The sequence below is a fragment of the Eurosta solidaginis genome, chromosome 1 (assembly GCF_040869045.1).
Source record: "Eurosta solidaginis isolate ZX-2024a chromosome 1, ASM4086904v1, whole genome shotgun sequence".
NCBI classification, from domain to species: Eukaryota; Metazoa; Arthropoda; class Insecta; order Diptera; family Tephritidae; genus Eurosta; species Eurosta solidaginis.
In genome coordinates this window covers 393,253,932-393,326,020 of record NC_090319.1, presented here as the reverse complement: position 1 = coordinate 393,326,020, position 72,089 = coordinate 393,253,932, and the positions used below count along the sequence as shown (strand labels likewise).

General features: G+C 36.8%; 3 protein-coding genes and 1 pseudogene across 4 annotated transcripts in view; 2 read left to right on the top strand and 2 right to left on the bottom strand.

Moving 5' to 3' along the window:
* LOC137245727 (sphingomyelin phosphodiesterase 1-like) overlaps nt 1–2,311 on the top strand; it is a 5,509-nt gene extending 3,198 nt beyond the window's left edge. For both annotated transcript variants that reach the window (XM_067776850.1, XM_067776857.1), the window contains exons 2-6: nt 1–383; nt 437–974; nt 1,169–1,348; nt 1,412–1,561; nt 1,862–2,311. The exon at nt 1–383 is cut by the window's left edge and continues 527 nt beyond it. In XM_067776850.1, the coding sequence (XP_067632951.1) occupies nt 1–383; nt 437–974; nt 1,169–1,348; nt 1,412–1,561; nt 1,862–2,050 (1,440 nt within the window). In that variant the 3' untranslated portion in view covers nt 2,051–2,311. The remainder of the gene's footprint in view (nt 384–436; nt 975–1,168; nt 1,349–1,411; nt 1,562–1,861) is intronic.
* Nucleotides 2,312–3,542: 1,231 nt separating this feature from the next.
* Nucleotides 3,543–6,987, top strand: LOC137241432 (sphingomyelin phosphodiesterase 1-like; annotated as a pseudogene).
* An 8,429-nt stretch (nt 6,988–15,416) lies between these two features.
* Nucleotides 15,417–58,473, bottom strand: LOC137245724 (corticotropin-releasing factor-binding protein). Its single transcript, XM_067776837.1, has 10 exons — nt 58,403–58,473; nt 57,831–58,272; nt 29,385–29,457; nt 18,647–18,861; nt 18,343–18,449; nt 18,133–18,251; nt 17,876–18,036; nt 17,714–17,816; nt 15,829–16,064; nt 15,417–15,765 (listed from the first exon to the last, which is right to left on the bottom strand). The coding sequence occupies exons 2-9, from the start codon at nt 57,879–57,881 to the stop codon at nt 15,925–15,927; spliced, it is 969 nt and encodes a 322-aa protein (XP_067632938.1). The 5' UTR covers nt 57,882–58,272; nt 58,403–58,473; the 3' UTR covers nt 15,417–15,765; nt 15,829–15,924.
* A 6,276-nt stretch (nt 58,474–64,749) lies between these two features.
* Osi23 (DUF1676 domain-containing protein Osi23) lies at nt 64,750–69,488 on the bottom strand. The gene is made up of 5 exons (XM_067776823.1): nt 69,048–69,488; nt 68,428–68,561; nt 68,210–68,364; nt 65,170–65,381; nt 64,750–65,064 (listed from the first exon to the last, which is right to left on the bottom strand). The coding sequence occupies exons 1-5, from the start codon at nt 69,276–69,278 to the stop codon at nt 64,879–64,881; spliced, it is 918 nt and encodes a 305-aa protein (XP_067632924.1). The 5' UTR covers nt 69,279–69,488; the 3' UTR covers nt 64,750–64,878.
* Nucleotides 69,489–72,089: the final 2,601 nt, after the last annotated feature.

The window sequence follows — 72,089 nt, the reverse complement described above, 5'->3', positions numbered from 1 at the left end:
ATCCTACAATTGACTGATGTACACTATGATCCTGAATATGAACCTGGTTCCTTAGCTGAATGTCCAGAGCAAATGTGCTGTCAGCGCAGCTCTACAACCGGCTCAATAGATCCGAGTAAACAAGCTGGATATTGGGGAGATTATCGCAATTGTGATTTGCCGTTACACACTATTGAGAATGCTTTTGATCATATTAAAGACACACACACTGATATCGAGTACATTTATCAGACCGGCGATATTGTACCGCATATAAAATGGGCCACCACAAAGAATGGTAATGTGGAAATGTTAACGAAAATCAATAACTTGATTGCGCAAAAATTTGGTGATATACCTGTTTATCCGAGCATAGGAAACCACGAGGCGCATCCCTCAAATGCGTAAGTTAACTACGATATCACCCGCCTTATTAGGCTATAATCGTCTTCTTTAGTTTTAGTCCCGAAAATGCGCCCAATGAAATCAACATTAACTGGCTTTATGACCATCTATGGTCGCTTTGGTCTCGATGGTTGCCTGCTGATGCCAAAAAGACGATACTCAAGGGAGGTTATTATACTGCTTTGCCGAAACCAGGCTTTCGTGTTATCTCATTGAACAACAACGATTGCTTTATTGCCAATTGGTGGATTTATTATAACGGTAGCATTGTCATCGAACAACTACAGTGGCTGCACAATACGTTGCTTAGCTCTGAGAAAGCTGGTGAGTATGTGCATATATTAGCGCACATTCCCTCAGGTGTGTCAGACTGCTGGACTATTTGGGCGCGTGAGTACAATCGCATCATAGAACGCTTTAGCGCAACAATTAGTGGCATCTTCAACGGCCACACACATATGGATGAGTTGAATGTGCATTATACTTCGGAAGGACATGCCGTGGCTGTGTCTTGGAACGGAGGTAGCTTGACCACGTTCTCAAATAGAAATCCAAATTATGTTATTTATGAGGTTGAACCAAAAAGTTTGGTAAGTATAGTAGTAGCAAACAAATTCTCATTATTTAATATATGTGACCCGGTTTATGAACATAAGTAACATCTTATGACTCAAATAAAAACAGCTGTTAACAGCTGTTTCTCCAAATTTCTTTTTTGAGTCATAAGCCACCTTTTCATAGACCGGGTCACATATAATGAATTTAACTTTTTGTTTTTTCTCAGCAAGTTGTCGACTATGAAACGTGGATCTTTCATTTAGATAAAGCAAATGCACTTGGTAAGATGAAAAAACCTGAATGGTTTAAAGAGTATAGTTTTACCGAATTTACCAATGACCTGAGTCCTGCCGGTTTGGATACGCTCCTTAATAAATTTTCTGAAAATGTAGAACTATTACGTAAGGTATGTTATAATGTGATTAATTCAATTCTATTTTATCTACAGTTTTTCTTACCTTTTATTCAGTACTGGCAGTTTAGGTCGGCGTCAGCCAAACCACTTTTGGATTGGGGTTGTAATAATGAGTGCTTGTCAAAAGCGCTTTGTCGTATGGCGATAACAAATTTCGACCAGAAAGCACGCTGCCAGCAATTACGTGAACAATTCTTAGCAAATGTGAGTGCCAATACATTTGCGCAACCTAATCAGAACTCTACCTCAGAATTCGGTTAAAGTCTGCCCTCCCCAATAATGCGGTTGTGGGACGACCACTTTTAAAATTTGTTTGGAAAAAGGTGTATATCATTTGAAAAAGCAGTAAGTTTTTATTGAGATGCTCGATACTGAGATACAATGTTAACAGACCGAATTCTGGGTACGGCGATAGAGAGTTTCTGAGCCGAAAGCCGACATAGAGAGATCCTTCAATTTAAAAATTAACACGTAAATACGCTTTTGTTTAAATTTTCTCAACAGCTGCCCATTGCGACCACGTTTGCTCCAAGCACGTCTGTGCCAATAACCATTGTACCAACCACGAATAGCCCAACCACTACGGTTCCTGAACCTACAGAAAAACCTTCCACAGATACGGCAACTGCTGCTAAAACCGTGCACTACACTGCCGTGGCGTTCCTTCTATTACTTGCCAGATTTCTCGCTTAAAGTTTTCTTCCACTACTAAGTAACATCTTAGGTCCACCTGCAGAACGGCAAGTCAGCTTTCAAGGAATTTTCATTTTTTATCAACTCTTCTGGATTTATTTTTGAGTAGAAAGTTTAAATAAGTCAATATTGAGCTAAGGAGTATCGCACTCCTGCATAACTTCAAAAATGAACATTCTAAATCAGGGTATGCGATAAACATTTGTAAATTTTAGATATAAAAATGTAAAAAATAAACATATGAACCTTACTTATATAATATAGGTTAAGTGTTTTTTTAATTAATATTTAATAGCCAAAATGCAAAGGAATAAATCTTCTTTTAGAAATGCACTAATATATAAAATTTTGTAGGAAATATTTAATTTCAGCATATCTACGAGTAATTTCAAGCAGATACTCAATATTTGGTATATACATAAGTTCCATATATATATAAAAATTAAGTTGGTGGTGGGGCTGCGAATGAGAGGGAGTAAGACAAAAAATTAATCTCCGTAGTTTTCTTTATGGAGGCATCCAATATTTGGTATATAATTGCCATATATTAGCAAATTTAGATGGGAGAGGTAGAGGGACAGGAGTGAGATTTGGAATTAGGAGGGAGAAGTATAATGAGATAGATTTGGTGATAAAGGGAAAAAGGGAAGGACGGAATAAAAAGGAGTAATGGAAGAGAAAGTAGTAAAATAGTAGTCTATTCGATGATGGTAGGCCTACGAGATTGGAAATTTGCCGACTCGAGTTTGAATCTCGCGTTTCATCCAAATGAGTAGAGCCGTTTCCTGCTTGTAGTGGATATACAATGGAATATATTATAAGTATGGTGACAACCCTAGATAGCAAACTGTTTTAGAAAATTTTCTACGGAAACGGGTCATGAAATCTGGGATATACTGTGCTAAATTAACTTAAATAATTACCAGTTCCAGAATAAAAAATACCCACTCCAGCTGTTATTAAAATGAGCTAGATTAGTATGTAGAGGATTATGTGTTGATTGATGAGTTCCACGTGGAATGGCTACTTAAAACACGTTCTCAAAAAACCTCGGTGTGTGTCGTTTAAAAAACAACACATTTATTGAGGTTATGGTAAAAAAGCAAATGGTTTTTCCTACTTTCAATTAGGGGTTTGCTGGTATTTTAAAACTTTTCCTATAGGTCATTTGGGTTCAAGTTTAATTTTGGTGGATTAAAAATAAATCTTAAAGATCAACAATTTCTACCCACATAAAGAAATTGCACAAAAAAAAAAACTCTAATGCGTTAACTAACATGCATTGTTAATTATTGTTACTTTCAGCAATGATCATAAAGATTTTCTCAACTGATAAAGTGTTACACAATTTTGTATTAACCAAAATTAATTAAATGGATTAATGTTTTAGTTGATTTTTGACTTGGTTTCAGTAACAACGGTGATAACAAATTTTAATATGCGTTTTTCTTTAGTGGTTTCGAGTTTTCTGGTACTTTGTGGTGCTTTTAGTATGGATAATTTTCCATTGGATTTCAATGATAATGAAGAAGGGCTTTCATTAGCCTTGTGTAAGTTGTTGATTTATTTAAATCTTACAGAATACATTTTTTTTTATTTTGGAAGCCAGTTCTCGGCATTATTGTTGAGAACAGGCAGTAAGGATATTCAATTTAATCACTCACACACAACGATAGTTATCATTTTCCGGCAATCGCAGCAAACCCATTTCTCTGGATCAGGATAAGGTACAGGTCCCGGGTTAGGTTCGATACTTTCAGGGAGCAGGCGAATATGGCGCAGTCCCACTGCAAGGATCTGGTGGGAGGATGACAATTTGTGGGAGCGACGAAACAAATTAAATGGGGTTACACTGAGATGGCAGCCCTTGGTCGGGAAAAATCCCGTGTCGCTCTGGTACATCTGGATCATTTTTAAGAATCTCTGCAGGCAGATAAGAACAAATTATGCTACGAATCACCTTTTAAATTTGCCACTTTGTGAAATTACATTAAATTTTACTGCTCATCTTAGCTTAAGCGGCCGAAATGGCAGGGTTAAACCCTAGTCAAGTTTAACTGGCACCGAAAATCCGGACCTGAACTTTTAAATTGTACCAAAGTTCATACAAGTTATTTTGTATGAGTCTATCATTTGTCATAGATCTGTATTTCTTAGTAATTCCAAAAAGTGTGGTATGTGCTAAGAAGGGGTTATGTCACACCATTTACGGATTATTATTTTTCTAGTCATATTGACAAAATATTTTTGAATATATTCGGGACCATTTTTCCTGTAAAACTTCCTAATTGTTTTGGAATCCGGTCTATTTAGGGACCATTTTACTGCCATTTCAGCAGAATTCTTAGAAATCTGCAGTGGCCCCGGATATAACCCGAAGTTTAGAACATTTTCTTCAAAGTTGATTCGATTTTATCCTGAATATAATCACATAGCAACTATATAAGCTATGTGCAAACAATTAAATTATAATCGCAGATGAAATTTCGAGAAAATTCGCTGAAGAATACATTATATATTATCAGACAGGTGACGAGGCCGCAGAACTATGCCAGCTATCCAATCAGTTGGCAAACGTACGCACACAAACTAGTATTTTCACTATGGACATTGGTGAATTAAGTTCCGTCGATCAGTTTGTATTATGTACCACTTGTCGTGCTACAGTGAGTGTGGTTAGTAAAATGTTTCGAGATCCAGATGGCGAGCTAAACGGCCATCGTTCATAATAGTGTAGCTGAAGCGCGTAGATTATGCGAAATGTTGCCCATAAGTGTTTGTTCGATAAAACAGGAAGAATATAATTTCACATTGAACATTGAAAGAAATGGCCCGACAGTTGTTGGTTCAAAAGCAAGCATACCGCCGAAGAGCGATGACGACTTCAAAATCCTGCAATTGACCGATATACACTATGGTCCTGAATATGAACCAGGCTCACTAGCTGTTTGCCAAGAGCCACTATGTTGTCAGCAAAACTCGGTAAACGGCTCCATAGAGTTAAGTAAACAAGCCGGATACTGGGATGACTATCGTAAATGTGACTCACCGCTTCATACAACTGAGAATGCCTTTGAACATATTAGGGAGCCACACACTGATATCGAATACATTTATAATACTGGGGACATTGTGCCGCATATTTATTGGGCCCACCACAAGGAATGGCAACATGGAAATGATAACAAAAATCAACAAATTGATTGCAGAAAAATTTGTCAATATACCTGTTTATCATGCATTGGGAATCATGAGTCACATGCCGTCGATGTGTAAGTATACGAATTGATATTTCTGTGCATTAAACAATTTAAGGGTCTCCTGCAGCTTTAGTCCCGAAGATGCTCCAGATGATATGAATGTCAAGTGGCTTTATGATCATCTATGGGCGGGTTGGTCTAAATGGTTGTCTGCCGATGCCAAAGCTACGATACTCAAAGGGGGCTATTACACTGTTTCACCGAAACCGGGCTTTCGAGTTATCTCATTGAACCATAACGACTGCTTTCATGCCAACTGGTGGATCTATTACAATGGTAGCTTTGTCATCACCCAATTACAATGGCTACACGGCACGTTGCTGGAGGCTGCGAAAGCTGGTGAATATGTGCACATATTAGCGCATATTCCATCGGGTATTTGGCACTGTTTGACAACATTGGCTCGTGAATACAATCGCATCATAGAACGTTTTGGTGCAACAATTGGTGACATATTTAACGGCCATACACACATGGATGAGTTCAATGTTCACTACACATCGAAAGATGACGCCGTAGCTGTGTCATGGAATGGAGGTAGCTTGACGACATATTCCGATAAGAATCCAAATTGTATTGTATATGAGGTTGAGCCTAAAAGTTTGGTAAGTTCTACGGGGAAACACGTTGATATGATACACCAACGGGTTAGGGGGCTTAGATTATACCCACGGCAGATATACCTGTCGTAAGAGGCGACTAAAATACCATATTGATTCAAGGGGTTGTGTAGCTCAACCCTTTGAAGAAGTTGCCAGCGCAATATATAGCTTCTCCAACCCAATTGTCAGCCTCACCTACTCGTGGCGAAATCTGTTTCTTTAACAGCTGAGGCTCTGGCGACCCCAATTTCCTCATGGACCTAGATGGTGGGAAGGGGGATGGCCTAGAAGGTTTCATGTGGTCATACCAAATGATGGTCGGGCTAGTACCTTAATGGTGCTTGTTACCGGAACGTACCGGATCTGCACCTGGAAAAGCACCATTTATATCGATAACACTCCCCAAGGCCTTCGGGGAGTGTCCTTAGCGTTACAAAAACAACAACAACAACGTTGCTATGACATAAGTTCTTGTGTTTGGAATATTTGGGTATTATGTCACTATGCACGGTGTAACATAGCACCAAAAATAAAACTGTGTGTGTAGATCCTTTAGCTGAGAAATTTAATTAGAACTCTATATTACAGCAAGTTGTCGACTATGAAACGTGGATATTTCATTTGGACAAGGCAAATGGACTTGGCTCGTTAGAAAAACCAGTGTGGTTTAAGGAGTATAGTTTTTCGGAAATCACTAACGATTTAAGCCCTGCCGGTTTCGATGCGCTGCTTAATAAATTTGCCGAAAATACAAAATTGTTACGAAAGGTAGGTTATCAAGAGATCTGTGTAAATATTACAGTTTGTTCTTAAGAAAAATTCCTTATTTTTTATTTAGTATTGGCACTATAGGTCGGCGTCATCCAAGCCATTTTTAAACAAAGGATGTAATGACCAGTGCTTGTCAAAAGCACTTTGTCGCATGGCTTTAACAAGCTATCAGGAGAAGACGCGCTGCAGGGAATTACAAGAACAATTCGAATAAAATATGAGTACCTTTAAATTGTTTGGATTTACAATTAGCTTGGGAAAAGCATTCAAAAGTAAGCAAAAATTTGGACAAATATTCACGTAAAATTGTAAAGCGATAACCACTAAAGATGTTTTGGATAGGCTGCTGTTATTACTTTATTGACGGTAGATAATATCGATCTTAATTACAGCTTACGATTTCTTGACTTTGTTCTAAAAGATATTTCTCATGAGTAGTGGCTGATCGCCAGACTCTCAAATCTCTAAATACTCGCGAGCTTCTCGAAGTTCAACCTAATCGCTGCATTGGTAGAGCTTACGAATTTTTCTCGAACACAACAAAAAAAAATAAATAAAAACAATTATGGAAAGCTAAGTTCGGGTGTAAACGAATATTACATACTCAGCTGCCAAATTACAGCTTGCAAAACTTTTAAATTACCTTCTTTTAAAAGTGGGCGGTGCCACGCCCATTGTCCAAAATTTTACTAATTTTCTATTCTGCGTCATAAGGTCAACCCACCTACTAAGTTTCATCGCTTTATTTGCATTCATTACATTGCATTCATTTGCATTACCGCACTTTTTCGGTTTTTCAAAATTTTCGATATCGAAAAAGTGGGCGTGGTTATAGTCCGATTTCCTTCATTTTAAATAACGATCTGAGATGAGTGCCCAGGAACCTACATACCAAATTTCATTAAGATACCTCAAAATTTACTCAAGTTATCGTGTTCACGGACAGACAAACGGACGGACGGACGGACATGGCTAAATGAATTTTTTTTTCGCCCAGATCATTTTGATATATAGAAGTCTATATCTATCTCGATTAGTTTATGCCGTTACGGGGTACCGTTATGCGAACAAAGTTAATATACTCTGTGAGCTCTGCCCACCTGAGTATAAAAACAGAGTGCATAGGAAAGTTTCCATTGTTGCGGTCGAAACATTTTGGTGCAATACTTGTATTATTTCAAACAAAGCTGTCGAAGTAATGATTAGATTATTATACAAAAAAAAAGACTGGAAGAAGTAAGAAATATATTCATGAAAATAACAAACAAAAAATAATTGACAGAGTTGTGGAAAGGTCAAAGCAGAGCATTACGGTCGCGACATGGTTAGTTTTTTAGTGTATTTCGCTCGATATCTCTACAACCGGCTGATATATACGAATGAAATTATTATACCTTGATAGTCCCTTCGTGTGAAATCCATTTTGGCATAAAATAATTTAAGGTCATTAGGTCCAAACTTTTGCCAACATCTCGAAAACGAGGGCTAATATAATATACTTTTTATTATATCCTCTGACTTGTTATTCTCTAGCTATGTTTGTTAAATAAATCTGTAATATTCTAAGTTTATATTTTAATGTTATTTTTTAAGTTTATTATAAGCTCAAACACTGTAAATTAACCTAAGGTTGTGTGTTTGATTAATAATAAATAAATAACTAAATAAATAAATAAAATTAAAGAAAAAAAAAAACTTTTAAAAATAAGCTTTTATTATTGATTAATAAAATTAATTAAAAAGTAAAAAATAAATTGACCGTAAACAAATATAACACTTTATAGGTTCATTGTAACCTTTAACGATAATTAGGCTTCTTCGTCTGCGACAAAAAAATTCCATATTGTACATAATTATATATTTTTAACAGTAAAACTTTACACCTAAATTATTAAGCCTTACAGTTTATATCACAGTCCTAATTGTATATAAAGGAATCGAGATAGATATAGACTTCCATATATCAAAATAATCAGGATCGAAAAAAATTTGATTGAGCCATGTCCGTCCGTCCGTCCGTTAACACGATAACTTGAGTAAATTTTGAGGTATCTCGATGAAATTTGGTATGTAGGTTCCTGAGCACTCATATCAGATCGCTGTTTAAAATGAACGATATCGGACTATAACCACGCCCACTTTTTCGATATCGAAAATTTCGAAAAACGGAAAAAGTGCGATAATTCATTACAAAAGACCGATAAAGCGACGAAACTTGGTAGATGAGTTGAACTTATGACGCAAAATAGAAAATTAGTAAAATTTTGGACAATGGGCGTGGCACCGCCCACTTTTAAAAGAAGGTAATTTAAAATTTTGCAAGCTGTAATTTGGCAGTCGTTGAAGATATCATGATGAAATTTGGCAGGAACGTTACTCTTATTACTATATGTACGCTTAATTAAAATTAGCAAAATCGGAGAAGGACCACGCCCACTTTTAAAAAAAAATTTTTTTTAAAGTAAAATTTTAACAAAAAATTTAATATCTTTACAGTATATAAGTAAATTATGTCAAGATTCAACTCCAGTAATGATATGGTGCAACAAAATACAAAAATAAAAGAAAATTTAAAAATGGGCGTGGCTCCGCCCTTTTTCATTTAATTTGTCTAGGATACTTTTAACGCCATAAGTCGAACAAAAATTAACCAATCCTTTTGAAATTTGGTAGGGGCATAGATTTTATGGCGCTAACTGTTTTCTGTGAAAATGGGCGAAATCGGTTGATGCCACGCCCAGTTTTTATACACAGTCGTCCGTCTGTCCTTCCGCATGGCCGTTAACACGATAACTTGAGCAAAAATCGATATATCTTTACTAAACGCAGTTCACGTACTTATCTGAACTCACTTTATCTTGGTATGAAAAATGAACGAAATCCGACTATGACCACGCCCACTTTTTCCATATCGAAAATTATGAAAAATGAAAAAAATGCCATAATTCTATACCAAATACGAAAAAAGGGATGAAATATGGTAAGGTAATTGGATTGTTTTATTGACGCGAAATATAACTTTAGAAAAAACTTTATAAAATGGTAGTGACACCTACCATATTAAGTAGAAGAAAATGAAAAAGTTCTGCAGGGCGAAATAAAAAACCCTTAAAATCTTGGCAGGTATTACATATATAAATAAATTAGCGGTATCCAACAGATGATGTTCTGGGTCACCCTGGTCCACGTTTTGGTCGATATCTAGAAAACGCCTTCACATATACAACTAAGGGCGACTCCCTTTTAAAACTCTCATTAATACCTTTAATTTGATACCCATATCGTACAAACTCATTCTAGAGTCACCCCTGGTCCACCTTTATGGCGATATTTCGAAAAGGCGAACACCTATAGAACGAAGGCCCACTCCCTTTTAAAAATACTCATTAACACCTTTCATTTGATACCCATATCGTACAAACGCATTCTAGAGTCACACCTGGTCCATCTTTATGGCGATATCTCGAAAAGGCGTCCACCTATAGAACTAAGGGCCACTCCCTTTTAAAATACTCATTAACTCCTTTCGTTTGATACCCATATTGCACAAACGAATTCTAGAGTCACCCCTGGTCCACCTTTATGGCGATATCTCGAAAAGGGGTCCACCTATAGAACTAAGCCCCACGCCCTTTTAAAATAATCATTAACACCTTTCATTTGATACCCATATCATACAAACAAATTCTAAAGTCACCCCTGGTCCACCTTTATGGCGATATCTCGAAAAGGCGAACACCTATAAAACGAAGGCCCACTCCCTTTTAAAAATACTCATTAGCACCTTTCGTTTGATGCCCATATTGTGCAAACAAATTCTAGGGTCACCCCTGGTCCACCTTTATGGCGATATCTCGAAACGGCATCCACCTATAGAACTAAGGATTACTCCCTTTTAAAATGCTCATTAACACCATTCATTTGATACCCATATCGTACAAACGCATTCTAGAGTCACCCCTGGTCCATCTTTACGGCGATATCTCGAAAAGGCGTCCATCTATAGTACTTAGGTCCACGCCCTTTTAAAATACTCATTAACACCTTTCATTTTATACCCATATCGTACAAACAAAGTCTAGAGTCACCCCTGGTCCACCTTTATTGCGATACCTCGAAAATGCGTCCACCTATAGAACTAAGCCCCACTCCCTCTTAAAATACTCATTAACTCCTTTCGTTTGATACCCATATTGCACAAACGAATTCTAGAGTCACCCCTGGCCCACCTTTATGGCGATATCTCGAAACGGCGTCCACCTATAGAACTAAGGCCCACTCCCTTTTAAAATACTCATTAGCACCTTTCGTTTGATGCCCATATTGTGCAAACAAATTCTAGGGTCACCCCTGGTCCACCTTTATGGCGATATCTCGAAACGGCGTCCACCTATGGAACTAAGGATTACTCCCTTTTAAAATGCTCATTAACACCATTCATTTGATACCCATATCGTACAAACGCATTCTAGAGTCACCCCTGGTCCATCTTTACGGCGATATCTCGAAAAGGCGTCCATCTATAGTACTTAGGTCCACGCCCTTTTAAAATACTCATTAACACCTTTCATTTGATACCCATATCGTACAAACGCATTCTAGAGTCAACCCTGATCCACCTTTATGGCTATATCCCTAAATGGCGTCCACCTATAGAACTATGGCCCACTCCCTCATAAAATACTCTTTAATGCCTTTCATTTGATACACATGTCATACAAACACATTCCAGGGTTTCCCTCGGTTCATTTTCCTACATGGTTATTTTCCCTTATGTTGTCACCATAGCTCTCAACTGAGTATGTAATGTTCGGTTACACCCGAACTTAACCTTCCTTACTTGTTTTTCATTAATTTTATTTGACAGAGAGCACATATAAAATTGTGTTAACTAAAAATCATATTTTATTGTGACTTTGCCTATGTCGCGTTCAATTTACAACTACTTATTGCAGATCTCTGCTCTGTGGGTTAAATCTGTTTTAAAATAAAATTCCAACTTTCGCTTAGCTAAAATTCCATCGCCAAAAATATGTAAAACAAAATCAAGTGCGCGATAACAGCCTAACTTCTACGTTCGTTGTATGCACAAACAAAGCGAAGTTACCTGTGTTCTTGAGCCGAGCCGCTGTAGGTTATTCACCATCCCTCTAAACAAAGAACATGGAAGTAAGCGTGGGATTCACCACGTGGTAAGAAAATTTTCTCATATAAAATGGCATGGTGAATCCCATACCCGCGTCGTAATGGCATGGAATTGCTACAGCGGTTCGTGTCCATGGTTCTCGCAGTTCGGTAATATGCAATATAAATATCTATGGTTACAAGCAACAATCGCCTAAGTCTCAGACTACACGGGTAGGCAACGCTGTAGCTAGGCCGTGTTTGTCTGGGACTTGGGCATTTATTGCTTGTGAGCACAAATCTTTACCGATAACTCTGTTATCGATTAATTTATCGAATTATCGCAAAGTAATATTGCATTGTCATCGGAGTTATACATGCTGCAAAATTTCAGCTCAATCGGACACCGGAAAGTGTATCAAATTTAACTTGCAAGATTTGATTACAGACAACAGCCAAGTGAAACTAAATAAAAGCTTATAAAAATAGAAGAACGAGCTTAGTGGATTTGAAACAGCTAAATAAGCCCCATTTTCCGCTTGTTAAAAAAAATCAGATTTAATGCCTTAAAACTCAAAGGAAATGCACCAAATGGTACGGTCGCGACTCGTATAAAAACTGAGAAATAAATTAAACGGCTTAACGTTTGTTATTTAAATCTTGATATTGCAATACCTAGATATTGTTTGACATGTATGCAAAAATTTTCATTTGAAAAGATTAAATTTCATGTTGTTAAACTTTTTTCCTTTTCTTATAACGGTCGCGACACCATTTCTTTTAAAGTTTGGATATTTACTGCGAGCTGTTCATAATTCCAATGATCTTAAGATTTGTTTCAAATAATGGAAATATAATGTTAAACTCATCGCAGCTTCATTTGATGATTGTAAAAGAAGGGCCACTTTGTAAAAAGTCTTTGCAACTACGATTATGATTAAAGATTTTTTAAATTTTCTTGTTTTCGACTTTGAACCGAGCTTACTCAGAATATCCAAATGAAAGAAACATTTTAAATTATAATGCAAGCGCCTTACAGGAACAAATGTAAACGCCTTTGGACAGTGCAAGATGCAATATATTTTTTAGTTCGAGAAGTTTGCGAGCTTAACGAGTGTTTCGAAATCCCAAAAAATATGTTGTGGACTTTGCTTGCAAGTGACACCTCGACCCACGCATTTCCTTACTTTAACTGAGGCTGTCTTTTAAGTATTCAATTCAATGAAGTTTCATTGATTTGGTTTGATGATAAAGTAAGAGCTGGGTAGCTAAGCCAAAACATTTCGAAGTAAAAGTGAAATTAATGCAACTGTATATGGCTGGGCGTTGGTGGTGTTGCTTCGCTACGACCATGTACTCGATACCTTTACTCATTTAAAAGTAATCGATACCAAAAAAGTTTCGTGGGAAATTACTCGATACTTATTTATATCTTACTCATTAGGCCGTATGCATAAATCCCCCTTGCAGAAAGGCAAGATTCCGGATTCTTTATCTTGAAATTAATCCACTAAAAAATATTGGGTAAATGTGCGGTGTGCCCCATAAACTGCACATTTACCATAGCTTACCTCCTTTAATTTTAAATTTAATTTGAGTGTTGGCAAATGTACGGAGTACTTTTATTATTGTATAAGTATGTGTGTAAATGATTAAAATGGGCGTTGAGATTTGCGACGATTTTTTTGCGCTTGCAAATTTTTGAGCGGAATTCTGAAAATATAACTTTTTATACGTGGACTCATGTAGGACGTGGAATGTAGTAAATGTTGAAATAATATTTGGCGGAAATTGTCCCAGCAAAAGTTACAAAAACACAGAAGGCGTTTTGACATTAAGTAATCGATATCTCGATTCTCTGCTACGTACTCGATACCCAAGGAAGCACCTGTACGAGGCAATAGATTACGAATAGCAAAGAACTAAAGTATGAACTCGTAGTTATTAATATCATCCAGTTAGCGTCATGGCTGGTATGAGCGAAATTATACCCAGCGAATTTTTGGCGGTGCTGAGTTGATCCGCACAATAAAGCAGCGGCTACCTTGGTGTGATGATGGTAGCCGTGATTTGCCTACCACACCGAATGCCCTGGGTTCACACCCCGGGCAAAGTAACATCAAAATTTTAGAAATAAGATTTTCAATTAGAAGAAAATTTTTATAAGCGGAGTTGCCCCTCGGCAGAGTTTCGCAAGCACTCCGAGTGTATTTCTGCCATGAAAAGCTCTCAGTGAAAACTCATCTGCCTCGCAGATGCCGTTCGGAGTCGGCATAAAAGAAGTGGGTCCCGTCCCGCCAATTTGTAGGAAAAATTAGAAAAGAGCACGACGCAAATTGGAAGAGAAGCTCGGCCCAAAATCTCTTCGGGGCTATCGCGCCTTACATTTATTAATTTTTTTTATTTACGCCATGGCCGCTATTGGACCAATGAGCCGTAGAGTTTGACACTAAATGTTTCGTAAACGAAGATAAATGCAACGCTGGTAATACAGCTTTTGAAACACATAAGTTTATTCCCATGTATAGCTATAACGCAGCATCTTCCAACATATGCCCATAGATTCATTAAGACTTCGCAGTCGTGAGTGAAATTTTCGCGTCGTTGAGTGTAGCCAGTTATTTTCCTTTTTCAAAGCAGAGGTTTTGCTAGTCTAGTGTGGTTTGCAAAGCTATAAGTCCATTTCACGCAAATTATAAAGCCTTACAATTATATGGCTTGCGAATAAGGTTAGGCTACTCAAGTGAAGACTCACGTAGGCCTTTGTAGCCCGTTGTGATACCACGAAGGAGCCCTTGGTTCCATCCTGTAGAAGGTGGTTTATACACCCAGCTAAACCAGCGCGTTTGCATAATGTAGCGCAGAATATTGTTTTCTAGTTCTGCAAGGCCTCCAAAGGAATGTCTCTGGAGACATAGGTACCTGGTCTTAGACAGGGCGGACAATGGCATAAATAATGCTCTACGCTTTCTATCTTCTCGCCCATAAGACAGTGACCTGTTAGAAGAATCACAAATGGCGATTCACAAGTATAACCGATTGCGATCTGTTTTCGTCCAGCTTGGGTATGTTGGCTCCATAGGCCATCTCGCGTTAGCTTGTTCAGTGAACTGAGATCGCAGCTAGTACTTGCAAGTATTTAGAGAAGGATTCACCCAGCCAGCAGAGGTGATTGTTTGCAAGCTGGTGCTTGCGAATAAGACTTACGCATATTGAAGACATCGATGACCAGACGTCGGTTGATAATAAAAGGAATTTACATATCTATGCTAAAATCTTAATTGTAAATTTGTTTTCCTTAAAACTTTTAATAAATATTAAAATTTATGATTTTTCTTTGGTTCTATTTTGTCAACAGCTGTCCGATAAGATCACGACTATGCAGTCCACAACGGACTCTGTTCCTACTGAAAAGCCTGCTGCAGCTACTGCCACTGCGAAAACCAGCTCACAGTTTTCGAGAGCAGTGTACCTGCTATTTTTTTTCAAACTTCTCATTTAGCTATTTCTTACAAGAACTACAATTTCATCGAGCCTGAAGTTTGGCAATGGAGAGTGGTCAAAATTATTAATTTGCTAAAAAAACTCTTTAAATTCTTTCAATTTAAATAAATTTGTCTTTATCTTACTACCAATAAATTTTGCTACAATTACATTTATGTTTGTAAATAACTACGTATTTAGTATAGTACATGTGAAGATATTTTGCAAGTTGTTAAGCCGGTGCGTCTTGAGCAGACCGCATTTGTAAGAATTTGTCTAATTATTTGAGACATTCAAGCAAGTATGTACAATGTAAATTTAAATTATGAAAATTTATAATTGAACATTTTAAAAATATACTTATTTGGAAAAATAGAATTAAAATACTGAGTTGGTATGCAGATAACTTTAATATTTGTTGAGGATTAGACCAGCAAGTCTACTAATTGGAGCAATAACAAGATTGCCTGAAATGCTGAAATGTAAAGCGAAATACAAAAATAGCATTTTAAGTAAAAGTTCAAAAATTATTTTTTACCTTAAGCGATGTTTGTATTAATTGGGTTTTTTAGTTCGTTATTGAATACGAAAGTTATTTTTCTCGTTGCTTCTGGTCAAATTTAATACTTTTTATTTAGAGCGCACACACGAGTGTAGCCAAATCCAAGTCATTTTCGTCGGCTTTGCGTATCATAACAGTAACATGATTTTGATAACGGCCGGTGGAGACTAAACGCGCAGTAGTGACACCACAGAAAATGGCTTGTTCGGGTCCTAAAAGAATTAGAAAATAGCTCTTAAGACATTCTTGTAGTGACACATGTTCGGTAATTTAACATTTTCTCGGACGTGCGATTTGTTGTTATTTTGTCTCCTTATTACCTCTTGCAGAGTTCACCCGTCATTATAGAGGGATTTAAGGAATACTTTCAGGCGGTTCTTATAGAACAGATTTTGCTAATTTATTGATTTAGGCAGAGATGAACTAACACAAATCTTACGATTTTGTGGCAATGGCAATAAAATAGCGTACAAAAAAGTTATCGAGGATAAAGTTTAAAACCAAATCAGATTCCTGGAAAAACGCCTTGCAAATATATGAGCAAGACGGCCTCTCAAGACACCTCAAGACACCTCCAGACATACCTCGATATATCCTGTTTAGAACTCAATGTGATAACAAGCACATTAGTTACTGTTACAAAATAGAGACCACTGCTGTTTATATCGCCATCAAAGCTAACGTTGTGGTGCTCACTGACATCCGCCCCTATGTAGAGCCGTCCTTGGCACCCTTCCTGTTCCACTTATCTCTGCAACCACTAACCTCTAGGTTGAGGTTGGAAATATGGAGCCGAGAGTTGGGCCATTGATCATGCAATTAGATCCGTGTTTTACATCGTGAGGTTGAGTCTTCCATTGACAGGTACTCACGTTAAAGCATATTGAATAACATCTAGGTTGCATGCTCGAGTATAGGTGCTTGCGTATCACGCCTACAGCTTTCACCTTCCCTTCGCGTAATAAATACCGAGTCCACGCGGGCCGGGTGCAGAAACCTTACCTCCTGATAAGAGCCTCTTCAAGAAAGAAGCGTTCGCTCGGCCCACTTTATTGTGTTGCAGATATATCTTTTATTGACTCACAGCTCTAGTTGTCTCCCTCTAACATCCCCGTCATTATTCCCCCAACTTCATTTTGTGCAGTTAATTTCAGGTCCCTTCTTGTCCTGCTTGTTTCTGGGTTTCGGCCTTCTCTTCTGGGCCGGCATATATGGATTATAGAACTGCAATATACTCCACGCATGGTCATGGCTACTGTTTCGTTTGTATATTGATCTATCCACCACCTCAATCCGTGCATATGTTTCATCCTTTTGAAGGCCCGCAACCCTTCGGCCAATTCAAGGACACTTTATTGCTTTACCTTATCAACTTAACTGGCTAAGAAAGTGTTTTTTATCGAAACCAGACTATGGAAGCAGAGGAATAGGACGCCCCCACTACGCTGGAAGGACCAGGTGGAAAACGATTTCAACTCCCTTAGTGTGACCAATTGGCGCCAGTCGGCAGAGTGACTGGCGCACCTTTTGAACGGTCATAACCGTTTAAACAGTTAAGCGCCAGTTAAGTAAGTACATAAGTAAGTATCAACTTAACCACATTGTACCATTTCGCTAAGTCGAAGGATGGTAGCGGTATATTTGATTCGTTCCGACAGATCTTCACCTTTGCTAGGCGTATGCCCATTGGGATTGCTGCGATCTATTAGCGCTGAAATGAGGGACTTCTTTCTTTGTTCTCTCATCTTCTTAGGAATCTTCGATTCAGCTAAAATCTCGCCGCAATTTTTCGATTTGCCAGTAATGCTTTTAATGCCTTTCGAGCTTAAAGCTTTTATGAAAGACATTTTTATCTAATTACCTTGCTGATCCGAGTAACCACAAATTGCTGACGCCTTCTCCATTGCGATTGCGTCCAGTCCAGACGAGCCACCAACTTCCAAGCGGTCATCATACATACCACACTTTAATTATTTCATTAGAATTGAACAATCTTGTATCTGGCAAAACTTTTCACACTTACATCATAATTAACTTTTGTGCCACGCACATTCTTGCCACCAATTTTGAGATTCGTCACTGCCACCGCAGCTGGAAAGAGCGCTGAGATTGTGCAATTCCGTTGATAACCGAAATTAGCCATGTAGTAAACGGCAGCCGTATTCTGAACCAGCACATTGCAAGCTGTCGCCAAACATAATGAATGTGAAAATAATTATTTCTTATTAAATTAAATCAACTCGCCATTTATACTACATTTGCGCGTAACATTGCACTTACGTTGTGTTATCTTGTGGAATTTTACATGAGCGATGAATGAGCCGCGGTAGGGAATGCGATATTGCAACAGAGCAGCATTTTGATTTGAGCGAAAGAATTTCTTATTAGCGACACGTGGCCTGAAACAAAAGAAATAACAAATTATTGCATAAACTTATACAACTGTGATTGTTGTTGTTGCAAATGTTGCATGAATGCCACTTCACTTGCCATCGTTTATAATTGTTGCAAAACTCAATGACGCGCTCTTCTAAACTGTGATGATGATCCGTAATGCCAGGAAAATATTCGCCATTCAACTCCCAACCGTCGACGAACTACAAACAAAGGTTAAGATAAAGAAAATGTGTGTAAATTAAAGAAACTTGCAGAATTTGCATTGAGTGTTGGAGGAAAGTCAGTTTATCGCTGACCACTTTTTTTGCTTATGCAACTTTTCTTGTTACTCTTTTTGTTTTATTTTTGCATTTTTGTTGGGCTTCTTGATTTGTTTGGTTGTTAGTATTTCACTTACAGCCATTAAACCGCCAGTTGCACAATTTACATCATACTGCTTCATTGTTATTTCTACGATTGTGTCGGGCTCACCAATAACGTAAAGACCACACACTTGGGACGATGAATCTTCTACATCCGTTTCCATAGGAGGTATTTCCTTCGTATTGATCATTGAATATTGTGCTTTTTTGAATACATAATCGCCGGGCTCCGAAGTAATGTACATACAATCTGTATAGAGAACAAGACAAACGTACAATTATAAAACATAATTAGGTTGACTAGATTATAATAATAGAGATTCACATTAGGTTGAGTGTCTCCCATTGAAAAATAAAAGTTCTGAAAAACCGCGCCTTATTTTCAAGCGTAGTTTGAAAGTGTATTGACAATATTTTTATTATTGTTTGGATAGTGAAACTGTTACAAATCTGCAGGAAGTACATATGTACATACATAAATACATTTGATACCAATCGATAGACGTAAAAGAATTTAAAATCATTTACGTAAAACTGTTTTTTTTTTGACCCAGCCACTTTTTTAACCCGCAACTTGCAACAAGTTTCTTTTGTGGAACCCCTTTGGTTAGGTTGAGCTGGCTGGTACATCCTGCCGTAGGCTGAATGAGTCCGTAAAACCAAAACCTATGTAATCAAATAATTCCGTACTAGAAGCTTTCTAGGACGTATAGCACTTGCAGCTTATAGATCTGACAGCTGTACCACTTCTAATAGCTGGAGTCTTAGCCTGGCAAGCGCAAAGCACGAGCAGAAAATGTGCTCGATCGTTTCCTCCAACCAGCACTTCCTACATCTGCTATCCCTAAACAAGCCTAATTTAAAGATTTGTTTATCCAGAAGGCATTGTTCAGTCAGAATCCTGATCATGAGTCTACAGTTATCTATTTTTAATTGTATGAGTAATTTTGTTATTCTAAGGATGTAAGATCTACATATGATTCACGCCTTTCGCGCTTCGTCTATCATGTGTAACTATCGCCTTATCTCAATTTCGCCCAACCTAATTGGGTCGTCTAGGTGCAAGCTTAGGCGGATGCGTCTTTTTTAGCTAGTTCATCCGCTTTATCATTCTCATCTACTCATATATGCTCTGGGACCCAAAACAGATTTATGCTTCTCCCTATCCCGATTCTTTCCGGGGATTGCTTACACTCTAACGCACTTTTAGATGATGCGCCATGCGAGACTATAGCTTCTATTGCGGCTTGGCTATCAATATAAAAGTTGACGCGGCTGCAGTTTAAACTTCTTTCTCCCAGTGTTTCTATTGCTTTGGTTACGGCTGCTACTTCCACTTGAAACACGCTACAGCGATCTAGCAGCTTGTAGGATCTATTAACTTCCGGCTCAGCACAGTATACCTCAGGGCCTACTATGTCCACTACTTTGGAACCATCGGTGTACACGTGTATCGCCTCTTCCGCCATTTGGGCTTCCCTTGCGCCAAAAATCCACCTCTATTGTGGCTCTAAGAGACCCTTCGAAGTGCAGATTCGGTGTCAGGTAGTCTGTTCGTCCTGTCATTGATGACGCTATTCTACTATGGCCGTATGTTCTGCGCTCAAAAACGTTATATTCTTTGCCATCAGGTCTTCGGGAAGATTGTGCAAAATGGCATAGAGTGCAGCCATCAGGGTAGTTTTCAGGGCTACCGTAATGCCAAGCATTGAAAGCTTGTATACCTCTGCAGTTTGTTGAGGAAAGTTTCTTTTTTCGTGTGGCTGCCCCCCAAACAAAGACTCCATAGTATAGGATAGGCTTAACAATCGCTGTAAATACCAAATGAGAGAGAGGGCGATAAGTCGCACGTACACCCCAGCATTCCTTTACATGCATAAAGTTAAGACCATCCATGATCGCCCTTTTAGAGACATTATTGAATGCCTCCGAAATGTCTTAGAAGACTCCCTATATTCCAGGGCTTTATCTATGCTTATTACCACCCTATACAATGCGGTGTCTACCAGCTTGACTTTTATGTATGCATGTTGTGTTTTTTAGAGTAGTTTTCATCCACGTTGAATGTTATATACACATCTTTCAGACTCTCAAAAGCTTTGAGCAGAAATGATGTTAAGCTAATGGGTCTACAGTCTTTGGGATACATATGACCGATCTAAGAGTGCAGCAAATAATTCAGTACTATGCTCCCATCGAATATTGTTGTAAGCCATTCCCCGACCGCTCTATTTGAAATTTGCAGCATTGCCGGAAATATACCATCTGACCCCAGCGATTTAAACTTAGAGAACATCTTCACCACCAATTCCATCTTTGCCTCTGTCGCCAAGCCCACCCTACTCACTCTATGACCGAAGTGCAAGTGCTGACTGTTGGCTCTTCTGATAATCTCACAATGGGAAATAGTGTGTCGAAAAGCACCTCACCTATTACATGACCATTCCCTGTTCACTTTCTTTATTAGTCCCTGGACTATGTTTCCCTTTGCTAGGACTTTCCCCAACCGCGCTGTTTCGCTGGAGCACTCGATGTCCACACGGAAATTTTTCCATGAGACTCTCTTCGCCCTGGAAATTGACCTCAACAGATAACTATACTCGTCCCCAAACACTGCGCTTCCCGCAGCATTTGCCAGCTTAAAAACTTTGTCTACCTGTCTTCTAAGAAGTCGCAGCTAATTGCTTCACCATGGCGGTTTTGCTTTCCCTCTGGTTCTTCTTAGAAGGCAATATCTCATATACGCAGTCATACACGTCTTCAGGAAATTATTGAAATCCTCCAGTTCCTCCACATTGGCAAACTCTTAGGATTGTCCAAGTTTTGTTTCTACATGTTTCTGGAATTTGAGTGCTGAATGAAGCTGATATACGCATGGTTGGAGGAAGATGGCAAGAACTATCCAATCATACATAAATATATCACGTTCCGAGCTCAACGTACTATCAAGAACATTGCTGTATGTTGGACTAACATACATATATAAGGACACTTCCCCTGTTAGCTATCTGCAAATTGGTTTCAGGACGTAACAAAATAGAAATTCGCCTCTCCCAATCGTATCTCCTCCTCCCCACTAGAGATATACGCCGCCGATAAACGCCGCCGCCGCCGCCGATAAACGCCGCCGCCGCCGCCGATTAGGGTTGTCGGCGCGGCGGCGGCGGCGTCCGGCGCGGTACTATATTTTCTACTCGTTTAAGACTGTTTAGGCCATTTATTGTTCAAGTCGAAAATTGGTCGGTGGTCGAAAGTCGAAAAGTGGTATCAGCTGATGCGCATCACTGTCAGTTATAAGAAACTAATTGCGAAATTTAACTCTTTCTAACTGTTCAAAAGTTATTTAAAAAACAGGCGTTTTCGATGTCAGCATAACACGGACTTTGCATCACCCAATTCACCAAGTTATTAAAACAAAATACTAAAAGAAACGTTATATAATAAATTTATATAATCACTTTCCAAATATTTTCAAAAAAAAAAAAAAACTTACCCACGGCGTTTCAAATTGTTTTCAAGTTGTTAAAAAAAGCAAAAAAAGTGCCGATTTTTTCAAGAATTTTATATAGCGATTGGCTGAAAGAATAAGCGAAATCAGTGATGCAAAATCCTTTAGTAGGCATAAACACTCCTTTGAAATGTTTTTTTACCTCATACTTAAGTTGAGAATATATGTACGTATGAGAAGGGTTTGAAAAATCACTTGGGCTTGCATTCAAACATCTGTTGTTTATTTGCGAAACTATACAATAGCGTCTGAAATGTTAATTTTAATTTTCACACTTCATCCTTCAAAACCCAAGTCTCCCGGTTTGGCATAAAGTTGGCGGTCCTATTCAAAACTTTTCCCTAGGAGTTAATTACATTGATTACAGCCTATCAACCAAGTTTAAATATCACCTACACGTTACGGCTCCTTTTACAAATGTGAATACGTAGACACATATATGTATTTACCAGGTGAGGCTTTGTCCTTCGCAAGAACACTCAAAGTGGTGAAGCAAAAGCTTTCCAAGACAGTGGAAAAATGACCATGTGTGCTACTACCCTAACGAAGTGGACAGCCGAACTAGTCTGAAAACTGAAGCTACGCGGTCATCCATAATGAGCTCTTATATCATTAGGCCGGAAAACAGCAGTAAACATCTTTCAACTTAAAATCGGTCGACTTTCATTCTAAAATATCGTTTTGATTTAACGAAGACTATTGAAATCAATGATGTGAACACAAACGTCTACAAACTTTGGTCTACATTTTAAAAATTTTATCCAGGGTCCTTGTAAAATTTTAATTATATAGATGCGCCGAGGATTATACGATTTTCACCCATTACGCAATGACGGCATCCATGGCCGAACTCCACAACGTTTCAATTTGTTTCTCTGGTGTAGCTCGGCAAAAGAATCCGTTGGAAAGTCTTCGGAGCTACACCTAGAGCTTCTAGGAAAATGACGTCGACGAAGGTATGAGTTCGAAGTCGCAGTCCTATAGCTTCCGTGCTGGCATATGGTGTGAGGGTCAGAAGGCCTGGTAGCGACTGGTGGTCGGAATTGCTACTGTTCGCACATCGGGAATAGCTCTTAAAAACAGCTAAAAAAACTGGAGGCGCCCTGTGCAACGAGTTTCATGAGTATTAGTAGACCATTAATAGCAACCGTAAGTCAACTTTGTGCGTGGCCGCCAAGGAGCCACAAATGATTTAAAGAATTAGTGATCGCGACGATTATTAGGAGTTAACCCTAGGTGGAACTACGCTTTGCACGGGATATGCAGACAAAAGTGTGGCTATTTTATGTATCTCTATTTCTTTTCAGCAGAGGCAGCAGTACCAATTCCAAAGACCGGGGCTAAGTTCGAAGCCTCTCTGGAGCAAGTGAACGAGGGACAATCCCTCCGCAAGGAGCTACTCCTGAAAATGTTTGCACAGTCTGCCAGATATTGAGGCAAAAACCTCGGATCTTTCCGAAATGGCGTTGATTTCCTTAAATACATACAAGCAAACTCTTTCATAAATACTATTTTTTTAAATCGAAAAATCAAGCTTTTTAAAGTAAGAACACCGGCGTACGCCGGCGCGCCACACACGCCGCCGCCGATTAAGTGATCGGCGTAAGTCTCTACTCCACACGCATTGTGGTGGGCATTTGCATGCGCGCCTATGATTGCCCTGTACGCCTTTCCTTCTGTACTAACCTCTAGCACTTCACCAGTGCTGCCTCCGCAATATGGGCCACATAGCAGGATGTCAGGATAAATGTCTGCTTATTTATCTGCTCGACGGCCACCACTGCCAGGCCTACAGTAGTGTAAGGCAGCATGTATGAATGCAGCTGTTTGCTTACCATGACTGCAGCTTGCACCCTTCTTTCAGTTTGCAAGTAGAAGATGCCAGATCTACGCGCGTTGAGCCCAGAAACCTTAGCTCCTGGATCAGGCCCACTGTATTTGAGGTTTATCTGTAAGACTTGCAGCACCATTTGTCTGATTGTCCCCTTCCAACACCTCCGTCGTGACGTTCACGTCCTCCTGTTGCCCCTTTGGTTTAAGGCTTTCGAGGTTCTCTTCAGCCTCTGCCGATTCTTGCAAATTACGATTGTTATCCTAGGACTTCTTTTCTCGAGGCTAAAATGCCGTGATGGGTGCTCCTATGTGCGACTTGCAGCCCTATTTAGCTCTTTGTTCTCCCCTAACACCTTCGTGGTGGCGTCCGCGTTCTCCACCTGTCCCTTCTAGGTTGTTAGGATTGTTATCCTTGGGACTTCTTTTCCTGAGTTGCATATACATTTTACCTGTCCTGGAGTACAAGTTGCGTGAACAATATATCCTCTGCCTGCTTGTTTATTTGGAAGATGTAGAGCTGATCCTCCTCCGTAGGTCAAGATACAGGAAGTACCTTCTACTTCTGTGTCTCTATATTTGGATTCCGACTCTGCAGAAGTCTCAGCGTAGCCTCAGACTTCGTCACGCGTGGTATCCGTACTTTAATTTTTAATACCATGAGGACCAGCGCTTTATCCAACACCCCTTTATCGCGCGTTGGTGCCTTGTCTTTGGCGGTTTGGAATCACTTCCTCCAGCCACTGCAAGCTGCGATCTTGTCGCATGTTAATCATGTTTGCCATCTTCACAGCATTGTTCGCCACGGGTAGGTGAGGTTGACAATTGGGTTGGGGAAGCTATAAATTAAGCTGGCAAAGCCTTGAATGGGTTGCGCTACACAAACCCTTAAGCATGCCTGCCACAGGTTTTATTCTAAGCCTCCTAACCCGCTGGAGAATGCCAGCCCTCACGCCAACGACAAGGTGCCTACCCTAGGAACCAGTGGCGGTGAACCAGTTACTTTTTTAACATGACATGGGCGCTCTTCGAAAGTACATTAAGAATAAACAGTATAATGTCCCCAGTGCATTACTGGTTCTCTTTCAACCGAGTGGATATGAATTAATACGTTTTTACTGATATCGACAACACTATTCAGCTTTTAGTCTCACTAAACAATTATACAACTAATGTTACTGTATTTACTGCTCCTGTGCTTAGTTTATTAGTTATTATTAATAGTTGTATGCTTATGCCGTGCCATGACGTCATAAAATGATCTGCAAATATGCAATAAACCGATGTTCGGCTGGAGAGTAATGCAAATAAAATAGGCTCACCACATGTCCTCTTAGCCGAACAATAATGGTGCGTATACGCAAAGTGGGACTTCAAGAAATTACTCTTAACTCACCCAACCGTATTTGTGCGCGTATCACAGCATAACCAATAAAACGTGTAAATGTAATGATTATTGTGAACTTAATTTGTACGTGCTGTTTTGCAATGTGACAAGAGCCATAAATTTAATGGTCTATAAACTAAAATAATTCCTATAGTGGGCGAATAAAAGCTAAGTTATCCAGCGAGAAAAATTTTGCATTTTTGAAGGCCTGAACTGTGATAATCTTATATATAAATACACAAGATGAAAAGATGTGGAACCGTTTTCTGTTAAACTATAATTCTAAGGTATACAAATTATATATGTATTGATAGGAAATTTTGAGGGGCATAAATATAAATATAAAAAATTTGAAAAATTATTTTAATATAAAAAATTTAACATAAAAGTCACTCCACTACACATGCACTTATTCATACTATAGACGCGCTGTGTGTGTGTACTTGCTTTTTGTGTACTATGCTGAATCGTAAGCATGGCCGAGGAGTTGCTTTGTACAAAATAAAAATTAAACAAAAATACATAGCTGATCATGCATCAAGTCTATTTCTTTTCTTTCCTTTGCTTTGCATTCTATTCTTTTATTTTCCTTTCCTTTGTTTTCTTTTCTTTGCTTTCCTTTCTTTTCCTTTCCTTTCCTTTCCTTTCCTTTCCTTTCCTTTCCTTTCCTTTCCTATCCTTTCCTTTATTTTCCTTTCTTTGCCATTCCTTTCCTTTCCTTTCCTTTCCTTTCCTTTCCTTCCCTTTACTTTCCTTTCCTTTACTTTCCTTTCCTTTCCTTTCCTTTCTTTTAATTTTCTTTTATTTCCTTTCTTTTACTTTCATTTCTCTTCCATTCATATTCCTTCCTTTCCTTTACTTCCTTTCCTTCCTTTCTTTTCTTTTATTTTCTTTTCTTTTCTTTTCTTTTCTTTTCTTTTCTTTTCTTTTCTTTTCTTTTCTTTTCTTTTCTTTTCATTTCCTTTCCTTACCTTTCCTTTTCCTACCTTTTGTTTACGAGAAGCAGATTGATTAAATCATACCCTTCCTGCCAGAGCAATATAAAATTTCCCTATTTTGTGCTTACTTATTCATTATATTACCCATCGAATGTTCCTATTATTATATTAAAATGACAAATTATATTTCTTTTACTTTCATTTCACTTCCATTAATTTTCCTTCCTTTCCTTTCCTTTCCTTTCCTTTCCTGTCCTTTCCTTTCCTGCAATCTAGTATAATATAAAATACAAAGACTTAACAACAAGCATTTGGTATGGTAAGTGTAGAAAAATGTAATTGTAAAGTTTTGACTTGTGACATTATAAACACGCTTACTATATTGGCTGCACTTCTATGTTTGTATGTATGCATATGCGTAATACATGCATGTAAGTCTCCTTCTGAATGAGAGCTAGTGGCTTGTTACTGTGGTCTATCCTACCACTTCAAGGGCGTTCATTTGTTGAACGACTTACTCTGCTTTCAAAAAGAACGCTATTCTACTCGGATCCGAAAACATATATAGTTCAAAAGGTATACGGTTCTAAAAAAGTAACCGGTTCTGAATAAGTAACCGGCTAGAAAAGGTACCTATTTAAAAAAAAGTAGCCGGTTCAAAAAAGTACCCAGTTCATAAAAAGCCTGTATTCTAAGAAAATGCCCGGATAGGAAAAATTACCTGGTTCTAAAAGAGGATCCTAAAAAGTATTTAGTTGAAAAAAATCACCCGGTTCATAAAAGTACCGTGTTCAATAAAGCTAGAGGTGTGTTAGCATTCGTAAACCGTTGATCAAAAGAATTTAGCGATCCTTATGTTACGAAACCCCTTTTTACAACATTATTTAGACCAATAATGGAATATAGATGGATAGTCTGAAGTCCGCGTATCAATTTCATGCGGATTGGTAAGAATCAATTCAAACTGTTTACTTTTCGCCTTAAGGGATTTTTTGTATAATCTATCCCTCATACCAATCGGCTAAAACTTATTAGTCTTCCTACCCTTTCAAGTTGTCGAAAGATGCTTAGAGTCATTTTTATAATGAAGTTAGTGAACGGCTTAGTTACTAGTCCTTTTCTATATAATAATATAATATATAAACCAACATAGAAACAATTTTGAATTAAATTAGCGCTTACGCAGTCGGTGTTAGGATTATAATTATTACTCAAGCATAATTGATAGCTCGGAATCACTTTTTAGCATTAAACATTCTATTCATTCGTCTCAAAATAATTAACAATTCACTTATCCTTCTAAGCTGATTATTATTATTTTTTAACTATTAATATGTCAGTAGTACTTAACCTATCTTTCTAGAATTTTTCTTAGCTTATGATTTTAACAAATCCCTGCCTTTCAAGGACTCGGCAAAAAAAATTACAAATCCGTGCGTCGTGATGCGCCCCTCGTGTCGGTTGGGCGGGCTTTGGGGGTAAAACCGATGGGAATTATAAATAAAAAACAGGTAACAGGTTCTAGGAGGTATCCGAAAATGTATCCGGACCAGAAAAAGTATCCGGTTCAAAAAAGCATCCGAATCCGAAAAAATACCTGGTTTTCAAAAAGTACTCGGATCTGGAAAATTAAAGCACATGAAACTAAAAAGTGAAAACTGTTCCTATTTTAGAAACTAAGAGAAATATACATTTAAAAATGGTACACATGTTTAGGAAGGAAGGGCGACAAACTGCAGTTCAGATTACATTGGACAAATTTTTACCTCCAACATCTGTCCATACATAATTTTCAGAATTAAATTGAATCGCCACTAAATATTAACTAATATAACTCAAATATGCAACTTATCCAATTCGAACATGAAACTTTGTGTTTTCTGCATACAAAAACCTACGTCAAAGGAAAATGAACAGTTACCAATTTATACCTACCGGGAAATGGCCTGAATTTGAACGCGCGAACGGGGCTAATTACACTATGATTACTTATTTCATCGTAGTGATTATTAAATAATTCAGGATTATGAACATAAATGTCTATAAAGTCCGCAATCTGTTAAATTTGTGTTATAATTTTTTTTGTTTTGCAAAACAAAAATTACTGATTAGTTACTCACATTAATATTTATTTAATAACTAGCAGACCCGGCAGACGTTGTTCTGCCCTAAATTTGGCCTATCTAATAAGCTTTTTCCGTCTAGCTCTGCCCTACCCCTCTACTCTTTTTCCTAATCCTTTTATTCACTCCTCCCTCCGTCTTTTTCGCTTCATCTCCATTTTCGTCTCATGCTATCTCTTTCCCAGTCTCCTTCTCTCTTTTCTCTTCTCTCAAGTTTTTCTCCTTCTTCTTCATCTCTTATTGCCAGTCTCAGAGGGTGGTATGTATTTTGTTCCAGCCCGTTCCGAGTCTCAGTCCCAGTCCCACTCCGAGTGTCAGTCTCAGTCCCAGTCCTAGTCCTAATCCCAGTCCCAGTCCGTCTCTGGTATACTTCCCGGAAAAAAGCATCGTAAATACAAATATAGGCAAATTTATATACGAAATTTCAGGCAAATCGAATAGGACGTATGTAAATAGGTATGTGGGTATTATTAATTCTGTCTTTATTTCGGCTTCGCATGCATATTTATCAGTTTTGCCAGATTGATGCGGCTAAATCGAATGAACTTTAGAGCTCTCAGCAACAGCTTTCATTTGATATCCATATTGTATAAACACATTCTAGGGGTACCCGGGTGGACCGAAATGTAAACTTTTTTTTTTCAAATTTTGATTTTTTTCTAAAAAAAAATCATAACTCAAGAATGGCTAAACCGATTTGGAATTTTAAAACCAACTAACCATCACCTCTCCTTCCTGTATCTTTCCTAAAAATTTCATGGCAATCTTGTCGAGCCGTTCTCGAGTTATTGAGTGACAATCAAAATGTACACTTCTTTTTATATTTATTTATTTAATAATAACAAATTTTGTGTTTTGCCACAGAAAGAATAAACATTCGTAGTCAGAAAACTAAAAATTGAAAAGTTTTTATCGAAAATTGTTTTTAATTAAAACATCCAGTGACGAAGTGTTAACATTAAGGGGTGGAATAAGAAAAAAACTTACCAGAGATAACATGGCTTCCGAAAACTGCATTATTTGGATAGAATTCGAAAGACTTTTTAACCATGGGCCAAGCCTGTAAGAAAATTAAGTACATATGTATGTTAGTAAGTAAGTGTAGCGAAAAATTATAGACACGTGCTGCATTTCACTTTCACTCGAATTCTCTTGCTGTATTCGAAAAATTTAAGTAGATCACTCGAAAGGCAGTTTTAGCACATACTTGATGGTTCTATATTTATTAATGAAGAATGTAGTTTTAAAGAAGGAAAATATTAGTGAGCAGTACTAAAATAAAGGACTGGTTCGTTAAATCAAGTTTGATGTTTAGCCATGCAATATACCAATATTAGTGGTAATCTGAATTTTAGTCAAAATATAGTATTTAAAAAAACGAATGAGATATATGCAGAATTGGGCATTTTTCGAACAAAATTATTCAAAAATTATAATTCCAGGAATAAACTATGATTAAACAATTTTTTTAAAGATAATTTATTTTTGAATAATTTTCCTATTGAAAATTAGTTTCAAAAACTCATAGTTTGCTCATTTATATAGGTTAGGTTAGGTTACGCTCATTTAAATATGAAGCAACAAAATATTTTTTGATGTCAACTGAAATAAAGCAACTTTTCTTGTATTTAATATTCGAATAACGAACAAAATATATTATTCGTCACAGATAAAATTTCTTTAAATAAAAAAAAAACTCTCTCGGCCCGTATCGTGTGTCGTATCAAGTTTTCACTCAAATATTGAATCAAATTAGCTCTGAAATAGTGAGTCCGAAAAACGACATGTGTATGCGAACTAGAAGCCTTCGCGTTAGATTAGATTTATAATTTATCATAATTTGTATAGATTGGCAGTTTCATATACATATATAAATTGAGTGGAAAAAGGATTTCCGATACGAATGGTAACACACGATACGGGCACTGTATTCGAATAAATTTTGCCCAACTCTGGATATATGTACTATAATAAATGATGCGAAAGTTCCGCGTTTGCGAATATGAATATGCAAGATTAATAATATGAACGGAGGTGCTTGTAAAAAGTCAATTATTACTGATTTGAATTATTTCCGCTGCGGGTTTAATAATATTGCATATATGTATGTGTGCATGTTCTTATATATGTACATTCCAAGGAATATGTACATATGTATACTCATTTGCATGCGGCATAGATGTTCATATTCTACGTGGTATAAATCAACTCTCTATCCCAAAGACAAGGGAGACGACACAGAGTCATTTCTCCGTTAGTAGTAGAGATATAATTAATCGCATTTCGTAGATTTGTTAGGATAGAGACAGCTGAGTTCAGCTTGAAAAATTAGAAGTACGCTAATGCGAAAGCACAGAGAAGTGAGTATCCAAAAAATCGGGTTATAATAATTAAAGATTCGGTAACTGGAAGTTGATATGAAACTACATAACTTGAAAATAAAATAAAGTTTGTTTCACTTGTATCTTTGACTTAAGCTCCTTACGTTCTTCTTCTTCTTGTAGTGATAAAAAATACTGCCCGAAGGTTGTGTGGTTGAGCACTATCGATAATGATGGTCCTCTGTCGGATCTTGATCCGCTAGATTCCGGAAATTAGCATCATTAAATTAATAGCCCGACGATCTGGGGAACGATTTGGTATGACTATGTCGAGCCTTCCAGGTCTGTGGATTTTAGTTAACTCTTACTATAGACATGCCTATCGCGGGAATATTCTAAGACTCTTAACCCGCTAACTACCTACGTTAGTTTTGTGATAATAACTTGTAAATATTAAAGACTTTATAAAAAGGTAAAGGTGAGTGATTGCTGAAACTGCGGTTACCATAATCGGCAGTGCAGAATATAGAGATAATTTTCATAAACTAATACTATTCTTCCGATGATTGGAAGAGGAGTACGACTACAGAAAATAATGGTGTACAAATCTATGCGGACGTCGCCAAAATTGCTTCAGGTGTGGAGGCCCGAACCTATTCGCATTTTATAGAGCTTACTCCGCCGTTCAGACTGTCGTCATATTGTAGTATTGTCAAGTCGTATCGTCAAGTCCTCGCGAATTTGGCAAGCCTTCGGCTCACTCCAGGTCTGGAATAAAACTGGCAATTTATCTATATTTTCATCAAATTATCTATCTGACATCAAAGCAGCAATAAAGGCGCTAGATGCTCCATAAACTAGCCCAAAGCTAGTAGGGACATGCAAGCAACTGCTGAATTTGCCAAGGCTCTAGACATTATCTGTGCTCCGGGTAACAGGGGAATCGAAGGATATGAGACAGCTGATGAGCTGGCAAGTAGCGGCTCTTCGAAAGGAAAAGAGGGAATAACCAGCGTCGAAGTAACATACCTCCAGGGGCAGCCAAAGACGAAATTTGAAAAGTTTACGTGTACAAAGCTCAGCAAAAGTGAAGAGCACTACGAGCTCCGCAGTTTCAAGAGCTATACGGCCAGATTAAAGGGAATGAAGGACAATGAAGTTAGTAGATTTGGGGCCGACAGTTAAAAGCTTATATCGGGTCTGCACAGGTAATTGGGCTTTAGGCACGCATGTGTAAAAAATTTATTACTCCAAATTAAAGACCACTGCAGAAGAAGAAGACGTAACTTCCATAAGGACTGTTGGAAATCGAAATACTTCAGATTTTATAACCAGCTCATGCTGGTTGAGGCGAACCGCACTATTTCTGAACTAGCGCAGAACTATCTTATTAAGAGACAGTACATAATCTAATTCTGTCCCCTCGCGGTGCTTTCTACTGACACTTTTAAAATTTTGATGTCTTACGAAATGGTCAGTGTCCCCCTTTGCAGATCTTTTGAACTGGTTCAGTCTTGGTAGTTCTTTGATAGTCGCTGCTTTTGTGTTATTAATTTAAATTCACATACATAGCACAGAATCTAGCGCTGTTGTCGCACCCTGTATCCGACTAGCATCAGTTCAGAGGTAGTCCTTAAAAGGTTGCAATACTTTAAGCTTTAACAAATAAGCTCGTCATATGTTAAATATATCCCAACCTTTTGCTTCTCTCGACCTTACACAAAATGCATGAAGCAAGCCCGTACCTAAACCATACATTTAACTCATTTGTTAAATGCGAAGGATTCATTATAATTCCGCCGTACTCTTTCTGCTGGTGAATTTAATAAGTAGTTCGTATGTATATTCAGCTACCATTTTCATAACATCAAGCCCCATGATTTACTTAACTTCACTATAGAAACTTAATTATAGCTTAATTATTTTTATTATTATTGTCATTATTACTTTAAGGTGAACAGCCCGGTGAATACGTAGCTGAATATTTATAGAAAAAAAAAAACCGGCACATGAAAATGAATGAGAAGCAACAAGTTTGCAGGTGCTATTAATTCAAATGACGATAGAAAAATGCTGATGTGATAATAGGGAATGAATAAACTTATGCTTTGGTAATATTTGGCTGCATTGAAGGGCAATGCAAGTTAATGGAAGAACCACTAAACGCGTCATGTAAATGTAAATTGAAGCAAATGTAAGGATTCAACTAAATGCAACAACACCAAAATTGCTCTTAATGACTTGTTTTTGTATGTAACCATGTCACTTTGGTTGTAATTGTGAATTAATTCGTTGGAATGCTAAAAGGTTGAAAGGTAAGGAAATTCAAATAAATTTACTGACTTAATAAGATCCTTAAGAATCCGATGAAATTTGTCAAAATTGTTATGCATTAAATTTTTCAACTTTTGTAATTTGAGATTGTCCTTTTAACTCATTTGGTAATTAACATAAATTATGATTAAGGACGATTAAATGATTTCAACAACAAAATCTACAATATTAAATACGTTTGTACAAATAAGGTAATCACGGTCAGGTAAAATAATTTTCCAAAAATGTTAAAGAATACAAAAACAAGTTGCCCTTTGTCATAAGCGAAGACATAAAAATTAATTTTCTCCATAAAGTAAACATATGTAACTACAAATTATTTGTACTGGGAGCTGATATAAAGATTTACTTATTAATTTCTAATGAGCCAGAAGGTATTTATGTATGCGCCTTACTTCATGATTTAGTAAAAAATCTAAAATAATTTCAAGACACAATGAAGTTTTTCATATACAAAGATGCGTTCAACGCAATCTTATGCATTCCAGTAACATCGACACATTCACGTAAAATGTTGCGTGTGTAAATATGAAGGAACTTCAGACTTGACAGTCGAAGTTTATTTCGCCTTGCCCACTCACATACAAAATTTTGCGAATTACTTTTATAAACATTCTCACTGTACAAGAAATATACTTGCCAACATATTTTGTGTTCTATTCATTTGTTAAATTACAGTTTTCAACTTTGAAGAATGCTAGAAAAGTTACCAACGAATGGGAAAAATTATTTTCCTTGCAAAGTGTGAAAGCACCCTTAGCCATAGGAAAAGTGTCAAATTCTTCTTCTTATGCTTTGCTTGCAACAAAAGTTGGAAGTTGGCTACTTTTTCATGTCAGGCGCCAGTGTGGCTCAATCTGCCGGTCTCCATAAAAATACTCATAATAAGTTTGCGTTAAACGCATCTATATAAAAACATAAGGCCGATTTTTCCTCGAATTGTAGTGTATCAATGGGTTAAAAAACTAATTTTGTGATATGAAAATCAGTTAAGAGCAGATATACTTGTAATCGTTCACTCCAGTTAAAAAATATTTATGAAAGTATTATCTCCCGCATCAGAATAAAGAGATCGCAAAACATGATACATATAAAATAAATGTAAATATACACATTTTTGTGCACCCAGCAGGAAAAAAGCTAAATACAAACTAACTAGAAGTTGGTTTCCAACAAACCAACGTGCGCAATGATCTGTTTATTTTCTTTAAAAAAGCCAACTACTTGTGATTTAAATGACCGAAAACAGTCAGTGTCGAAATATAAGTTAGGTTATTGCCATTATATTATACTAAAAAGCCTTCCCGATCTGCAAAGCATAACGAAAGTTAGCAACAGATGGCTCTCATTCGGACCCCGGCCTGGTTGTCGCAAAGATCATAATATTGACGTCTGGGACTGTACTAACCTGGAACCACCTTTTTGAAGTTATCTAAAAGTCTTTCCAAAACCCGTCAAATAGTAAGGTATTAGTTGACTTTTTTTAGTAATCGACCATTTTTTCCTGCATTGTTGATCTATTTTAGTCCCAGCTCCACCCCTTCATTTGCATGGCAAAATTCACGCGGCACAAATACGGAATATTTTATAAAAACTAACAATAAAAAGGACAATGACAAATAAAAGAAAATACAAAGTTGGATCTATGAGCGAAATATTCATCAACACAAAAGTTTTTCTAAACCCACACGGAAACTTGGCAAGATTGAATTTGCAGAGTCATTATTATGATTACTCATTTAAACTTTTTTGTGACTGGACAAATTCATTGAAGTGTTTGTTAATCTGATTTTATAATAAATTTGATTTATGAAGTTGATAAGTCCGAAAGTGACAACAATACTAAAAGTAACGTGAATTTCGTAACGCCTTTTTAATGTAATCAATTGGTCCTTATCCGTGACTTGAATGATTTTATTTTCAGTTGTTACGTGTTTTTATGTGCATATTTTGAATATTAATTTTAGATTATGTTCATGTTTTTTTTTGTGCATTAGCATGTATGCAGTATGAGGTTGCTATTTTGCATTAATATTATTTTTAACCACAGAAGTAAGCCGATTCGCATCAATTTAAAGTCATTTATTTACAATTTGATGTTTGACAAGTGTCGACGTTAGCTGTCACATTGCAGTTCATCAAAGATATTAATGATGATGGTGTTTGTTAATTCTAACTTTGTTTATGCAGCCAATGACAATTTTGGCGTGAGACTATGAAGCTGTCTTACTTACTTCCTTACTTACTTAATTGGCGCTTAACCGTCTAAACGGTTATGGCCGTCCAACAAGGCGCGCCAGTCGCTCCTTCGCTCCGCCAACCGGCGCCAATTGGTCACACCAAGGGAGTTTAAATCGTTTTCCACCTGGTCCTTCCAACGGAGTGGGGGCCGCCCTCTACCGCTGGACTATGTTGATGTCTGCGTATAGCTCGTACAGCTCATCATTAAATCTTATTCGGTACTCGCCCTCGCCAACGCGTAGAGGTCCATAAATCTTTCGAAGAACTTTTCTCTCGAACACTCCCAAAGCCGCTTCATCTCTTGTTGTCATGGTCCATGCTTCTGCCCCATATAGCAGGACGGGTACGATAAGTGACTTGTAGAGTGTGATTTTCGTTCGCCGAGAGAGGACTTTACTTTTCAATTGACTACCTAGTCCAAAGTAGCATTTATTGGCAAGATTGATTCTTCGCTGGATTTCAGTGCTGATGTTGTTGCTAGTGTTGATGCTGATTCTCAAATAAACGAAGTCTTTTACTATTTCGAAATTATGGCTGCCAACAGTAGCGTGGTTGCCAAGGCGCGTATGCGCTGACTCTTTGCTCGATGACAGCAGGTACTTCGTTTTGTCCTCATTCACCATCAAACCCATCTTTACCGCTTTTTTCCAGTTTGGAGTAAGCAGAACTAACAGTGCGGGTGTTAAGGCCGATGATATCAATGTCATCACCATATGCCAGTAATTGCACGCTTTTATAGTATATTGTACCAGTGCGGTTAAGTTCTGCAGCTAGTATAATTTTCTCCAGCATCAAATTAAAGAAATCGCACGATAGGGGGTCACCCCGTCTGAAACCTCGTTTAGTTTCGAACGGCTCGGAGAGGTCCTTCCCAATTCTGACTGAGCTGATGGTGTTGCTCAACGTCATTTTGCACAGCCGTATAATTTTTGCGGGGAAACCAAATTCAGACATAGCAGCATATAGGCAGCTCCTTTTCGTTCTGTCGAAGGCGGCTTTAAAGTCGACGAAGACGTGATGCGTGTCGATTCTCTTTTCACGGGTTTTTTCCAAGATTTGGCGCATTGTGAAAATCTGGTCGATGGTAGATTTACCAGGTCTGGAGCCGCACTGATAAGGTCCAATCAGCCAGTTCACGGTGGGCTTCAATCTTTCGCACAATACACTTGAAAGGACCGTATATGCGATATTAAGAAGGCTGATTCCACGATAGTTGGTGCATTTTGCAGTATCCACCTTCTTGTGGACTGGGCAAAGAACACTTAGATTCCAACCGTCGGGCATGCACTCGTCCGCCCATATTTTGCTAAGAAGTTGCTGCATGCGCCTTACCAACTCCTCACCGCCGTACTTGAATAGCTCCGCAGGCAATCCATCAGCGCCCACGGCCTTGTTGTTTTTCAATCTGGTTATTGCTATTCTAACTTCTTCATAATCGGGCGGGGGGACATATATTCAATCATCATCGATTGCGGGGGGACATATATTCCATCATCATCGATTGCGGGATCGGGTTCTTCATCTCTGCGCGGTGAATTGGTGCCTCCATTTAGGAGAGCAGAGAAGTATTCCCTGGATAATCTAAGCACTCTCTGGACATCAGTTACAAGGTCGCCGTTTTCGTTCCTACAGGAGTTTGCCCCGGTTTTAAAACCTTCCGCCTGTCGCCGTATTTTTTGGTAAAATTTTCGGGCGTTATTCCTGGTGGCTGGCAGCTCAAGCTCCTCGCACTCACGCCTTTCTGCTTCTGCTTTTTTCTTCCTGAAAAGGCGTCTCGCTTCCCTTTTCAACTCACGATAGCGTTCACACACTCCTCTTGAGCGCTCGCTTTTAACGTAGCCCTGTAGGCAGCGTCTTTTCTATCGTTGCAACGCGTCATTCTTCATCGTACCAGTTGTTTTTTCGCGGCCGCCGGAAACCAAGTTTTTCCTCGGCGGCAGTAGGAAGTGCTTTGGAGATATGCTCCCAATGCTCCTGTATTCCTTCAGGATGAGTTGTGCTCTCAGAGAGCAGGTGTGAGAGTTGAGTTGCGAAATCATTGGCAGTCTGTTGTGATTGAAGATTTCCGACGTCTAGCTTTCCTTGTGTTTTTTGTTCCTTGATTTTAGCCGCGTTGAGGCGGGTGCGTATTTTGGCTGCAACGAGATAATGGTCCGAGTCGATGTTAGGTCCTCGGATCGTGCGCACATCTAAAACACTGGAGGCATGCCTTCCGTCTATCACAACGTGATGGATCTGATTGCGAGTATTTCGATCAGGAGACAGCCATGTAGCTTGATATATCTTTTTATGCATGAACCTCGTGCTGGATATGACCATGTTTCGAGCACCGGCAAAGTCAATCAGCCTCAGTCCGTTAGGAGAAGTTTCATTGTGGAGGCTGAACTTTCCGACTGTAGGGCCAAAAACACCTTCTTGCCCACCCTGGCGTTAAAGTCACCTAGCACGACTTTTATATCGTGACGGGGGCAGCGCTCGTATGTGCGTTCTAATTGTTCATAAAAAGTGTCTTTCACCTCATCGTCTTTCTCCTCTGTCGGCGCATGGGCGCAGATGAATGATATATTAAAAAAATTTGCTTTTATTCGGATAGCGGCGAGACGCTCGTCCACAGGCGTGAACGCCAGCACTTGGCGGCAAAGTCTCTCTCCCACCACGAACCCGACGCCGAAACTGCGCTTATTCGTATGGCCACTCCAAAAGATGTCACAATTTTTGATCTTTTTTCTTCCTTGCTTCGTCCAACGCATTTCTTGGATGGCGGTGATGTCAGATTTTGCTTTGACGAGGACATCAACCAGCCGGGCATCTGCACCAATCCCATTCAGAGAGCGGACGTTCCATGTGCATGCCCTCAATTCATTGTCCTTCAAACGTTTGAAGCTGTCTTGCAATTGAGTAAATGACCGGTAACAAATACTGCTGAGAATGCATGTGTGGGTGTTTGCAAATTTTCGAATTTGAATTGAAATTCTGTTACAATGTATTTATGAGGTAGCTTTAGGCTTCAATTAATAGAAGTCATAGTGATATACAATTGTTAGAAAGATATGTATGTACATTGGTACATATTAGGGAGTTTGATTTTTCAAAATTTTTCTAAAAATGCTTTTGAAGGAATTTTAAAATGCCAGCTGATACTGCTTAAAAAGGTTGTCCACTTTATAAAGGAAGTGCCAAAGCTCTTATATTTATTTAAGTATATTGGCCGCCCCTGTGGTGTGATGGTAGCGTGCTCCGCCATCCACACCGAAGATCCTGGGTTCACGCCACGGGAAAAGCAACATCAAAATTTTAAAACCAAGTTTTTTCAATTAGAAGAAAATTTTTCTTAGCGGGGTCGCCCCGCGGCAGTGTTTGCCAAGCACTCCGAGTGTATTTCTGCCATGAAAAGCTCTCAGTGAAAACTTATCTGCTATGCAGATGCCGTTCGGAGTCGGCATAAAACAAGTATGTAGGTCCTGTCCCGCCAATTTGTAGGAAAAATTAAAAGGAGCACGACGCAAATTGGAAGAGAAGCTCGGCCTAAAATCTCTTCCGAGGTTATTGCGCTTTACATTTATTATTTTTTATATTCGACCACAAAATCCACTATTGCTGTCGTTACCAATTTGACTGAAAAGTTTGAAAGTTAGGAAAAGCTTTAGCATTAAATCCAAGATCTAAGGAAAGTTGCTAAGATTTAAATAGTCTACACATTGAAGGCGTGACCTTTATAACCAAAATTAATAGCCACGCCCTTTTGGTTCTTCCCAGATCTCCCGTGAGTTTATGTGTTCCTCGCACAAAATATTTTCCAATAAATAACAATGGGGTTTCATTATCTACAAAGACAGCCATTTTGAATAACGCCAGATGACCTTGTTTAAAAGTTAGAATTTAGGTACAACATGAGGGTAAAAATTTTTTCCAGAAAAGAAAACGCCATAAAACTCCCTTACTAGTCAAGAAAACCAACGACTTTTATATGTATATACATACATATACTGTCAGGTGCTTTTCTGTATTTGCGTTGCCAAATAAATTGGTGGTTCACCCTTGGCTTTACATAGTTCCTTCGGTTTTGTTTAGTAGTAGGAACATACATTTATTCAGGTTGAGTAGACTGCCAAAATCGCGAGTACTCCATGCATGCATGTATGGAGTACTCGCTATGGACCAAGCTCAAAGTGCTCCAAAATTAATCACAATTCATACAAAAAATATGGTCCAATTATAATTGCGATGTTCTAGGACTGGACCATATATAGTGTACTCTCTCCTATTAAGCGGACAATTTTTTCAGTACCAAAAATATCCTTAAGCTTTTTTTAAGTTTTTCCCTTTTGAGCGGACAACCCTCCCATAACAGGACGTGGACACTTGCTTTTTACCCCAAAGGGCTTTTTAATTTCCCAAAACCGGACAGCTTACAACACTTATTCTTTTCATTAACTCTTTACCATATTCGTACAGCTGTTGCTAATTCACTAATACGTGCATGGATGTAGGGGGCATCCCCTAAATACGAAGAACCTGTTGTCAATACAGTAAAAAACATAAAAATGTATGCACCTATTGCATACACGTAGTTAATATCTTCTTGTGTGCGTACGTACGTGAATCGCAATGCGTAAAGTAGTGTTGAGTATTAAAGCCAAAGTTAATGTCATTGAAATTCATAAGAAAGAACAAGTAAGGAAGGCTAAGTTCGGGTGTAACCGAACATAACATACTCAGTTGAGAGCTATGGAGACAAAATAAGGAAAATCAATCTGGGGTAACCCTGGAATGTGGTTGTATAACATGTGTATCAAATGAAAGGTATTAAAGAGTATTTTAAGAGAGAATAGGCCATAGTTCTATGGATGAACGCCATTTAGGGATATCGCCATAAAGGTAGACCAGGGCTGACTCTAGAATTTGTTTGTACGATATGGGTATCAAATGAAAGGTGTTACTGAGCATTTTAAGAGGGAGTGGGCCTTAGGTCTATCGGTGGACGCCTTTTCGAGATGTCCCCATTAAGGTGGACCAGGGGTGATTCTATAATGTGTTTGTACGATATGGGTATCAAATGAAAGCTGTTAATGAGTATTTTGAAAAGGAGTGATCCTTAGTTCCATAGGTGGACGCCGTTTCGAGATATCGCCATAAAGGTGGACCAGGGGTGTCTCTAGAATGTGTTTGTACGATATGGGAATCAAATGAAAGGTGTTACTGAGCATTTTAAGAGGGAGTGGGCATTAGGTCTATAGGTGGACGCCTTTTCGAGATATCGCCATTAGGGTGGGCCAGGGGTGACTCTAGAATGTTTGTACGGTATGGGTATCAAACGAAAGGTGTTACTGAGCATTTTAAGAGGGAGTGGGCATGAGGTCTATAGGTGGACGCCTTTTCGAGATATCGTCATTAGGGTGGGCCAGGGGTGACTCTAGAATGTGTTTGTACGATATGTGCATCAAACGAAAGGTGTTACTGAGCATTTTAAGAGGGAGTGGGCATTAGGTCTATAGGTGGACGCCCTTTCGAGATATCGCCATTAGGGTGGGCCAGGGGTGACTCTAGAATGTTTGTACGATATGGGTATCAAACGAAAGGTCTTACTGAGCATTTTAAGAGGGAGTGGGCATTAGGTCTATAGGTGGACGCCTTTTCGAGATATCGCCATTAGGGTGGGCCAGGGTGACTCTAGAATGTGTTTGTACGATATGGGTATCAAATGAAAGGTGGTAAGGAGTATTTTAAAAGGGAGTAATCCTTAGTTCTATAGGTGGACGCCTTTTCGAGATATCGCCATAAAGGTGGACCAAGGGTGACTCTAGAATGTTTGTACGATATGGGTATCAAACGAAAGGTGTTACTGAGCATTTTAAGAGGGAGTGGGCATTAGGTCTATAGGTGGACGCCTTTTCGAGATATCGCCATTAGGGTGGGCCAGGGTGACTCTAGAATGTGTTTGTACGATATGGGTATCAAATGAAAGGTGGTAATGAGTATTTTAAAAGGAAGTAATCCTTAGTTCTATAGGTGGACGCCTTTTCGAGATATCGCCATAAAGCTGGACCAAGGGTGACTCTAGAATGTTTGTACGGTATGGGTATCAAACGAAAGGTGTTACTGAGCATTTTAAGAGGGAGTGGGCATTAGGTCTATAGGTGGACGCCTTTTCGAGATATCGCCATTAGGGTGGGCCAGGGTGACTCTAGAATGTGTTTGTACGATATGGGTATCAAATGAAAGGTGGTAATGAGTATTTTAAAAGGGAGTAATCCTTAGTTCTATAGGTGGACGCCTTTTCGAGATATCGCCATTAGGGTGGGCCAGGTGTGACTCTAGAATGTTTGTACGATATGGGTATCAAACGAAAGGTGTTACTGAGCATTTTAAGAGGGAGTGGGCATTAGGTCTATAGGTGGACGCCTTTTCGAGATATCGCCATTAGGGTGGGACAGGGGTGACTCTAGAATGTTTGTATGATATGGGTATCAAACGAAAGGTGTTACTGAGCATTTTAAGAGGGAGTGTACATTAGGTCTATAGGTGGACGCCTTTTCGAGATATCGCCATTAGGGTGGGCCAGGGGTGACTCTAGAATGTTTGTACGATATGGGTATCAAACGAAAGGTGTTACTGAGCATTTTAAGAGGGAGTGGACATTAGGTCTATAGGTGGACGCCTTTTCGAGATATCGCCATTAGGGTGGGCCAGGGTGACTCTAGAATGTGTTTGTACGATATGGGTATCAAATGAAAGGTGGTAATGAGTATTTTAAAAGGGAGTAATCCTTAGTTCTATAGGTGGACGCCTTTTCGAAATATCGCCATTAGGGTGGGCCAGGTGTGACTCTAGAATGTTTGTACGATATGGGTATCAAACGAAAGCTGTTACTGAGCATTTTAAGAGGGAGTGGGCATTAGGTATATAGGTGGACGCCTTTTCGAGATATTGCCATTAGGGTGGGCCAGGGGTGACTCTAGAATGTTTGTACGATATGGGTATCAAACGAAAGGTGTTACTGAGCATTTTAAGAGGGAGTGGACACTAGGTCTATAGGTGGACGCCTTTTCGAGATATCGCCATTAGGGTGGGCCAGGGGTTACTCTAGAATGTTTGTACGATATGGGTATCAAACGAAAGGTGTTACTGAGCATTTTAAGAGAGAGGGGGCATTAGTTCTATAGGTGGACGCCTTTTCGAGATATCGCCATTAGGGTGGGACAGGGGTGACTCTGGTATGTTTTTGTACGATATGGATATCAAATTAAAGGTATTAATGAGGGTTTTAAAAGCAAGTGGCCCTTAGATGTATATGTGAAGGCGTTCTCGTGATATCCACCAAAATGTGGACCAGGTGATCCAGAAAATCATCTGTCGGGTACTGCTAATTTATTTATATATGCAATACCACTAACAGTATTCCTGCCAAGATTCCAAGGGCTGTTGATTTCGCCTTGTAGAACTTTTTCATTTTCTTCTACTTAATATGGTAGGTGTCACACCCATTTTACAAAGATTTTTCCAAAGTTATATTTTGCGTCAACAAACCAATCCAGTTACCATGTTTCATCCCTTTTTTCGTATTTGGTATAGAATTATGGCATTTTTTTCATTTTTCGTAATTTTCGATATCGATAAAGTGGGCGTGGTTATGGTCAGATTTCGCCCATTTTTTATACCAAGAAAAAGTGAGCTCAGGTAAGTACGTGGGCTAAGTTTAGTAAAGATATATCGGATTTTGCTCAAGTTATTGTGTTAATAGCCGAGCGGAAGGACAGACGGTGGACTGTGTATAAAAACTGGGCGTGGCTTCCACAGATTTCGCCCATTTTCACAGAGAACAGTTACCGTCATAGAATCTATGCTCCTACCAAATTTGAGAAGGATTGGTAAATTTTTGTTCGACTTATGGCAATAAAAGTATTCTAGACAAACTAAATGAAAATGGGCGGAGCCACGCCCATTTTGAAATTTTCTTTTATTTTTGTATTTTGTTGCATCATATCATTACTGGAGTTGAATTTTGACTTAATTTACTTATATACAGTAAAGATATTAAATTTTTTGTTAAAATTTGAATTAAAAAAATTTTTTTTTTTAAAAGTGGGCGTGTTCTTAATCCAATTTTGCTAATTTTTATTTAGCACATATAGAGTAATAGTAGTAACGTTCCTGCCAAATTTCATCATGATATCTTCAACGACTGCCAAATTACAGCTTGCAAAACTTTTAAATTACCTTCTTGTAAAAGTGGGCGGGGCCACGCCCATTGTCCAAAATCTTACTAATTTTCTATTCTGCGTCATAACGTCAACCCATCTACCAAGTTTCGTCGCTTTATCTGTCTTTTGTAATGAGTTATCGCACTTTTTCGGTTTTTCGAAATTTTCGATATCGAAAAAGTGGGCGTGGTTATAGTCCGATATCGTTCATTTTAAATAGCGATCTGAGATGAGTGCTCAGGAACCTACATACCAAATTTCATCAAGATACCTCAAAATTTACTCAAGTTATCGTGTTAACGGACGGACGGACGGACGGACATGGCTCAATCAAATTTTTTTTCGATCCTGATTATTTTGATATATGGAAGTCTATATCTATCTCGATTCCTTTATATATGTACAACCAACCGTTATCCAATCAAACTTAATATACTCTGTGAGCTCTGCTCAACTGAGTATAAAAACTAATGCGGCAGTTACCCACCGACGTGTGCCGTACGTAAGGACGTTTGTCGTACGAAGCACGTTTGACCGAACCCTCAAGCCCGTAGGAATCAATGTGTGCGTCTGTGTACATGTACATAACATATTTGTGTGTGTATTGTTTACAGATAAGCACTGTAGCCATTGTCCATTTTGCATGTATGCTTATGGAAACATCAACTTTTTCCAATTTGATTTTTGATATTGTAAAAGGCCGGAATACATATTAAATAAGTATAAATAGATTACATATTTATAATCAGCACTTTTACATAATTATTTCGAATTATTTTCACAATTTTTCAAACTTTAATTAGGTGTTTTTGTATAAAATTGCAAACGGTCAAAAATTAGCGCACAAAAGTTTACTAGGCAACTCTGTCTAGTGAGAGAGCGATCAGCTGACACGTTCTTACGGAAAAAATCAAGATTGTTTTGATTTCTACGTTCCGGGCTACGTACGTACGGGCGTTGTACGTCGGTGAGTATTCGTTTACATTGCACACTCATAAGATAGGTCGTGTCAGCTGACACGTTTTTGGTACGTACGTTCGTGAGTAACTGCCGCATAAGTGTACGAAAGTAAGATCAGCAAGACGCAAGCTGCTAGCATTATCAAAAACAAAGATCAAATTTTAAGTTTGTGGGACACTGACGTCAACCCGGAGAGAAAAAGTAGTCCGCTGAAGCCCGAAGGCCTTAATATTGATAAATTGTGCTACGAATGTTTTGTGAAGGCTCGAAATAAGAGCATTCCTCTGTCAGGCACACTTATAAGGAGCAAAGCTAAAGAAATTGCAGTGAGACTCAATTACGACGATTTTAGTGCATCATCCGGCTGGCTGGAAAAGTTCAAAAACGTTACAACATAGCTTTCCGTACAATTATTTTGAATATTTTGTACACAAAACTTTATTCTTTAATTTATGAACAAAGCTTTATGAACCTCCTAACTCAGTCTTATTTGTGTGTATTAATATTCTTGTTTTGGAAATAAAACTGTTTAAACATTCATCAACAATACCTTTCTCATAAGCGGACACCTCTCATAAGCGGACAAATTTGGCAGTCTCTTAGTTGTTCGTTTAAGAGAGAGTACACTGTACTCCAGTGCAGCATTACATCAGAGTAATCCATGGAGTACTCCAGTGTGACACAAGTGGACCACATGATCCGACGGTTTTTGTCAGACTACTGACAAATGAAAGGATGTAATGAACTCACTTAATGTATTTTTTAAATTTTTCCTAAATGAAGATGGATTACCAGCTAAGCTTTGCTTACTTGGGCGTACATTAAAATATGTGCCGTAAAAGTACACAACTAGTTTTGCTAAGTAATGTGTTTTATCAACTTCTGAGTTATTGTCACGCCTAGGTATTTAATTTTTGAAGCGCTACCAAAGGCTATCCAACAGAACGCTGTTCTTCGCAGAGATATTGAGGAACGCTTAGCCGATTGAAAAGGTTCATTATTCTTAATTAATTTTTGTAATCAAATGTGAAGCTAATTGGCTTTGAATTTGGGTTATCTCGATCCCAACCCTATTTTGTGCTCAAAAAATAGCGGCAAAATTTTGTTCTTCCCGAAAGCTGATTGCAATAAGAACCACTGTGGGATACCAGTCCCCGATTAAGTTTCCTAACTCCTTTTCTTTTTCTAATTTCTCTACTACTTTCTGGATTGAGGAATTTTGTTTAGCTCACATAACATGACATAGCCAGCATAGCCGCCGAATTTTAAGAAGAATGTTTATGTCAATGAAAAGTAGCAATGAAGGGCAAATGGTAGTAAATAGTCAGACATGTGAGGGAGAAAAGACTTTTTTCAAGTTTAAACCATCGTACCCTGAGGGAATATGTCCTGCCATGCAGTCATCGACTCCCTATCCCAAAAATCACGGGTCCACTTGTTAACATATTTGTTGCGAGAGATTATATAAAATCGAGCATAGACAAAAAACCACTTTCCTTCACATTTTAAGCATCATCAGTCAATATGAAAAATATGAATGGTCTAAGTATTTAAAAGATGCAGTTTGCGGTTTATGGAAAAAAACACAGCAGACCCTGAATTGAAAGAAAAGCTCGCAAACATCATCAGAGGTACATCAGGTCAAGTGGTTGTTATTGGTACATAATCCTTGAAAAAATAGAGCAGCTCCGCGATCGAATGTAGGAAGATTACTTTACAAGAGAGCTAAGTATATGAGGCCACGGAACCATGAAGACTTTTTTGAGTCGAATTTGAATGCCCATCTATGATTGTATGAATGCTTATCCTCATCTATTTGTTATTATTAATTGTGTACAAACATAATTACACGCAGTGCTTTATTGATATTTATGTATGCATGTGTGTATGTATGTGTGATAGATTATGAACTAAATCCATTTTTTTGGCGATTGTAATTCGTTATAGTTTATCACTTAATTAATTTCTTCATAGGTAAAGCTTCACTCACTTGTCAATTTTCTGTAAAGATAAATTTATGAGTGGCAGGAATTTAAGAATCATTAGCAATGTTTAATTCTTCTCTAATAAAGCATCGACAAGGATTGGGACTTTATATATGCTTGCCACAAATACAAGTTTATTTTTAAACTATTTATTTCTAAGTAGACTCCGACCAAACTTTGGTTTCCGCACAATAGGTTTTTTTCTAAACGTCGGCCGATTACCGAAGTGGAAGATAAATCTTTAAAGAAAACAGCTTTCCATAACTTATAGCCACGAAAGGCTCCGGAGGTAGTCCTCCTCCTTTTCATTTTCTTCTTTTCTATTTCTTTAGTCATCTTCCTTGTTATCCTTCCTTCCCTTTCAGAGGTGTATCCTCGTCCATATCCTATTTTCCTTTATTCCCTCTCATTATCCCATTCTAGATCTCTTTACCTGCGTCAATGTTCCCTTAGGCCCACTTGCAGAACGACAAGTAAACTTTTTAACTCAGAGTTAACCTGACATGAGGGGTGAAATTCATAGATTTTTGACAAGCTTTTTCAAATAACCCCGAGCTAAAAAATAACTTGCCATTCTGCAAGTGTGTCTTAGTGCTGCAATGACGGTATACTTATCTACACCGAGGGCTCTAAAGTGGAATCAGCTGCGGGGGCTGAAAGCTTTTTGCTATATATTTCTACATCATTCAAACTGGGTATTCCGCATAGTGACTACTGTCTAAGATCCCTCGAAAGTTCTTTTTGGGAAATTCAGTGTGGATTATCGGAAATAGGAACTCAAAATCTTCTTGGTTTAAAAACAGCTGATTGTAGTCTGATGGAGTACTAAGTAGGTTCAGATGAGTTTTATGGCATCAACTGTTTTTAGTTAGCCACTTGGTGACTAGCAGCCACTGTTTCATTCTTTTTCTTTTTTAATATCATTGTTTTTCCCCTTCTTCTTGTTCTCCGTATTCCCCGCTTTCTCTAATTATTTCTTCATATTCTTCTCTCCTACTCCTCTTTCTCCTTTTTCCCCTTCTTCTCTCTATTACTGTTCTTTTTGCCTATTTCTCTACTTTCCCACTCCCCCCTTCCCCTACCGTACTCCTTCTTGCTTACACTAAAGTTTGCTCCTCCTCTACACTTTCCTCTTTCTTCTCCTTTTTTACATCTTCTCCATCTTACCCTCTTCTCCCCCTTATTCATCCATCTCCTCTCCTCTCCTCTTCCGATTATACTCATATCATTCATATATACATGAGCACAGTTTCAAGTATTGGAAATATATTTGAAATATATGCGAAGAAATAGCGAATTAGATTTGTTTTTGAAATGGGCGTGACACCAGCCACTTTTTCGAAATTGCACACTACCTTAGCATTAAGATACATTTACCCAGTTCTGTCTCAGTCATCGATATGATCATACAATAGGTTTCATTTTAACTTTTATAAATGATTCAAACTGTGATCTGAATACTTATAAGTGGATATCGACACAAAATGTCAACAAAGTAACTTCCATTAATATAATGGCATTAATTAAAGATTGACTGAGAATCAAAAATTTTCAAATAACTTGCAATAAGTTTTCATTTACCAATGCATATTCGTCTTAGCGAAAACATTGAATCAAATTGAAATGTTTGGATTTGTAGAGCAGTGCTTAGTGTATTAGAACACCAATTAATTTTCGGTAAAAACTTTGAGGCAAAAACAAACAACTTAACAAATTTGTTAGAAATGTGTTTTAGTGTGGCAAATTCTCTTCTTTTATTATTCACCTCAGTCGGGTGTAAATGGGTGACGACAAATACATACAAACATTAATATGATTGTGTGAACAAGTTTGATTGCCGTGGTGTTAGTGATTTCTTATATAAATACGACAATATTATTTCATGTTCTTTGGACGTCTGCTGCCTTTGCCTAAAGTTCATTTATACTGGTATGAGAAAAAGTTATTAAATAAAAATACGTTTTTACTTGTTTGACGGTGTTTTAATTCCAGATAAGTTCTTTCAATATAGTAATTTAAACGCATGAGCAATTCTAGTCAGTGTTGACATCTGATAAGCCTCTTTTAGTCTTGTTAACCCATAGAGAGAGAGCCAAATACAGATTTATGATTGCCAATTGGCAACTTATCATAAATATCTGATGTTAAATTTCGCTAAGTGAAATGGAAAAAATTACAAACTTTTAAAATTCATTCATGCTTGTGCAAACGCTAGCCAGTTTTACTTAGGCACTTAAAAATTTATTTAAAAGTTGTCAAGTATTTGCTATTTTTATCAATGCAATGTCTGCACTCTAGCTTAGTAATTTGTTATATTTGTGAACTTGAAGGCATGGCATATTTCAACTCGGACATTTAAAGCTACAGCAAACGCCAGCATGAATACTAAACATCTTAGTGCTCTGGTCATCAACGCCCAGATACATTGGAATTTATGACACTGATGATGCTGCGGCTAAAATCACATTTGATATGCACGAAAGGTGACATTTGATTTGCAGCATTCGCAGTTTTGTTGTATGTCACAGTTAGTCGTTGGCATCTGCCCGTTTTAACTCCGTTTAATGTCCGTTCAGCCATCAACGACAACTGCATTTGAGAAGCTCCTCACTTTTGGCTGCATTGGCTGTGTTGGATACAATTACGTTCCGGTGGGAAATGGATTCGAAAATTGGTCACATCCCACTAACATATTTGAGAGCGCGTTAAGAATACAATTGCAGGAAATTGAAGCTGATTATTCTTTTATTCGGTGTCATATTAAATTGCTTTATTTGTGCATGAATGAATTCAGTTGAATAAACGGAAGCGGTTTTTAACAATTCTGTCTCTATTCCACTTTAAGTTGTGTGATTTTCTTTTTAAATAAGTACATAATATTTGATTATTATTATAATCATTATTATTATTATACAGGAGTTGAGGAAATATACCACATAACCACAATTATTATTAGAACAGTTATTAGAGGAGCACAACAAACCCTGGGCTTAAACTATTGTATACAATCGACGGCTGATGGACAGATAACCGGTAGATCGAGTATATCCAAATTTATCAGGCGTACGTATGTTAGGAGATGAGGGAGGGGCTAAGCGTAAGTTGTTTTTACTCCCTGACACTTATCAGCTAGGAGTGTATTTGCTTGCGATGCTTTTGAAAGTAAGAAAAAGTGGCTTGCACTTTGCAGATATAAGAATTTATGGTACAGGCAAAACTCTTCGGAAAATGTGTGATCAGTTCGGATGGGATTCGAATAATTCCATTCTGCATATGGGCATTAATATTTATATATTTAGTACACCACCAAAAATCTGGACAAAGGGGCAAAGAGCCCCTTTTTTAAAGGCAAAGTGATAAATTACCGCATAACATAAATTATGTTTGTTTGTTTGTTAAGCTCATGAATTCTTAAATATTAAGTATACATTTTTTGTACACGTTTTTAGCAATCAGATCTAGAAGCAGCAAGTAGCATCGGTCCTAGAAAGCTTCTGGTATTTGCCAAGATAACAAAGTTATTAAATAAATATAGGTCCTGGTTTTTGACTGAGTTTCCAGTTTGGTCGTTGAGTAAACTTCTTTTAAAACTATGGACCCATTAAGTTGATGTGAAGTCCTCACGGACGGGTCAGTTTAACCTATCCTTACCCTGCTGTATAATTGTAAGGAAGACGATTGCCATTTTCTACAGTATATACAATACATTTTTCTTATTGGAATGTTAAAGAATTACAAACAAATAAACAGCAAGTAAACTCTTTTTTTTTTGGAATTTCTTTCTCATTGATATATAAATTTGATTGTTAGTGCAAATATCTGAATACCTTCAACAACATCAGTCGAAATATCGTCAAACTACGATAGTATCGATAGTTATATTTTGCCACCTTTATCGAATATTCGCCAAAACTATCAATAGTTTATTTCTCATCTCTTTATATTTAAAACAAATAATAATAAAATTTGCCCCAATTTACCTCCCATGAAATTTCTCTTTTACGGTGTGGTCCTTTTTATTTTATCTACAAATAGGCGGGGGACCTACATGTTTTATGCTGACTCTGAATGGCACCTGAAAGGCAGAAATACAATCGCCAAATCACGACCGATGGACAACCCCGCAATTTGTTGGAACATTTTATTTCACCACCTACTCGGGCTGCCATAACAAAGATTCATTCAAAGGATTTATACCAACTGACCAAAATTTGATTGGTAGTTAGTTTTAGCAAGTGAGGATCATTGCGCGTTGACTACCGATTTTTAGACTTCTATGCGCAATGAGGGCTCTTTAACAATAACTGTCCATTATAAAGCCAGTGATCTCAAACTGCAATCAGCCGTTTCGTCCACAAAAAGTTTGGAAGAAGGTACTTATAATTCAGCAGAAAATATTTCAAGGTTCTGGAGCTCAATTATGTCTGAGTGGGATATTTCAAACCAAGTTTCCTTCATAATAAGAGACAATGCCGCGAATATGGTCAAGGCTTAAAACTTGGTTGTTCATGATGCCTTAAAGAATGAAAAACATAACCGCTGCGCTCTATAATGTAAACGCATTGTTACTTTTTCTGAATCCACTTAAGTCGAATATGCAAAATTCAAGTTGGCTCAAGATTGTAAAAATCCCCAGAGTTTAATTCAGGAAAGGGCAAAAAGCTGGAATAGTGCCAATCGCATAGTTTAACGAGTTTTGTTAACTAGAGCAGCGATCGCATCCGCAGATGATTTTATGATTCTGGAGAGTTTTTAAACGGTTTTATTTAGCTTGACTTGACAGGCAGGCCGCACGGCCGTATGCACGGCCGTTGTGAACGAATTTTGTAATTGAAATTTAAGTAACTTCCCGATAAGCTACAAGCTTGAAACTTGGAGTATAGTTCAGAACCGGATGACAATGCAATAATAAGAAAAAAATCGCCGCTAGGTGGCGCAAGGATCGAGATATTCACAAAAATCGTTGTGGTCCGATTTGGCTCATATTTGGAACACATAATACATACAAGAATTGAAAGCGATCTATGAAAAATATCGCCGCTAGGTGGCGCAAAGATCGAGATATTCAAAAAATATCGTATTTGGTCCACATTTGGAACACATAATACATACATGAATAGAAAGCGACCTATTATGTCCGATTTGGGTCATATTTGTCCGGTAGAAGTGACATCAAAATATTTTGGAGTTGGAGGAGGGACAAGCATACGTGGCGCAGAGTCGAGTAAAGTGTTTGGAAGGATTATGTATTGCGGACTTGGATTATAACAAATTGTCAGGAAAAGTCCTTGTAATAATGAGTCCCTAAATGAACTAAATAGAATGAGAAATAATATGGCAATTAAATCAAGATTAAAAACTTGAAATTAAATTAATTAAAAAAATGTTTAAGTTAAACGGTTTTATTGAAAACGATACTTACATGAAGTATTAATAATACTAAAAGCTAGAAAATAATAAAATAATAATAAAAGCGTTGGACGCGTCAAATTTCTATATAAGGCCAACTGAACCTTAATCAGGCTATGCTACGCCTCACATTTTCAGAAATTTCACGCGCCCAACGCTTTCATTATTATTTTATTATTTTCTAGCTTTTAGTATTATTAATACTTCATGTAAGTATCGTTTTCAATAAAACCGTTTAACTAAAAAAAATTTTTAAATTATTTTATTGGAATATACTTTCCTTATTTGATGATGTCACGTATCAAACTTCAGCTAATAACACAGTAACAATATCTTTGGTTATCCCCCTTGTTTATCAATGGAAAATGCGGACGCAGCAGCAAATCTACTTCAAGACGAAATTGTTTACACCAACACCATCAAATATTGAAGCAGTGCCACAGAACGCCTTTTAAAATTTGAAAAAAAAGAAAAAAAAAAAATATTAATCAACGGCAACAATAATAACTTTTCCATTGCTCATTACTTGCAGATAAACGATTCAGAATTGCGCTAGAGCAAAGCGGGTTACCTCACTTCCGACAAAAAGTGCATGTCTCAAGGAAGCAAATGTAGACAAATTTTTATTTAACTTTTTATTTAACATTTAATTGAAATATTTTTATGCTGGTCGAAAACACTAAATTTATTTTTTATTATGTTTAAGGCATATTCGCCTTTAACCTGGGAAGTTCCATTATTTTAGATTTGAAAAAATAATTCTTTTGTTTTGCTATAATATTGTAAGGGTCCGTTACTGCCAGATCTTCGTCATTTTATAAAAAATGAAATTTCGTCAACGCATATTTCCGCCTAGAGTAGGTCACGGACTCTTTCTTTATAAATGCCCATGATAATATTATCTTTTGTTTAGTAAACATACAACATAGGTTTGACCATTTATAAATGTGTAAATTTGTACCTAATCAACACTTATTACATAAAAAATTGATAATAACTCTTCAGTATTTTTAAACGAGTAACAAAATAATTTGATTGTTGCTAATTTGTTTTGAAAAATATGTAAAAAAAATGTCGATGGTATCGATACTATCGAATTTAGTAACGCATTTGAAACCATCGAATGTGGGGACTATCCATAGTTTTCCAGCACTAATGTGCTGTGTGTTGGGTAAAAAGATTGTGAATAGCGTTGCAGTTGTTGGAACAGTTATGAAATTCCCTCACTGAACTTTTCGGAATCGAATAGTCCAAATTAAAAATATATTTTAATATTTTACGTGATACTGTCTGAAAATATTTAATTAACAAGATGTGAAGAAAGCACCGCACGGCAAGTATTTAAATAAAAAAATCGCGTGATTTTCAGTACCAAATATTTATTTTATACTACGGTATGATTACAAGATAATATTTCTTATTAATATTCTAAAATGTCGCCTGCAGGCTTTTTTAATAATTGAAAAATTTTTGCGATTACACATTAAAATCGGACCGAAATTTCGCTTATTGCCAAATTTCTCTCGAACGTTAGTTGTATCTGAAATTGTTGATCGCGTTTTTTAAATTATAATACCAATTTTCGAGTTAAGCCTTATTAATTTTTTTTTAACTTTCTTATACAAATTTCTTATACAAATTTGTTCGCTTTCCCATAAACAAATTTGGTTATTTAACGAACATCTGTCAGATCCCTTTTTTAAAGTAAAAATCAGTTGAAATGAAAAAAGCTGTTTTTTCTTTGACTTTGTAAATAATCTAATTAAAATGCATTTTCGGTTATCCATAGACATTGCCTCGAATCATATACATATATGTGTGTTCTTATTTTTGTTTCCCCTTTTACCTTTTGCTCCATTTCTTTCTACTTTTTGTAATCTTATTTATTTATTTATTTTTTTGTCATTTGGTACCAAAACAATAAAATCACAAGTGCCAAGGAAAGTTTACTAAATTTTTGATTTCTTTAGTCATTCAATATTGCACTAATTTAATAATAACAAATTTGTGAATAATGGCTGCATTAACTTTCTGTGTGAAATTACTTAATATGAGGTTCGGATAACAGCTTTGGAATGTAAGGACTCTCTAAAAAACGACGGAATTAATTCTTTTATTTAAAGACGAAAGGATTAATTCATTGAATTTCCTGAAGTTTTTTATGTTTAAAAAAAAAGGGATTAGTTTAATAAAACATAAACCATCTGACATCTCCGCCGCAATTTTTTATGCTTATAAGGTTTTGTTTATATTTTCTTATACTTAGGTATTCACTTACACAAATACTTTCATACACACGTACCTATGTAAGCAAAACACACAACTTATGTTGGATGATCCAAGTTCAGTCTAATGACAAATGTACTGCATATAGCTAGTATCATTATACCTTTCATGAACATGAAATGGTATATTAACTTTGGTCCGATGTTTGTAACGTTGAGAAATATATAAGATAGACTCACCATTAAGTATACCGAATTGATCAGGGCGGCGAACTGAGTTGATATAGCCATGTCCGTCTGTCCGTCCGTCTGTCTGTTTGAACGCAAACTAGTCCCTCAAATTTTGAGATATCTCAATAAAATTTGGCACAAGGATGTATTTTTGTATTATATTAGACATTTGTCGGATCCGGTAGGATCGGACCACTATAACATATATCTCCCATACAACCGATCGTTCAGATAAGACGATTTTGGTCATTCCTGCCGCAATTTAAAAAGTATAAACGTGAAACTAGGTGATATATATTTTAATATATCATAGAAGATTTTCTGAAAAAATCATTTTGATCGGAGCTATATATAGTATATATCCCATACAACCGATCGTTCAGATAGAAAGATTTTTGGCAATTTCTCCCTTAATTTCTAATATAAAAATGTTAAACTTGGTGATATTTATTCTAATATATCATAGAAGATTTCATGAAAAAATCATTTCGATCGGAGCTATATATAATATATATCCCATACAACCGATCGTTCAGATAGAAAGATTTTAGGCCATTTCTCCCTTAGTTTCCAATATAAAAACGTGAAACTTGGTGATTTATATTCTAATATATCATAGAAGATTTCCTGTAAAAAGCATTTCGATCAGAGCTATATATAATATATATCCCATACAACCGATCGTTCAGATAAGGGGGTTTTTGCCATTTTTTATTTTATATTTATCTTAAAAAACGTTTAGGTAAATACATCTGTTCACTATATATTTCTTATCTTATACAGCGCATTATTTGGAGATTACGAATGGGATAAGATCATTGTTCAGCCCCATTCATGAAAGGTATGAAGTCTTCGGCACAGCGGAAGACAGTCTCGTCCTTACTTGTTTTTTTTTTTGAATTTGTGACGCCTACAATGTAACCTAGTGATACGTACATGTATATATGTAAGTGTTCTATTAAAATAAGCTCTTTGCTTATTTTTAATCAATTTTTTCCAATAACTTTCTTTTTTGTACATTGTTGTTATTTGTAATAAAAATAACTAAATAAATTCAGCTTCGCAAATAAAAATGTGAACAGCCTACATGACGTATGAGTGATATTTTGTGATTCTCATTCATCCCAAAACGTATTTAGCCAAACCAAAAAGCATTATGTGGCTAATAATAAGTTCCTAGTTAATGAGAAAATGTGTTCAGTCTTAAATGGAGGCACATTTTCGAATTATACTTATGAGCAGAAATGAAAGAACACACATTAAAACAAAAAACTTTTCGCGTTGTATTTTAAACTCATTTTCAAATGTCTCGTAAAAGTTTAAAGTAGGTAAAAAAAACATATATATACCATTCAAATTTGATTGCTCAATAAATAAAATGCGAACTATTAGTTATTGGGCCACTAATTCTTGGTGTCCAACAAATGATATTTTCGAGAAATGAAATTTAGTTTTCTAGTAAGTGAATAAAATAAAAAATTAGGTTGTTACTATTAAAACTGATCGAAAAAGTGTTAAATCGATTTAAATTTTTTCTCACATATTTCTATAGTCTAAACATAAATGCATTAAATGAGAGTGTTTTCAAATACGGCGATTTTCATTGCCATATAAACATACCAATAATAGCCAACTTCGTTGATTTATAGCTCCTTCATGGCGCGACTAGAAATTTCATCCGATTTATCACAAATCTACCTACGTAGGTACATATGTACTTGTTTTTTGGCTTATGAAAACTAGCATCATGTGTTGCTTTTGCTATTAATTTAGATTCGTTTAAGCGACTTTTTTGCGAGCTGAGATGTTAATATTAAAAGGACTTTTACGAGTACCAAAATTACTATCGTTGAAACTTGAATAAAATTGGTTTATCCGATTATAAATTATTCGAATCATCATTGGGGTTGGCGCACAAATATCGATTTTGGTTTTTCTGGAATGGATCATAGAAAAACTTGTTGCAAAGCACCGTTCGTAATCTACTAAGTGCCATTATGGTCATAATAAGAGAAAAATCTATTTTATGACCTCCAACATTACTGCTGTCGTGAAAGATGTGAAATTGTGCAAAATATCATTTTAAATTGTAAAATATTATACCAGTGATTGGAGGGAATAATCAGTTGATCTACCACCAGGATTTTTGAAGGGCTACATAAGCAAACCAGCGTGAAAAAAGATTTGTTAAGCGAATTATGTCGCCGAGAAACGTGCGGCGGTTTCAGTCATGTTCGGAGATATGGCCAGCAAGGTCAATTGTTGAAAATTTGAATACTTTGATACTGACTAGTGGTGTACGGAAAGGCTACAAATGCTCTTAAGCATATCCCGACAGCCCAAAACTTACCTAAGGTAACTCCAAAGAAAAAAAGAAGGATAGCCCGACTATAACGGACTTAAACGAAATTGTGAAAACTATTCGAGGAGCTACCCAGGCCTTCATCGAAAACGAAATGCTATTCAAATCGGGTTTTCAGTAGCACCGAGACTCGCAAGACTTAAATCTCCTGGCCAAGCCCAGATTTTTTAATAGTGCTATTAATTTAATTTTAAAATTTAATTTCCTAACGAAAAGCATCACCTCGTATGCCAATAAAATGTCATGTGGATTATAACACCAAGTGTTTGCCTTAACAAATATTTTAAATTTAGACTAATATGTAGTTACTACATAGCTTATCAACTTGGCATTCATACAAATACAAATTCTAACTTGAGTTTGAAGTCATTTTGAAAAAGGAAAAATTTACAATCGGCTTCTACTGTTTAAATGAACACAACCGTAAATATTTGGCACGATTCACTTTGGAGGAGATAAAGACCGAACTTCTCTTTCAATTTTCGTCAAGTTGGCTGGACCGGACCTTAATATTTTATACCGCCTCCGAACGATGAATTTTCACTGAAAAACTTTCTATAACAGGGGCATACTCAGAGTGTTTTCCGAACCACTGACAAGGGGCGACCACGCTAAGAAAAACGTTTTCAATATTCATGAAAATGGTATGCTGATCACTTTTTAAATTGTTTTAATCTGACCTCCGTATCGCCTTGATTTGATAAATTAAAAAAGTATAGCTTTATTCACACCTGACTTGTTAATTCGTTTGTCAATTATTGGTAGATACTTAGTTTGATTTTGTAAAACTATTCAACTTCAATTTATAAAACAAAGTGCACATACCGTAAATCAACCGTAAATTGCGCCTACTTGAAATCGTTATTTAAGAGTCTCAATCTCCTACTTCAATATTTAAAACAAATTTTTAAGTTGGAGTTCTATTAAGAAAAGGTTTCGATGACTTCTTTTGCAGAGTCTTCCCATTCCAAAAAATATTGAGGAAATAATATATGATCATTTCCCCCTTACGCCTTGAGTGCAAAGAAATAATTTTGTTGAGCATTTCCTTCCCATTAATATTAAAAGCCTATATTTGGTCAATATTTTCTAGAGGCGGCGGATAGCCACAAGTTTTGCTCTCGCCCATTGTAGGAAAAAAATTCTTCTTCTCATGTAACTTACCTTAGCGGTCAGTACAATCAGAGTTAATGGCAGGATAATTGCGGCCTTCATTTTGCTCCTTTTAATAATCCGATGTTGAGAAATTTTTGCAAAGTTGAATCACAAACTTTTTAAAAATTTGTCGTTTTAATAAGCGATTCTTTTATTTTCACGTTAAGTAAATTACGCTATAAAAATCAATTGACTAAATACGATGAAATGTTACTGCACTAATCTGAACAGCTGATTGACAATGCCGTCGTCGTTTACTTTCTTCTCATGAATTTATACATTCACTTATGCGGAAAGCGTTGCACTTTCGTGGAGGATATTCAATTCCTTAAATTGGCTTTAAAAAACCATAATGTCGTTTTGCGTTGGTGCACGAAATTCGCGTTAACTGTTGCTGAAGGATTTATGCAAAGACTAGCAGAAGATAATAATTTAGTTGCGAAGGAAAGTTCTGAAATACAATAAATTTTATCGAGCAAATTGACACCGACACAAAATTTACTACACATTAACACTGCCTAATTAATCATGAAACAAGATTTAAAGTTAAATATTTGAATAAGTTCTTAAATTTAACAAACCGTTAGTTCTCGTATTTATAAGATGTCGAGCGGATGCTTCGTTCTTCAAATAGACCGTTAACTTAGCCAACCGTCCGTACAATGAATTCATTTTTGGCTGAGCAAATGATTATATAGCACCATCGGGTAGAGCTTGAAACCGATGATGTACCCGATGATTTTGCCAATGCTCCAATCATCGTTCGGTTTAAATGAAATTTTGTTTGGCTGCTGCAATCAAGGAAGCATTTATTTAACAACTTGTTGCCGAAACAGCATTATTAAGGATGTGTGTGGGTATGTACGCACCTAAGCTTTTGTTTATGACAGTGTGCGTGTGAAGGTATACACCCAGCAAAAGCTTGAATAAGTGTTTGAAAGCAATAAGGAATGCTGGTTTCACTTCTGACAGATAAAATTTAGAATAAGGTAAAAAGAGTACATCATACTCCTTATAATAAGGCCTCAATCAAGGCTTATTTGCGCTAAAAACAAGTCTTATCCCTGGATTGTTTTTTTATTTCAAATAACTCATAAAATATATATTTATTTATTTATAAGAAATACAGTTATAAATAATTATAAAACTTTTAAAGAGTTTTTATTTGTTAAGGGCCGTCACTCGGTACATTAGCAACAACAAGGAAACGAATTAATATCGAATGTTTTCTCAGGGAAGTTTTGGTTAGTTTTCTTTAACTGCATCCCATATATTTATGCGGTGTAGTGAATTTGCGTAAATGCGATTTTTGGAAAGAGAATAAATGATTTAATTTAATGCAATCATTAAATCAAATACACGCCGAAAAAGTATAAAAGGTATTTTTATAAATATAAGTATCTGACAAAAAAAACCAGCGGCCACCTTGAGAAAACATCTTGAATAATTTGCCAAAGTATCGAGTAACGCCTCTTAGCAAATAAAAACTCTTTGCAGCTTTAAGAAAGGCACTAGTTACTAGACTATCGACCTTATAAATGATATAAATTCTATATTTCTCACTATCTGACTTTCCTACACATTGAAGGGGCTACGTGTTATATAAGGACTCCAATGGCATCTTGCAAGTGTGTTTTTGAAGAGAATATTATCGTGGCTGATATATGCTTTCTTTGCTGGCCGAACCACTGTCAAAGGCTCATCCTGTATAAAAAACCTGAAAAAGTATGTTTTATTGTTATTTGCCCGGTAAATTGAACTTAGGAACTGAAATGAGTTTTTGATTATAGTTTATCAATATTGTTACGAATATTAGCAAAACTAAGGGGTGCTGCCATCTCTAAGCCGATGCTAAGCAGCGCCTTGCATGCACATCCATAGATCAATCATTATGTATCTACATCAGGCATCGGCATTTAGTGGCACAATTGTGCACACTCAATTCACACGTATTCTTATTCTATTTAGTTTAGTAGTCACTGAGCACTTGGCGCAGCAGCATCGATTGTGTGCGTTAGTGATGGACGATATGGCGATTTTGAGCTATCAGTGAAAATAGATATGGCTATTTTTGAATATCGGCTATTTTTTATAGCTATAGCGATCGCTTTATTTCAACAAGCGATTCCATACAGAAGAGCGATTTTGAGCTATCAGCGAATATAGGTATGGCTATTTTTTACAGCTATGGCTATTTTTTACAGCTATGGCGATCGCTTTAATTTATCTTTAATAAGCGAATCTGCAATTATTTGTATACTTTTTACCAGAGTAGATTGAATGTTATACATTAATTTATACTAAATTAAATTTTATTAGAATATATGAACCAAAATTGGAATAAAAAGAAAAAAGTATGTACCTTTAATTGTAAACTAATGTAATGTGAAATTCTAATTTTCTGAGATGTTATGATATATATTATTAACTGGCTGACGACAATATGTTCACACTCGTATTACACTCAATGAGATGAAACTAGCTGAAATAAATGTATATGCATCTTTGTTTTATAAATTTTGTTAATTGAAAATGCTTTAATTTTTAAATGTAAGATGAATCAACCCGAAATAAATCTGTATATATAACACCATAAAAACATGATTTATTTACTACATTATACTACACCGATGTATTCAGAAATACTCCGTATGAATTTATTCTGAAAGTTGTATTTGGCTGCATAATATTTGTATAGTAAAGTGAATCAATTTTTAATGAAAAATACAGAGGAAAAAATAGCAAATTTTTCAAACTATTATAAAAATATTCTTTAGCAGAAAATTAGCCACCCACTGCAGTGCCCTAGAAATTAGCCGGAGAATTCAACCATATACAAACCATATGACAAATCTTGAATTGCATTCTCCCGAAAACCTTAAATTTTGAGTTAATCTGTTTACAATAAGACGAGTGATATATGTTTCTATAATTGTTTTATTTTAACATCAAAAACACAAATTTTATAAAACTGTTAACGGCTACTGCCTAGAAGTATGAACTTATGAATAACACAGGCAATCAATCTTAGGCCAAGTCTAAAGACCCATGTCTATTTGGCGTCACATAGTGTAATTAAAAACAAAAAAAATTTGGTCATTCCATTTCTTTTATACATTTCATGAAATTAAAGTTTTAAAATTAACTTATATTGCTTGTTTAATATTTTGACAAATATTAATTATTTTATTATAAATACTTAAATATAAAATCAAAATATAACGAATTTTATATTTTATGATTGGCGTTTAAAAAGACAAGCATTTTAGCCTTTTCATCATCTAAGCGCATTCTTCTCTCGCTTAAAATAAGGCCGGCTTGAGAAAAAAGTCTTTCACAGGGAACCGATGTTCCTAAACACCCCAACTTTTCGCGAGCTATAGGAGATAGATTGGGATACTTGTAATTGTTTTTCTGCCACCATAAAAAAGGATCAGCTTTTCGTGAAATTACAGTTTCTTCTATATACCTCTGCACTTCGATAATTGCTCTTGAATGAGTTGTGCCTTGCGGTCTCTTTGATCTTTGCGTTAATTATTTTTGAGTTCGATCTTTCGCTTGTTTGTAAAAATTACCCAAACCACGTGGCTGCTTTTCTAGCCGACTTCACAATGTCGTCGTTCTAGTTGTTGCACAAGTTTGATTTGTTCCGTTCGCTGTTTCTGAAAGTAAAGCACACAGATGAGCAATGATGAACGATATCTCACTATCGATGATTGCATCGCTGCTATTAGTATTAGAATTCCATGCTGAAGGAAAATCGCCAATCGCTATAATCGCTATTGGCGATATTCTGCCAGAGGTGATTGTCATTCAAAAGAATCGAATGAAGGAAAATAGCCAATCACTGATATATTTGGATTGCAATAGCTATAGCTATTAGCGATTTGTCAATAGCGGCGATGCAATCACCAATAGCGAAATATCGAGCCATCACTAGTGTGCGTCGCTCGCAATGTTGACGAATGTTATAAGCAAGCAACAAGCAAAGATCGCTTGTTAATTGTTTCAATGCGCACAAGCGAAAAATATTTAATGTTGACCAACCCTTTTACGCAAATACAATAGGGGGACTCATGAAAGCATATAAACTTATAAGGTGGAAAATTATATCCATTTACACACGCTGTTATATGAACGCACCTAGTAATACTCTTGAAAAACTTGATTGTTTATCAGCTTTATTATTGCCAAAGACAATTTTTTTGATTATTATACAAATTAAAAAATGCCAAAATTAAGTGAAAAAACAAAACTAAACGCCTTTATTGCTGATGTTGGCGATTTCTGATGAAAATGCCTGCTGTAATGTCTGCAAGGTTGCATTCCTTTGAGTTTACCGCGTTTACACAATGAAATGTGCGCGTAAATTTATACAAATTGTGTAAATGATTTTCCATACAAAATTTGACAGCTCGTTTACGCACTAGATAAATTTATACGTTTACACACTTTATAAGGCATTTATACGGTTACATGAGTCCCCCTAATGTATTTAATTGTATAAACCTTTTGCTTCCCATTGTGCGCATTAGATATATAATAACAAGCGATCTTGTCTTATCTACATAAACGAATCAATCATTATGGCTACACATATGTAGGTACATGCAGCTGAGAGCAACGCACAAGCACATGCAGATATCTTATCTGAAATGATCCTAAAGGTATGCAATAGTGATTAGGGAAGTGTCGCTCAAACATGCAAGCGCATAGGGTATGAGAGAAGCTATAAAAATTATACATCTGTAGTTGTAGCTGAGAAATTTATAACTACGTAAATTCTGGAAGTGCCTAGGAGATGCCACGAGGAAATCACAGAGTATAAAAGCATCAGCGGTAGAGGCGCTATGGGCAGTTTCAGTTAAGCACGCTATCTGTCGGGCAATAGTCAGTTTCATTTGAGCTATCAATCAGTTTGGTTATTAAGCAAGCTATTCGTTGCAAAGTATAAGTGTTATTGTGAAGTACTTTAATAAAGGCCATTTTTCCATTATTCAATATTGGAGTTATTTATTCAATAATTTAGCGATACGAACGTTAGCAGAAGATTGCAAATAAGGGGAATTGCAGTAAATTCGTTACAATATATACTCAATTTCTGTATTGAAACAAGAATTTATAATTAGGTTGAAACATGGTAACTATTTCCTCGTATATTTTTTGGTACAGAAGATCTATAATATGGTTGCTACTCTTAGAATAGCTTATAATAGTTCCATATTTTTTATAGGCTATAAGCCTAATCTTTCAGATAAACCTGATAAAATAAGTACAGAAAAATAAGGAGTATTATTAAATAAATAAATAAATACGCCACACAACTGAAATACCTTATAGAACTGAGGCCTGATGCCGTAAGCCTTTTGGCCTAATAAAAAAAATAAGCCTTATAAAAGATAAACATTTTTTGCTGGCTGTGTACATATGCTTGTATGTGCAAGCCGGTATACAGCTTTATGTATGTATGTACTTTTATCTAACCTTACATGTAAGGAAAAGCCAAAACATGTATTTTAGAAAAATAACCCTTGACTGACTTGACTTTTACTTTTCTTCCAAGCGAAGAGTTATTCATCTAACAAGATTTATACATAAATCAAACAAAAATTTTCGAAGGAAAATAATACTCCATGTGATTAGTTTCGCTGCCCTTTGCCTCGTCTTAAATTTTTCCTGTGCTCTTTCCACACCATAAGCGTTTCATCCAAACTTTGTTGCCTAACAACTTACTCATTCTGGCACTGATATAGTGCGATGCGGATGATGCTCCTAAAACTGCTGATATCTGTTATCTGTGAAGAAATTAGAAGCTCACTTCATTTGATATAAGTGCGTCCTAGGAGTATCAATTATTTTTCTTCTACTAACTGGAGTACGTGCAAGATTAGCCACTCTAACGTGCGTATCATTTCTGTGTGCTTTTTCTGTGTTTCACTGTAACGGCTGCGACAATGTCGACAGCGTTTCCGATTAAAAGTGTCATCCGCCTTTTCAAGATTAGGACAATAAAACTCCCTGCTGTTAAATGAGGTAGGTTAGAATGGAATTTGGAATTGTTGCTGTGTGAATTGTATTTGGTGTTCCCTTTTTTAGCAGTTTCGTGTTTTGTAGTACAAGTACTTTTACTTAAACTTTGCCAGTTTTAATAAAAACTATAAAAAGCCTTTATAGGATTAATCGAAGAGGCCGAAGCCAACGTCATCATCACACCTTTTCTTCCATCTCAGCCTCAGCGAGAGCAGCATCTTCGCCAGCAGCGGCAGCACCACCAGCTGGAGCAGCAGCACCTATACCGGATCCAATATTAGTAACCAAATCCTTAATATTCATACCTTTCAATGCTTTGGCGAACAAATGGGGCCAGTAAGGTTCGACTTCAACATTGCCGGCCTTGAAAAATGGTGAAGAGTTCTTCGCCGGTAATAGAAATGTCATCATCAACCAGGATGAAAGGAGCATGCACGCAAGCGAGTTCATCTTTTGTAGACATTGGTTAAGTATTTAAATAATTAAAATTGTTCTTAAACTTTTCAATTGTCTTTTAAATTGAGTTTGGAAGGATTTCGAGCCATACGTATAGGTTGACCGATGCTTTACTTGGAATAAGTAAGAAATGTTCTAAATCTAAATAATTAGTTAGTCTAACTCGGCCAATTTACAATCAAAATAATAAAAATAAATAAATAAAATGAAGCAAAGCTCTTTTTTTATTGCTCTTTTTATAGGAACATCGTAGAGCTTTAAAGCCAATTGCTATAAAGTATATTTTGGGCACAGCAATAGCAAGTGTGTTGTGCTTTTTTAATCGGTGAACTTTTGAAATGCCAGTACTGTGGGCAATAATGACAAAACATTTTAACAAATGCCTAATATGAGATTAATTAAGATTAACAAGTCCAAAAAAAGATGAAAGACGCTTAAACGATGAAATTGGTTTATTTTCACATGTATTTGGGATCACGGTCTCATCAGAATTTAAGATTAAAATATTTAACAGTTTTTTAGACTGTTTACAATTTATTATCTATGTTAGTATATCTCCAATTGAGCTTTTCTATCTTTTTAATCCCAATTCTGCACCGACTGGTTGGGCCACAGCAAAACTGGTCACTTGTCTTGGATGATGTGGCGGATCACCTCGATCATAATAGCCGCCATAAGGTTCACCTGGTACATGGTAAAGGCCATAATGGATTCCACTGTTGGCCACCTGTTGCAATGAATTCAAAGAATGAAAAGACTACAATTCAAAAATTATTATTGAAAATGGGGATCTTCACAAAAGCTACACTATGTATACTTAATATTGATAGCGACTTAAAATATTTATGTATATTTAATTTACCTTTTTTAATCCATTAATGGATGCCAAAAGCAGCGCCATTTTCGCTAATAACAAAGCTTTGCCACTAACAATGGAGAGCATTTGAAAGCCCATAGGCACCAATACAGCACCCAAAGCGGTGACACCAAACATCATTGTGATCATCATGTTGTACCGTTGGCGACGATGTCGAGCCGTACCCAACTCATCAGAGACGGATTTGTGGCTTTTTTCTGCAATTAGAGTTTGAAGAAGATTCATAATTTACATTCAAACATGGGAACGTTTGTATCAAAATTTGCAACGCGGGCGCCTTAAAACTAAATTTTCGCACCTCAAATATGTATAATGATTTGAAAAAAGTTTCACTAGGTAGCGTACGGATCAATACATTAAACCACATTTAAAGTCAGATAAATCTTGTTATCGATTTTAAAGCGACTTGGCATATCGGACATATACCGGACATTGGAAAGTCGATAGCACTAAAAAGTAAAGTAATGGTTGAGCTAGAAAAAGCTGTAACGTTATCCTTATACAAAAACATAAACGCGATGAATTTTGATTTTGAAATTCCGTTCCCACCAAATATTCGGAGTCAGAAATGAGTCCTTAATTGGAGCGTTTGTGCTCATTATCAGCACCTTAAGGGGTCCGAAATGATTGTATTTCCGTTCTTGCGATGGTCGCCCGATATGAGCCTTATTTCATATATCTTTTGAGTCTTAATAGGAGTCAAAAATTACACCTATTGATCTCATAAACAGGGGGCGAATCGTAACATACGATCCGTTTTTTAAATCACAATAGCTACGAAACGGTGTATCGGATTAATGAAATATGTGAACTCACTGGATCCATAATATATTATTATTTTTTTTTTTAAATAGTTGGATAGCCTAAATTGTATCGTTTGAGGGAAAATAGTTTTCGATCCGTGATCTATGTTATCATTCCATAGCAGATAATTTTCTACACGTATCGGAGTCTGGAAAGATTTTTTTGAGCCTGCAGACAAATTCCATACATATTTTATATTGGAATTGGGAAGCATTCCCGAAAATACGATATTTGTGAGGAAACCCTTAAAAGAAACAGAATAAAAAAGCAGTATGGATGCTCTCTTCATAAGTAAGACATACCGATGTCGATGGAGTCAGCGCTAGTTGAAGACATAGCGGATTCAGGGATCAACGCGTAAGTCAATAATAAAAAATTTCCACAAAATACTTACACCGATAAGATGCAGGGACTTCCATAGGCAATCAAAAGAAACCCGTTGATGACAAAATTAAAAAGGAACAGAAAGGTTATAACAAAAGCAAAAAACTACATATGTATTTCATTGGCAAATCCATACCAGGTGGTGGCAAAACGAATTCAACCAATTCGCCATGCAGAAGAATGTCAAATCAAAAGAAAATTTTCATTGATTTCGATTAACTGACATATTGTTGTACAAGGCGTTGGTTGTATGGAAAATAATCAAGAAGAAGCAATCAGCTGGGTGGATAACAACGCCTGTTACTGATTGCACCTTGTTTTCCATACAACGCCTTGTACAACAATATGTCAGTCAAGGCGAACTCAGTACCAGGTATTGTAATCCCAACAGCTGATTGCTTCTTCTTGATTACTTTCCATACCGTGCCTTGTACTTTAATATGTCAGTTAATCGAAATCAATGAAAATTTTCTTTTGACTTGACATTCTTCTGCACTGCTAAGTGGTTGAATTCGCTTTGCCACCACCTGGTATGGATTCGCCTTGATGCCAGTTAATCGAAATCAATGAAAATTTTCTTTTGATTTGACATTTTTCTGCATGGCGAAATGGTTGAATTCGCTTTGCCACCACCTGGTATGGATTCGCCTTGATGTCAATTAATCGAAATCAATGAAAATTTTCTTTTGATTTGACATTCTTCTGCATGGCGAATTGATTGAATTCGCTTTGAAACCACCTGGTATGGATTCGCCTTGGGTTCGAAAATGTAATATAATAATGGAATATTTATTTAAAATGAAATGTCTGAAATAGACATTATTGAATCTCTATTTCGAAGCTACCTTGTTTAACAATTTTCACAACTTCTGTTTGCTCATAATTTTATTAAATTGGAGTCATAAAAGAATCCTACACGATCGTATTTTTAAGGCTTATATCGGGCCCTTTAGTTCAGAGCGCTCCAAGAATGTTTGTGGGATTGCTAAAAAATAAATGTAAGGCGCGATAACCTTCAAACAGATTTTAGGCCGAGCTTCTCTTTCTATTTTCGTCGTGCTCCTTTTAATTTTTCCTACAAATGGCGGGACGGGACCTACTTGTTTTATGTCGAGTCCGAACGGCATTTGCATGGCAGACGAGTTTTCACTAAGAGCTTTTCATGGCAGAAATACACTCGGAGTGCTTGCCAAACACTGCCGAGGGGCGACCACGCTTAGAAACATTTTCATTTGAAAAAAACTCGTTTTTAAAATTTTGATGTTACTTTGATCGGGGCGGGAACCCAGAATCTTCGGTGTGGTAGGCGGAGCACGGTACCATCACTCCACGGCGGCGCCAGTGGGTTTAATATTTAGCCAATACAAAAAAAATTGTGAGGCACCAATCCACATACTTAGTGCAGAGTAGAGATTATTAGCAAGAGTGATGGTGGTATTTTATCCCTGTGAGTGAAAAAGGAGACAAAGGCTCATTCGATAACAGCAGCAAATTTGTTTCATCATCATTAACCACCTTCTTAAACTACGTATCGTCGGCCTAGACTGCAAACTTGCTAAATACCAATTTTTCCAAAAATGACTTTTTGATGCAGGCGCCAATGCAGCAATCTGGCATAACAGTATGAGCAAGTATTGGCCACACACAAAGTAAATCATTTTTACGATGAACTCATTTATTATGCTTTCAATAAAAAGATTTAAGTAGGTTTTTGCCTTCCCTGTACATTTTTTTAATGTAGACTAGCAGGTTTGCACTGTAAGCCGAGATTATTTTGAATTCAAAATTTTTTCAATCATCCGCACTTTAAACGCGATTACTTGATTACTGAACTTACCTCCAATTTCGATAGCGCTCATATAAGCGTCAGTTAGCTCCTGTAAGTTAACTTGTAAAAAATGTGTACTAAGTGTATAAGCCAACCGCATAGCGATTCGGTCGAACCAGGTAAGATGTTGGAAATCCTTTCGTTCATTATAGCTGCCGATAGCGCTTTATAGATAAAAATTATTTTGTTAAACAATTTTTCGAAACTGGTAAAATTCATGGTTTTACTTAGCGTTCTCCGACGTATTCATTCGTACAAGACGGATTCCCGCCCACAAGGGAATTACGTTTGATGTTAAGATATCTTCAACAATTCGTACACTACTCGCTTTCACACAGCTCCACGTTGTATTGCTTGTTTGCTATATTTTTGTACATATTTATATTTTATTATGAATAATTGTTAATGTTTTTGTTTTATGGATCTCGGCCATGCATGGGACAGCAACAGGAAATATTTGTTTATATTAGAAACTTTTAAATAATTAAGTGCCGTTTTATCAATTTAACTTTAAGGTTTACCTGTCCGGTAAAAATATTTTTGTGAACAAAATTTGTCTTAATAGCGAAGATAGATTTTAAAGATCACTTGAAAAAACTGCGCTTAAAGACAATAATATCGCCAGCCTCAACTAAAACTAGCTCGTTTCATACTTCCATGTAAGACTAAACGTTTAGTTTTAGTCTTGGACGCAAATAATGGAACGTGTCAGTCATCCATTGGACCGACGATTACAGTAAATGTTATAATGAAATGTAAAGGAATTTTTAGGCCAATATAAAATTTTAGTATTACTGCATTTTCCACACCATTGAATACGAGGCCGAGTTCCAATTTTCCGTCTCACCTCCACACAATGTTTTACGTGTTTTCGTAATTGTTTCAGTTCTTGCACCCACAAAATTCTTTCGTTGTGTATGTCGCTGCTTGATGGGATTACCTCGGCACTGGATTCTTTTGAATTTGCCAATTTAAATGCTAAAGCTGATTCAATCATACACACTAACATTAACAAATATAGTCCAGCATATAATGCAGTGGACTTAGAAAGAATCATTTTCACCTCCTTCATCATCATGTTTCTATTTTATATTCCGCGCTTCAATGTAACTGCCTTTAGTTTTTTAATTCGACCAGATCCTGTTTTCACTTTAAACATCACTTATTTTTTGCATTTCCTTAACTGAGTGCACAGTTTCGACATTCATCATATAAAGTAGTGCTTTGATATCGCACCGATATTTATATATCACAGAGGGCAATTGTTTTGTGACAAATGAATGGTCAGCTAACGTTGAACATCATTTACCAAAGCCAACATTCATTCGACTAGCCTTGCACTATAATTATTTGGTTTCGCTGCATTGAATGATGAAACGTTTTGTTAATAACGTTTTTTGTTGTTGTTGTTTATTATGTCTGCAAGCATGAGTATTAAGTCCCCCCAATATAATGATTTATTACTGATTGCGAATTTAAGGGCTTCTTACCGTGAACTTCAATACTCGTTGTATGTATTACCTTAATTCATACTTCACTAAAAAGTTAAAATGAACCCAGCATATCTATAAGATCGTATTGAAAAAAACGAAAGGACGAAAAATCAGATAGAAAAAGTCTCTCTAATTCATAGGTCTCCAAAAATTGAAAGTGGTTGCGCTTTCGCATACGCAAAGAGAGCACAATTGTGCTATGGACTGGAATTCGCCGTTCGTGTACGGACATATTTTTTGTTAACAATTAATTAATTGTTTTCCCGATTTTTTCAAACGGAATGGAAAAAGACCATAAACAAAAAAGTCTCCGGACACGAACAATGAGTTCAGTCTAACGCTTGTCCTCTTAGGAGTCATATTATAACAGCACAAAGGACCAAGGGACCAATCTTGTCCTAATCATTGATAGTTCGGGATCAAAGAAGAGCGAAAATTCAGCGCATGGGATTGCTTTGCGGGCTCTCTCCGGATCGCTTAAGGAATATAGCTGAATAATGGCGGGATCATTACTGGAACATTTGGAGGCCGTTACGTGCTGTTTTCGAGACTATTCCGTGATCATTATCATATTATATTTTAATTTCTTTGTATATCCGCTTTTATCTCCAATACGACAAAACTTAATCAAAATCTTCCAAACTGTTTTCGAGAGAGACGGTGATGTATAAAGAAATAAATATAACATGAAAATGCTCCCTAAATAGCTGCATAATTCTGAAACGACCTTGACATAGTACTCGAATTAGTTCCAAAATAACCCCGAAACGGTTCCAAATGATGCTGAAATAGACACGAATCGATCACGAATTTCAGCGTTTTCACTTTTTTGAGTTTTCGCCAATTATAAAAAATTATTTCTGACTTTTATAATAAAAGACAAATTTTCAGTATTAGATATATTTAATTTTTATTAAAAAAGTAAAAAGCAGCTATTTTTTTATTTTAAAATTCCTAGTACTAAATTTTTTTCAAATACTTCATATTTTGAGATGCTCCGCAACTTTTTTGCCTTATACGCTCTAATGTAAGCCCAAATGTATGTATGCCTCTAGATAACACGTACTTACTGCGTTTTGACCTAATAACCTCAGTAAGTAAGGCGGTAAATTATGATCATTCGCTTAGAACTGCTGACTTTGAAATTAAATGTGTTCGATTGTCTAGAAGCCAATGGTAACTTATAAAATAAATTTAGATACTTAATTTGGTTGGGTGGCAGCCGTTCAATTGGTAAATTTGAATGCCACTTACTTATTCTGACGCTGAAACTAGCTTCCAGTTAATTCGCGAATCGCTGCGAGGCAACGATAAAGCTCAGAATAAGTTAAAAACTGGTGTTGAAAATTTCTTTCGGAGTATCGAATACGTCCCGAGCGAGATATTTACTCCTCTTGTTAAGAACAGTTGTAAAATTCCTACAGTAGGATCCCATTTCTGTCCTGAACCTTTGATACCACTGGTCGACGGCCAAAATTTACCAGAGACGCCGTTATGAAATTCGTATGTAAAACCACCCCCTGATTTCGAAAATCGAGTTCATTTTGATTCTATGGTACCGTTTTTGAGATATTTGCAATTTACCGTTATTCGAAAAAACCAAAAATTTAATTACGTATATCTCACGAACTGGTCAAGCAATTGCAAAAAGTTTACAGAAGCGAAAAGACGATAAATTTTGCTATAAATGCATCATACATTGCTTTTTGCTCAACCAGATAGTTTTCGAGATATTAGCATATCATTTCAGATTTTTGTTTTTTTTATGAAAAAATATGAAAAAAATTACTTTTTGCAAGGGCAGCATTCCAAAACCACAACCTTTTTTCCAGATATTTTTTCTTTACGTAAAGCTCTGTTTAATTAGAAAAATGATAAGCTATCATCGAAGAAAATCGATGCAAAACTACGTAAGTTGTAAGCGATTGAATAAAAATACCCAGGTTGCGCAATTTCAACGTATACCTCAAAACGTATGTATGGTATAAGGAAGAGTGAAATATCTAGCTATGCTCTGTTTCTATTTAGTTAAAAGTTCAATTTATGAATGAAATTACCCATATTTTTAACTTTTTTTTTAATTTATTTATGTTTATACTATATTCTAACAATCTTTATCTTAATTTGATTTTACTATGTAGTCGAAATAATTATGTGTTCTAATTTGACGCTTATTCAGTTTAGGATCGGTTTCTCTTACGAGAAACCAGCAGTAATCACCCATAATTGTGACGTCCCAGAATCTTTGATATCGATTCTTAATTAATTTTATTTGCTGATGAAACCTTTCGCCATGTTCGTCACTTTCGTCGCCAAGGTTTGCCGGAAAAAAGCTCAAATGTGAGTGCAGAAAGTGAATTTTTAAAGACATATTTACGTCTGGAAAGAAAATATTA

Coding starts and splice junctions, on each gene's coding strand:
- LOC137245724 (XM_067776837.1), bottom strand. CDS start 57,881: ATGAAGGCCGCAATTATCCTGCCATTAACTCTGATTGTACTGACCGCT. Junction 29,458..57,830: donor TGATTGTACTGACCGCTAAG/GTAAGTTACATG, acceptor ATTTTCTTACAG/GCTTGGCCCATGGTTAAAAA. Junction 17,817..17,875: donor GCACAAAAGTTAATTATGAT/GTAAGTGTGAAA, acceptor AAATAATTAAAG/TGTGGTATGTATGATGACCG.
- Osi23 (XM_067776823.1), bottom strand. CDS start 69,278: ATGATGATGAAGGAGGTGAAAATGATTCTTTCTAAGTCCACTGCATTA. Junction 68,365..68,427: donor AATACGTCGGAGAACGCTAA/GTAAAACCATGA, acceptor TTATCTATAAAG/CGCTATCGGCAGCTATAATG. Junction 65,065..65,169: donor CCATTAATGGATTAAAAAAG/GTAAATTAAATA, acceptor TTTGAATTGTAG/TCTTTTCATTCTTTGAATTC.